We start from the raw sequence: 72089 nt of genomic DNA, 5'->3' as shown, positions 1-72089 counted from the left end.
AATTAAAAAGCACATGTTTTTAGATGTTACAAGGTGACAAAAGAGTTAACAGGCTTTCTCTGCTGTTGGAAGTAACCAACCACAAGATTCTGGGCATTGAGCCAGGCAGGAAATACATTTCCTGTGGTCTGTAACGAGGCAGTTGGAACGTCGATGATCGCAGGATCACACAAAATGAGAAATATATACATATGTATATATACAAATATATATATATGTGCATAACAGAAGTAATATGTAGGTATATTAATAATTTTTTTTCTAGGTTCTTCAAAATTGCAGGAGATACTGTACGGCGACTGTGCTAAAATGCTTTTTTTAAGCAGTACATAAGCCAGGGACTGAAATACTGATTGTGCATTGACAAAGCCAAAAGGTTAACAAAATGTTTGAGGCCTACTGAATTTTACCAATGCTTGTTTATTTTTGTATTACAAAGAATGGTACATACCACCTTATTCCAGTAGTGTGGTGGAATGATTTTGCATTCTGTTTTGTGAACATTTTATTTTTAAAGAAAAGAATTATCGGTCTTGCGTTGAAGCTTCTGCAAATATTTGCATCTAATTGGGGAATATCCTGTGAGCAATATGCATAGCATCACATTGCTAAATATTGAAAATAAGTGTACACATTTTTATACCCTAACAAGTATCAAAATTACAGTCTAGGCTTCAAAGATTTACCTAGAGCGCTCATCCTAATAATACAGCCTTTTGCATTAGTGAACAAAAAGAATACTATGTAACACAGGGATGCCAATATAATTTTTAGGCTGCTTTCTTCATTTGGAGCGCCCTTCTTACGTCAGCTGGCAAACATACAGCATGCATCAGTAATAGCACATTTATTGAAAGGTCTGTTGCTATTAAAAAGAGTTTCAATTGTAGAATGTGCTGCACACACCTCCTCCAAGGACTGTATATCACGAGGTAACTGGTTGTCTGTACACAATGGTTCAAATTGCTTCTTCTCCACATGATATCACGATATGAAGATAGAAGATAATGAGATGTACTATTTCCCTAAAGTCTTTTTCATTGTCTATGACTTATAGGATGTGATCAGATTGTTACTGTGTTTTTCTAAAATGCTGGTACTTAGGTTAAATGCACATGAAATGGACTGCTTCATCTCACCTTGGTGCCGGGACTCATCATAGCCCCCTATTTGAGACTGCAAGTACGTGGTGGTACACCGATCCAAGCACTGCAATGTATAAATTCTTGCCAAAATGCCTCCTGAAGGAGTTCATTCCACACCTTTAAGTGCCTATGCTTTTGTGTTCTGACAATTGACCACCGTTCATCTCACACGTGATTGAAGGGGTGTGCAAGGGGCGAGGAGCTACACAGACTGGATTGATGCACTTCCACTTGCTCTGTTGTCCATGAGTGGCACTACAACGACTAACATTGTTAAATTCTGAAAGGCCTTCCTGAAGAAGGGACACCAGAAGCCTGGCCAGACAAAGGGGGGCAAGCTCAACATGCACCAAGAGTGTCATCTAAGGTACGCCACAGGTACAATATGCACTCCAGCAGACCAGCAACGACAAGATGGATTAGAGGAGAGGCAGATCCCTGCTTGCTGCAGGCCAGGCCTCTTGATACTATCATCCAAGGACCCCTACGTTCTCTTCCAGTGCTAGTGACTGACTTTCTTGATCCATGGTTCTCCTACAAAGAAAGCATTGACTCCGCCCCATGAAAAGCACCAAGTGGGGATGTTATCCCAAGATCATCCTGATGGGTTGCATGTGCTACACAGCAGAGGAAGAAAGAGTGTAAGCAGACCCCAACGATACATCACCTAAAGACGTCTGGAACTTCAAATGCCCCAACCCCTCAATCTGCAAGTTGTGACGAGATATCTTTTCCGTCTTCATCACTTTGTTTTTTCATATTTGAAAGTGCCTAGGTAATAGAAGTGCTTGCAAACCTCTCAAATTACCTGAAGACAGGCACCAACGGTTAATTTTTTCTGTTTACAGAAATGATCACTGAAGATCTGTTTAATTTTTCAGCTTAGTTTTGAAAAGACTTAAAGTACAGCAGAAAATAAGACATTCTTCCAACTAATCACACCAACCACACGTACCAACGATTGGAACAATGCCTCAAGACTTTCAGAACAAAGAATAAAAATGATAATGAGTGCTACTAGCAGTATTGATACTATTTACTGCAAATATAATGACTTAAATGTATTATGATCACAGTGCCATACCGAAGATACTGCTTAAATGGTAGAGAGATATCGTACCGAATATAGTAGATAGCCATTGATAAGGATGGGACAAGGGGACAGTTGACAGGACAGTATGTTATGCTTGCACACTGGCCGACAGACACAGAAAAGCGCATGTGTCATACTTGTTTCTAAAAAGATATGGGCTGTGTCCGTAGCACTTCCTGCACCTCCTGAGAATGGCAGAATTGACACGTAGCACGTATAATTTCGTTCTTTTTGAGATGAACGAAAAGGGGGGAGATGATGCAGGGTCTAGTTTTTACCCCAGGCCAATTCTGCCCACCCTTGAAGCATGAGACCCCCACCAGCCAGCATAAAAAGGAATCTGTTAAATTGACCCATTTTGTCCCAGCTGCTCTTTTTCTATGAATAGGCCCCAAAGTGTCTCTCTCATACAAATCGTCTCAGTGAGGCCCAGTTCCCCCTGGGCCCCCACTCTCTCGATCTGCACGTCGCCTCTTACACACACGAAGATGCTGTAAGAATAGCAATACCACAAGAACAGGGATCTTCCTGAGCTAAGAGAGACATCACGCAATACCTGATGATCCACTTGCCGTCTGTCATCTATCATATTAGTGTATCTGTTGCTAGCCATAATATAACTAAGACATGCGACCAATATCTTTCTAAATGTTTCTCCTTTTTTTATAAAAATTTCCCTGAAGTGACGCAAATCCTGGTCAATCGGTGTGCAATTTCATTATGATTCACGGTCAAACTTCCTGTGACCTTTTGAGAAACATAGCGTGGGTGAAACTTCTGTGTTCTTAAAAATGTTCCAGACAAGACCAAAATGTGTCATGTCCTGTACAGACACTTGGTAATGTCGTCATCCTCATGTCAATAGTTCATCAGCGAAAGAGTATAAAAATCTGTTCCTCAGACCATCCAACAGACGACCTCGTGGCAGTGACCCGTTGGGTCACTGGCGCTTGTGTTGTTTCCTTCAGCCTATCTATGCACCTTTGGCTGAAGCTCTAATTCTTTCTGACACTTTAAAATTGTATTTTTCTCTCTCCTCTGCTCTGCCTTTATTCTAAAAAACATTATTGCAATTGCAAAGCAATAACGTTGTTCCACTCACACTTGACAGGTACATTAAGAGCTTTGCAGTCAAGAGTAGGTTTCATCCCCTAAGTAATTTAAATTGTGCCGCCGTAATAATGCTGGCCCCTCACATTAAACTATTCAATCTGCAGGAATTATTCTCTTCATGAAGGCTGGTTTCAAGTTCTCTATATGTTCATAGAATGTATTCTGTGTCCTTCTTAAATTCTAGCTCTAACTGATTTAAATGTGATTTCAATGGATCATTCCAGCTTGCCTCGCAGCACTCTAGAAGCAAGTTCTATTTAGCATATACTCCTGGCAGATTGAAGCCAGACTGTATTAAAGAATATTCACTAGAAATGCGTTTTATTGAAATACATGTGTTTTGTGCAATAAAATGTCACCCAACTGTAATCTTTGTTACTTGTTCCTTGTTCCTCAGTGAAGTGTGCGTCGGTGACCTGTGACCACGGCTTATGACCACAGCAGGGTTGTTTGTAGGTTGTGACTCGTGACCACACCCCAGAGGGCTTTCTTTCCCCCTCAACAAGCAACAGATCGGGGAGGGTGTTACAACAGGGCACTGACAGTTGATGTTCGCCATTACAAAATAGGGTTAGTGAAATGTTGGCTTGCGTTCAAGTTGAATGATGCCACTGGCCCTAGAGCAACGTAGATGTCGGAGCAGATAATAATGAAATAAAAAGAATCTCCCACAATTTCTTATGCACAGAAATAGTGAGAGAATAGGGGGATAAAATGACGGAATGGATTATCGGTGTTTACTCAGCGTGCACGACATACAGAGAACATGAGCCTGTGTTTAATGTGATGTTAAATATTCTGGTCAGCATAGCCTACAATTAAAAAGCACATGTTTTTAGATGTTACAAGGTGACAAAAGAGTTAACAGGCTTTCTCTGCCGTTGGAAGTAACCAACCACAAGATTCTGGGCATTGAGCCAGGCAGGAAATACATTTCCTGTGGTCTGTAACGAGGCAGTTGGAACGTCGATGATCGCAGGATCACACAAAATGAGAAATATATACATATGTATATATACAAATATATATATATGTGCATAACAGAAGTAATATGTAGGTATATTAATAATTTTTTTCTAGGTTCTTCAAAATTGCAGGAAATACTGTAAGGCGACTGTGCTAAAATGCTTTTTTAAGCAGTACATAAGCCAGGGACTGAAATACTGATTGTGCATTGACAAAGCCAAAAGGTTAACAAAATGTTTGAGGCCTACTGGATTTGGCAAGGCTTGTTTATTTTTATGTTGCAAAGAAATGGTACGTTCCTGATTCAGGTAGTTTAGTGAAATGTTTTAGCATTTCGGTTTATGAGCCTGGGGCAGGTTATGAACAGGTGTCACTGTGACAGAGATTTTTAAACATGTTTGACGTTGAGACAAGCTATAGCCCAACATTTTTTAAAGTTCCTTTTTTTTAGATAATGGATTTTTCTTTAAAGTATCAGATTCTTTCCTTCATTTGGAGTTCCCTCCATACCCCAGCTAGCCAACACACAACATACAGCAGTGAATAGCACTACTATTGCCAGGCCGGTTGAAGTACAGTTGCAGACTTCAGATGGTTGTACATATTTTTTACCTGCTTTAAAAGTTTAAATACGCTGGAATTATGACAGTATCATATTTAGGTGTTTAGTGTATTTTATTTTTTTTAAGTAATGAATGTTCCAAGGTTTCACAAAATTATTATTTATGCATCAACACAAGTGAAAACTCTTCTGAAATAATGAAAAATATTAAAAACAACAAAAGTTTGTATACACTAACATGCACTGCGAGGTTTCTTTCAAAGTCAGGTTTCCAGGAAGTGGGGCCACATCAGTTCTGGGCTTCGACGTATGAATAATGGAACACAGATCTTGGCCCAAAGACTTTTTGGAAATAATAGACTACTAACCAGCAGCTGTCCCCTTTGCCAAGAGGAAAGAAATAACGGTACAGACTTCAGGGTCAACTCTACAAATCAGAGAAGAATAACTTGTTTCCATTTGACTGTCCAAAAGGAAGAAGGCGGTGACAGCTTGGTCGTTTATGGATTCAGACGTAACCACAACACCTGCCGCACAGAAGTGTCTTATCTAAAGTTATGTATTTTGTATTATAATATTTTGCAATACTGACAGAAGTGGCATTAGGAAAATTGAATTGGTTTTGTCTCATTGTGTTAATAGGAAGACTTGTATTGCTCATATCTTTGAAGTTGCCAATAGCAACAAAGTCACTTCCAATATATCTGTTAGCACATGGAATAAATAGCCCTTGCAAGCATGCAGAAAGGTTCAACACCCCCTCTACCAGCACAGTTAGCACCCCAGATTAATTGTGTTTGCAACATGTGTCCTCATCGCCCTCTCTGATGGAAGTAATAATGCAATAATAAGAAATAGTGCCCAAGCAGCTAGACAGCATCCTGCTCACGATTCTCTGCAGAGTATGAGGTACAGTCAGATGACAACAATAGGTAGACAGAAGACTAAGGCACTGTTACATGACTCATACACTCCCCATGCAGGGAGAACAGATAGATTTTCTCACCTAGGAAGATACGACCACAGACTGTAGAACACCTCCTGCAGGATATACAAACTAATGTCAGATTATTGAGGCCACTGTCCCTAAAGTGTTTATACATAGAACAGGAAGGGACAACTCCTCCACCTCACTGATGCATGAGGTCATCACTGACACATGCAGAATGGAAGTGAAGACAACAAGGCTATTTCAGATGACTGTTCATGATATGGCCCATAGTGTAGTTTTTTGCAGCATCAATGGGTTTATGATAGCGGGTTCTATGTTAGACTAACATTGCTCCGTCTCCCACACCCTACATTGCCCATAACAGATTAGAACGGCGCTGTTGTTATTCGCAAAAAGTTACGCCCATGGCAAAATTCAGTGCCCGAGGTCAGTTAAGGTATAAAGAAGCGCTCTTAGGGCAACATAGGGTAGACTAGGATTATAAAATAAGATAGACAGGTTGTCCACTTAGGGTGTATAAAATAAAAATGTCCAAAAGCATGAACTGATTTCAAACTAAAAGACACCTCTTCTCTCCTTTCTAGAATGGCATGTTACCTGTGGGGCGACACTCAAATTGAAAACAGCAGTTTTTTCAGACAATAAATATGGCATCTCTGACCGAATTGACTTTTTCTGGGCCTGCAGAGAATGGCTCTATCTCCAACAGCCCTAACGAAGAAGCAGCCTGAGCTCAAGAGAACATTGCACAAAGTCTCCATGATGGTTCCACCAGCAAATATCTCCAACATCGATGCCCATCTCTGGCTCTGTTATCTGGCTCCACGGACAAGAGCAGTGTGCTCAGTTCTAAGGGTGGACAGTGTTCAAAGTCCCACCAAAGGAGGTTTGCCGGTTGAGCAGAGTCCAGTTCTTTTCCCTTTACCATCATTGTGATGCTCCAGACTAAGGCTGAAGGACTCTGGCTTCGAAATACCAAGAGGAGAGTATGCCTTTGGATAGGGAGTGAGCTGTACATTACTAACAACGAAGAACATGGCTCAACTGACCAATGCCATCAACAACTTGAACAAGATAGAAAAGAAATGGATTGCTGGAGGAGATGCCATAGCAGAGAGCCACTGATTTGTTGAACTTTGACTGGATACCTTTGTGGCAGTTCTAAAAAGTTTTTATTTTTTGCTGTTTCTTTTTGTGTTGCATCCCGCAGATGAGTGCCATTGTAGGAAAACAAAGTTAGCACCAAGATAGTGGGGACAAACTACACTAGCATAGGTATTTACAGGTAGCTGGGTATGAGGACAAAGGTCGTGTTCATTGGGATGGGACTGGAATACGAATGGAGATGAGCGAGTTAGCAGCACCTAGCACCCACTATGGCATACAAATAGCTCCTCCACTTCTCCCAGGTAGAGACTGTCTGAGTAAGAGCCCAACAGCAGCCCAATATGAACGCCTGCTTAATGAGCAAGATGCAGAGTATGCGAAAATACTCATTAGGCCAAATGAAGACAAAGCCAATGAAATAGATCAACAACAAGGTAGCTTTAAGTGTTATGTTAATGACATGCCCTGGATACCGCCACTGGCTGAAGGGCCACAGAGATACTCAGTTAAAAGAGTGTTCATAGAATGAACAAGAGCAGGGAGATGATAGAGGGGCCTTTTTATCAACCCTGGTAGCTTGAAGGCCCTAACTGGCCCTGCTAGAGTAAATCTGAAAATATGCTTGAAATCCCACAATTTTTGCTATGTATAATCAGCAAATGGGATCCCACAGATTCCCTGAATTTCAGGTTTATGGGCCCGAGCAAAAGGCCAAAGGTCACACCTTATGTTAGCAAAATCCACTGGGCCTAAATCATTTTTAAAACGTGCCTTTCTAGTGTGCAGGACACAGCGAGGTAACTTGAGCAACTTTGGAAAAGTACAGTAGCCTTTCACAAGCGCCATTTCAAGACACCCCACTCTCACACGTACACGAGACTCAGCTGGTGCAGAGGCAGATTGACACATTTCAGGGACTTTCCACTGAAACACGTAAGTTCCGCTCGCAAATATATTTTTAGAAATGTACAGGACAAGAAGTCTTTGTCTATGTTCTGGGGTCAAGCAGGGCCAACCAACCATTGGGACACCTGACCGCCCCCACTGTCCTAGGACAATGAGGTCAAAGCCACCTGCGTCAGAAAAGGCGTCAGAACAGTGTTAGTTCTGCATTTTTCAGGTATATTAGATTCAGCCCGTCAAATCTAAAGCCAGAGCTCTGCTGATGCGACCTTTGCATGCAAGCTCTCCGGCTAGCCGATTGTCTGACTTGGGACTTCAAATCCTCTCTCTCAGGTGGTAGACTTCCTAAGCCAGATAATACTTTTGTCTTTTTAAATCTCTGTCCTTGCTCTGTATTTTCCATTCACACCCAATTCCTTGCATTTTTAGGTTCCCTTAAACTACTAGGCCCTGCTGGGATAGTCTTCATAGTTAAGGTGCTTCAAGGCACTAGACTTTATAGAGTGTTCTGCTTTCCCTAACTAATTTCTATTGTGCCTTTTAAAAGATCTCAGTCCTTTTCGCACCTTGGATCTCTTTGGAATGTTAAACTTGCTTGGGTAATGTCTTCAGAAAAGCACCTTTGTAGGCGCTATGTTTTATTTGAATGTATTCTGAGCCTTTTTGAATCGCCTACTGATTTCGATTATACCGGTTTACAGGTCCTCATTCCAGCCTGTTTTCTAGGCTCTTGCACATAATGAATGTGAACTTGCGTTTTGTTTTTATCCTGACAGATTAAAAGTCAGACTTCCAAACATTTCATTGCTCAGGCTGATCAATTAATAAATGCATTTTCTGATGTACTTAAGACTTAACAAATAAAATGCCACTTTAAATGTGATCTTTGTCATCTCATATCATTGCTCCTTGTTCCTCAGTGAAGTGTGCGTCGGTGACCTGTGACCACGGCTCCTGACCACAGCAGGGTGGTTTGTGCGTTGTGACTCGTGACCACACCCCAGAGGGCTTTCCTTCCCCCTCAACAACACAGAAATCACAGAATCTACACACGGGCAGAATCTAGGAGACTGTTCGATTTGTACATTGTGGGTTGCTCCTTATATACCAAAAATTGTGCTTCAGGCAAATATTTCACATGTCAGTACATTCCCAAACCTTTGTGTCTTAAACAATAAATATTTGGCGTTACACAGGAACTGTCGATAATATCTGATGCCAAACATCACGAAGAGGGGTTCCCACTAGTCCATCACAATCCCTTGTCAATATTGCATTCAAGAGCCGGACCGCCTCATCGTAAAGTTCGTTACCTCCCCCTAATAAAGGCCCAGAAGGAAAGGAGCAGAGCCAGGTGCAGAAGATAGGAAAGCGGGATAAGAGATGTTTGTGGGTTGTAAATGGGCAAGGCTACCGGCTTCGGCCGCCTAATCATGATCAGGACAATGGACAGGAAAACCAGTTCAGGTGGGCTGGCCTCGGGCAGAGGAGGCAGCCTTTGTCGAGTCATGCAGCTTCAGCGTGATCTGGTTTAAGGTGTACGTGTCATGTGAGAGGTGAATCTCCGGCTAAGGCTACGTGTCCTTAATCAAAGTGGAGTGAATGAAGTGATCAGAGGCTATTGCATATGTGAGGGCAAGGAAACACAAAATGGCGGCCATGATCTAAGATGGATGCCATGGGTAGATCAGAAATGTGTTCATAACAAGAGTGCTCTTGCTCGTATCGTAGCGAAAACACCAGGATATGCTAAATGGATCATTTGCGGTTCGCTGATACTAATATTATGTATTTCCGACAAACTTGAAAACACGGGTTCAAATCGTCACGGAACCTCAGACCCTCCTTTTGCCCTTACATAGGCAATTACTCAGTCTATATCAGAGTCTAGTTCTATACTCATCAGGTCAGTGACATGTTGTTGTATCATCATCCTTTCTCGTGCCTTTTCTCCAAACGCAGGTGGTTTCCTGAAACAGGTTGCAGCACAAAGGCCACACAGGGCTGGACCACACTGGATAATCAGGCAGCATGAGAAGAGGAATACTAATATGACACCAATGACCATTAGAACCTTCCATCCCCACGCTGAGATCAGAGTCCAAACCCATTCCATAAAGGACCAGTTTCCCTTGTCTACATGTATAGAGTCGGAAATCTTGTGTAGCTTAGAGATCGCCTCATAGACTGTTGGAGCATTATTAGGAATAAAGACACAGCAGCTCGATTGGATCATTCTGCATACCCCACCTCGGTCTGCAAGAATAACGTCTAAAACCATACGGTTTTGCAACGTCATGAGTCTATCCGCCTGAAGCTCAGCTGTTAGATTGCTAAGGGCACCAGCAGTTTCGGTAATAGTAGATTCAACTACCCGTGTTAGCTGACGTATGTTTCTACTATTGGCCATAGGCCCCCAAAACGGAAGGAAGCCTTTGAAGAAGTCTCCAGCTTCCTGACCAGCAGTATCTTCTTTGCTGAAGACACCTCTCGCTACTCTTGTTCTGTGGTAATCAGATGAAGCAGTGTATGTTGGAGGCAACAATCGAGCAATATAGCATGAACCTGAAAAGTCAGCAGGTAACCATGTATAAGCTCGGTCTCGACAAATGAAATAGGTACCCCTAGCAGTGAGGAAGGCAGGGGAAGAGTTAGCCGGAAACACATAAGTCTCGACGCACTCACTCCTCCCTAGCTGAGCTCTCGGATTTTTCCCATTACCTTGCAAACAGACCTGACCTCGGTGAGGTACGACCCAGATTGGAGTTGAGCTTTTACGCTTGCTTTCTCCTAAACTAAGGCGATACTCTGAAGTATTCCAACTCAAATACACTCGTAGTTCGTCTCTAGGGTATGATGGAGTATTATTGACATCCTTGATCATGTCAATAATTCCCTGGACTAAAGCTTTGTTGGCAGAGTTATATTTAGTGGAACGTGGTGGACGCGGAGGATAGGTCTCAAGGGCATAAGCAAAGATGGTTTGAAGGGCCTGAAATGATCCATTGTAGCTGAAAGGCAAAACCAGATAGGGAATACCTTTATCCATAGTGTGGGGTATCAAGCCACACACCCAGCAGTCTGTAGTGTTAACTACCAGTTGGTGTTGGTGCAAGAGCTGTACAAAAGTGTTGTTAATGAACTCTGTACGTCGTGCTTGCTCATGTTCAGGAAACGAGTGAAAAGAGTGTATAGAAGGAACAGTAGAAGTAACAGGATCAAGGGGAGGTACTGTAGTAACTGGCACAAGAATCAGATTTATACTAAAGACTATTCCACCCACCAATGTTGCTAAAACAATCAAAAATGTAACGGCACATTGCATCAAAAAGCATTTGCTACGAAGAATTTTGTACAGTCTGTTTCTGCGAACATAAATCACATTTTCTCGTTGCAGCGCAGGAAGCTCCATCTTCTACAATCCGCTCGCGACCACTGATGATGTGTACGTAGATGAAAATGCCTCTGTCAGCCCTGGGAGTTCCCAAAACCAACAGAAAGATCGACCTTGTGTCAGACCCCTGCAAATTCAAACTAGGCACACAGCCACGACCCTACGGCTACCCAGACGGCAAGGCAATTTTAAAAAAACAATAAACAATAGCAAACTTCCTGGCTGAAAAGCAAAAGTTCAGTATATATATATATATCAAAATTACAATATGCAGTTGCCTGCTTTATTAGTCCTTTTTATGGCTTCTAAGGTTGTATCTCTTCTTCGCTGGTACTGTCTGATCGGAAAATAGTGTATCACTAGCAGCTGTTGCAGAGTTTAAGTTCGCAGGTAACAAAGTTTCTTCTGATGCTGAAGACAAATGTTCAATGTTTGAAAGAGTTTTCTCTGGAGGAGAGTCAGGTTTCAAAGTGTCAGTAATCAAATCGGCATCACTGAAAGGGATAAATTTCGGGGTGATTTCAGATTCGGAGGCACCAATCCCCTTCTTCACCCAGTCGTCAAAAGGCAGCGGCAATGGAACACGCTTTACGTGAGAAGCGTGGATCCAGTTCTTCCGGCCAGCAACACGTACAGCTGTCCTCGTTGCCAGCAGGACCTGGAAGGGGCCGATGTAGCGAGGCTGAAGATTCTTTGTCCTCGCGAAGTTCCGGACCACAATGAAGTCACCCGGTTTCAGTTGATGCCCTGGACTCTCCGGAGGCTTTGGTAGTGCATCAAAAACCTGTTGATGAATAAGACTCAATTTAGCAGTCAAGTCGTAAAGGTAGTCTATCAACATAGGATATTCAATGGAGCAAAATTGTTTAGGCCTTGGCACACCCCAGACATTTGCCGGGCGGCCAAACACAATCTCGTATGGAGAAAGCCCTATTCTAGAATGCACTGTTGCTCTCGTTGATAACAAGGCCAAAGGAAGTGCGTCTGGCCAAGCCAAACCTGTGGATGCTTGTATTTTGGCTATCTTCAGCTTGAGGGTGCCATTATAACCCTCCACTAGACCAGCTGACTGAGGATGGTTCGCACTATGAAATTTTTGTTTCAAACCAAGGCCTGCACATACACTCTGCATAACTTTCCCTACAAACTCACTTCCGTTATCTGACCATACAATCCGTGGCATTCCAAATCTAGGGAAATATTCTTTGAGAAGAATTTTGGCAGTTGATAAGGCGGTATTGTCCTTCAGTGGGTATGCTTCTATCCACCTGGAAAAAGCACAAACCACCACCAGGACGTATTTCAAGTTATTACAGCGTTCCATGTGAATGAAATCTAACTGAATCACTTCAAAGGGACAGGAAGGAGGAGCGAAATGACCAGCTGGAGTTGGAGTTCCCTTACCAGGGTTATGCATCAAGCACACCATACAATTTTTTACCACTCTCTCCGCACACTTACTGATCCCATCATTCTTCCAGACCGGAGCCAACATTTTACAGATACCTTTAGAACTTATATGCGCTACTCCGTGCGCCATTGTCACTACTGCAAGCACATACGCATCCGGCAACATCCAACGTTGTTGCTCTGTCAAATCAATCCAACATCCATTCGAGTCCAACTTGCCCGTACTTTCTCTCCATACACGTTTCTCTTTCTCAATCGCTTCTCTCTGAATCTCCTTCACACTTTCCATTGTGTCTTCACACATCTCAGACTCAGCGATCCATCTTGCAGACGTTGCAACATACATTCTACTCATCACATCTCTAGCTGTCTGTTTAGCAATTTCATCAGCAAAAGCATTCCCACGTCCAACATCATCCGTGATTGCTTTATGAGCACTGCACTTCACAATCGCAACTTCAGTCGGCAAGGTTAAAGATTCCAACAAGTCGTTAACTAGTTGACCATGTTGAATCTTAGTCCCATGGGACGTAATGAAACCTCTTTCTCTCCACAACCGGCCAAAACTATGGGCCACGCCAAATGCGTACTGACTATCTGTGAACACATTCACTCTCTTTCCCTCAGCTAAAACACATGCTCTCGTTAGAGCTATTAATTCTGCAGCTTGGGCAGAATTCTGACTCACTCTTGCAGTCTCCACAATCGTCTTCAAAGTTGTCACCGCATAAGCAGCAGTCACATCACCATTCTCCAATTTAAAACATGACCCGTCCACATATAGCGTACCATCCGGATCGAGTAACGGAGTATCTTTAAGGTCAATGCGTCCTTTTGTCTCTTCCTCCGTCTTAAAATAGCAGTCATGTGGCTCAGAATCACTCGACTCTTGATCAGTCGGCAACAGTGTTGCTGGATTCAATACATTACATCTTTTGATTTGAATATGACTCGCTAGTAGTGTCAGTTCGTAACCAGATAATCTCGCACTGGTAAGGTGTTGTGTCTTCGTTCGGTTCATGAGTGTATCCACTGCATGAGGAACCATGACCACTAGCATGTTGTTCATCACCAAACCAGCAGATTGCCGAATGGAAGCCGCAGCTGCCGCTGTAGCCCTCAAACAACTAGGCAACGCTCTAGCTACCGGATCTAATGTTGATGAGAAATACGCACAAGGGCGTTGTTTATCACCAAACTTCTGTGTCAGGACACTCAACGCGCAACCTTCTCTCTCGTGAACGTAGAGCGTGAATGGTTTACTGTAATCAGGTGTACCCAATACAGGAGCTGAACACAAGGCTTTTCGTAATTCGGTAAAGCTCTCTTGACATTCATCAGACCATGGCACCGGACTCGGAACATTTTTCCCAGTCAAAGCTACCAATGGTTTCGCCAAAGGAGAAAAATTTGGAATCCACTGCCTACAGTAGGAGGTAATACCTAAAAAGGCACGTACTTCTCTCTGTGTGCGTGGAACACTCATTTGCGTAATTGCTTTTATTCTTTCTGGGGTCAACTTCCTTCCCTCCTTTGACAAGAGATGACCTAGGTAGGTCACTTCTTGGCAGCAGTATTGCATCTTGGAAGGTGATACTTTGTGATTCAAATCAGACAAATGATGTAACAACGATACCGTAGCTGCTTTGCAAGTTTCCTTGTCATCGGCAGCCACTAAAAGATCATCTACATACTGTACTAGGGCAGAACCTGGAGGAAGGACAAAAGAATCTAGCTGACTTTTTAATGCTTGACTGTAAATAGATGGACTCTCACAGTAGCCTTGTGGAGCGCGTTTAAATCTGAAGCTTCGACCTCCTAGACAGAAGCCAAAAATATCCCTGCTTTCCTCGGCTATCGGAATGCTGAAAAAGGCATTCTTCAAGTCGATGACTGAGAACCAATTGGCTGTAGCAGGAATCAATGTTAACAAGGCAGTAATGTCTGGAACCACAGGAAACTGCGGAACCACAATCTTATTAACTTCTCTAAGATCTATGACAAACCTATATACTGGAGGTTTCGTAGGATCAGTTCGTTTCAGAATTGGCAATACAGGACTATTACAAACATTTCCTCGAGTTTCTTCAACCACACCTTTCTTAATCAAATCTTGCACAATCAATAAAAGTGCACGTTCTCCTTCACTTGATATTTTATATTGAGGAATTCTGGGAAATTTTACATTTGCTTTCAAAGTTACTACATACGGTGGTATTTCCAAAAGGCCTACATCATTAGGACCAGTCGCCCAAAGAGAATCAGGGAGTGAGCGCAGCTCCGGCGGGAGTGCGTCCATTGACAAGTACATCGGAGAAGTGAGTCTTTTACCCAAAGTAAGCTGTACTCCTTCCGGAGAACAGTACAATGTCGCATATAGTCGTTTTAACAAATCTAAACCAAGCAGATTTTCATTACAACCTGTCGTCAAAATCAAGGGTGCTTTCAATTGGCATGGTCCAACAGAAATAGACAAAGGATTAGATATCGGGTTGTAAACAGGGGCGCCTGAAAAACCTACGGAAACATTCGTTGAGCCAGACAAAGGTGCGCCAGGGAGTTTCGCATGAATTATAGAACTTTTTGCGGCACCAGTATCCAACAGAAACGGTTCGACTACACCTGATGTTGCTACTGCGACATAAGGCCCACTCTGATCCACTGGAACTGATACTACTCCCTCTCTCTGTCCATGGCTGTCCTAGTACCCATTTTGCTGGAATCCCTCATCAACTTCACAATAATCCTCAACAAGATATTGCTGAGATCTATTCTGTTGAGCTGACTGTACGTTTCGTTGATCAAAGTGATTAGAAGGACGATCATTCGTTTGCGGAGGCATAGCACCTCGCCCTCGACCTCTAGTATTCTGCGCATAACCACCACGACCTCTCTGAGCTGCTGCTGCATTATTCTGCGCTAAAATCGGACATTCATTCTTGTAGTGACCCTCTTTCTTACAGTACCCACACTGATTCCACTGATATTGAGGCCTGGTTGAACTATAATCTGTCCTTTGATACGAATTCTGTTGCATATTAGTCTGATTCGTGCGAGGCGGATACGCCTGCTGTAAAAGAACTTTAGTCTTTAAATCTTTCGTTTTCTTCTCTGATTTCTCCTTTTCCTCTTTATCCCTATTTTCGTAGTACTGTGCAGTCGCAAGTATTTGCGCAGTCGTGGAAACAGCCCACGCACTCTCTGAATCCTTTAATTTATTGCATAATTCAGGTAACAAATTATGCACAAATTTATCGACAAACAGTCTCTGTCCTCCTTCAGTACTCATATCCTGACCACTATGGTCTACAAAAGTCTCTTCGAACCTCGTGAAGAAGTCGGAGACACTTTCGTCTTTCTTTTGCTTGCATGCGGATAATTTATCCCAATTAACACGCAACGCAGGCATCAGAGTTTTCATTAAGTCAATTATTCTACCTGGAAGATTAGCAATTAGGGGTTCGGGTTTTGCACCACCCGTTTGCTGACCATCTGCTGCAGTGATAGCTGCCCAATCACCACCTAAGGCAGCCTGATGATCCTCTCTACGAATTTTAGCCCACACTGGTTGTGGAACTACATTGCCAAATAGCATGTCAATGTCTGCCAAATTCATTATACAAGCTTCAACTGTCTGTGTCAATTCCTTGTAATATCCGGCCGGGTTCTTACGCGGATCTGGTAAGGCCTGTTTCACTGCTAGTACTTCAGCTCGCTTCCATGGAATGTGTATCCACACTCGTTGGAACTGTGCTGGAGCAGCTGCAATACCCGCAACCGCATCAGCTTGCACGGCTTCGCGCCAAATTGGAGGAACCTCCCTCATAGGATATTGGCGACTTAGCTTCATTTTACTTTTTTCTAAATCTCTCGGTGAACGAAGAGATGGATCATTCCTAAAACTCAAAATAAGTTCCATCGCTTCCTGTATTTTATCACCCACTATCATTCCTGCAGCAAACTCTTTTTGCACCTTAATTAAATCTTCCAAGTCTGATTCGACATCATCTTCCTCTATTTCCTCACGTAGCAACGAGCACATCTCATCGAAGACGTATCGTTGCGTTGGTTCCTTCCACTGCATAAATGTATCTAATACATCTCTCGTATTATATCTTCTAACTTTCGTAATCCATCTGAGAGCCGTGGAATCTAAAACTCCCCGTTCTTCAGTACTTGGTAGCTGACTACGTCTCTGAACCGAATCAGAAGTAGGCGTCTTAATTAAGGATTTATATAAAGGAGACAGAATATTAGCAACAGAATCAGTTATTTTTCGACGTACAGAAAGTGGAGTTAACATACTCGCAGACGTAGAGAACACAGTAGAGGTAGGAACAGATTGCGAAGCAGTAGGAGTATCGATGAAAATAGTTTGTGAAGTATTAGGTGTAAGCGAGACAGATACAGGTATAGAAGTCAGCAACCCAGGAAGAGGAGGAGCCGTAGGAACATTCACATTAACCACAGGAGGTACAGGAACTAGATTCTGAGGAACAAGAACACCAGGTTGTCCAGCAACCGGTAATTGAACATTCGGTACAAGTTGGGCCGCAGCACCTTGTGCGTACGGTGGAGGTGAACGTAACAGATAAGACAACAGAGGATCGTTTTCGTGATCCTCCAGTATCTTAGCTGTTTTCGATGGCAAGGCAGGGTAGCACTTGTCAATCGCTAAATTATGCTCTCTAATTGCTACGTCTATAGCCTTTTCGCACTCATTATCTTGCAGTTGTTTAGTTGCTTGCTCTAGAGTTAACTCCTCTTGCTCTTTTTGTTCTTTCTTCAACCTTTTCATTTCTCTCTGTTTAGATTCTTTTCGCCAGTAACGGAAAGAATCAAACATTGCCGGCCGGGCTTTCTTACTAAACAGTTTCGCTTCTAAATTATCAAGGATCTCGGGCTCAAAACTACCATGTAGTGGCCAACTAAGGACACCATCTTTCTTACAATAACGGACCCACACCTCGTTATAGGATATAGGACCCACTCCAAATTTGCAATATAGGTCATAAAGGGGAGTCCCAATCGGAGGAACCAGACAGGAATCCTCCAATCGTGAGTCACTGTTGCAACTAAAACAAGACAACATTTTCCGACTTACCATTTTCAGTCTGGAACACAAAACAAACAAAACACGAAACAGATATGTGCACTTGAACCAAGAACTTAGGCCTACCAAAACCAAACTAATGTATCGATACCCAAACTGAACCAAATAGATTATCGTAACCAGAACAACTAGTGATAATCTTACGAAACCAAACCAAACCAAGAACCGATCAAGGATTTTTAACAATCCTCACAAAGTAACCAGCTAGCTATCACTAAATACTTAACTGAGGCACTGAAGACGTCACCAAGGAGAAACCCGTCACGTTTCGCTGTACTAAGGCTGCACCTCGGGTCCAAGACAGGGCGACGGTCAAGGCAACGGCCCACTGCAGCCGTCCTGAACGGGAACCCTCGTGGAAGAGAACTTCAGGGCCACTTTTGCGATATGCCGGGATCGATGAAGTGGGGCGCCTCCCTCAGGAATCTTCACACGAAGCTTCTCGAACTCTTCAGGCTTTTGGACCGGTACCGAATGACGTCGCCCTACGTTGGGCGCCAATTGGAGTTCTGGACTTTTTGGTTCCGTCCAGAGGTGTCAGGGAACAACACCCAAAGACCCCGGAGTTCCACCTGCCTTGGTGCGCAAATGAACAGAAACACGGGCTTCTCGAAGGTGGCGTCAAAGACCAAAGGTTTATTACTGCAGGGACACAGAAATCACAGAATCTACACACGGGCAGAATCTAGGAGACTGTTCGATTTGTACATTGTGGGTTGCTCCTTATATACCAAAAATTGTGCTTCAGGCAAATATTTCACATGTCAGTACATTCCCAAACCTTTGTGTCTTAAACAATAAATATTTGGCGTTACACAGGAACTGTCGATAATATCTGATGCCAAACATCACGAAGAGGGGTTCCCACTAGTCCATCACAATCCCTTGTCAATATTGCATTCAAGAGCCGGACCGCCTCATCGTAAAGTTCGTTACCTCCCCCTAATAAAGGCCCAGAAGGAAAGGAGCAGAGCCAGGTGCAGAAGATAGGAAAGCGGGATAAGAGATGTTTGTGGGTTGTAAATGGGCAAGGCTACCGGCTTCGGCCGCCTAATCATGATCAGGACAATGGACAGGAAAACCAGTTCAGGTGGGCTGGCCTCGGGCAGAGGAGGCAGCCTTTGTCGAGTCATGCAGCTTCAGCGTGATCTGGTTTAAGGTGTACGTGTCATGTGAGAGGTGAATCTCCGGCTAAGGCTACGTGTCCTTAATCAAAGTGGAGTGAATGAAGTGATCAGAGGCTATTGCATATGTGAGGGCAAGGAAACACAAAATGGCGGCCATGATCTAAGATGGATGCCATGGGTAGATCAGAAATGTGTTCATAACAAGAGTGCTCTTGCTCGTATCGTAGCGAAAACACCAGGATATGCTAAATGGATCATTTGCGGTTCGCTGATACTAATATTATGTATTTCCGACAAACTTGAAAACACGGGTTCAAATCGTCACGGAACCTCAATTCCCAAGTAAGCTTAAGTTAGCCTGGTTCAGTCTACTGACCAGCACCTGACTATTTCTGTCATCATCTGACTCACTGCTTTCCACCTCCTCCTCTTCCTCTTCCTCTTCCTCCTCATCTACCTGAGGAGCTCCAGTGGTGGAGGCTTCCTCATCTACCAGGATGATAGGGGCAGGGGTGTCTACAGTGTCATCCTCTGAAGGATGGCCTCCTTCAGCATTCCCTGTGGGGTTTGCTTTAGAGGGCTTTAGAGTCTCAGACTGGTCTAAGAGCTCTCTTAGGTGGTCTGTAGTAGGGGAAGGCCCTGTCTTCAGACCCCTTAAGACACAAAGCTGTCTTAATTCGTTAAAGGAAAAAATAGCAAATTTGGATGGTGCCTTTGGAGGGTCACTCTCAACAGGAGTAAGTCCACTGGACCCCTCTGTTCCAGACATTGCTCTAGTGTGGGGGATGTGTTGCAATCTACCTACACTGGTGTTTACCTACTAAACCTATCTAGTAGTTGTAGCTAGGGTGTGCTACTCCCTTTGTTCTACAACAACTAAGTTCAGTAGAACTTAAGTATACTAGTCTTGTTTTATATGTACCTAGCAGGTACCTGTATGATCTATCAAGTGATAATCTCAAAGATTGTAATGGTAAAACAACAGCAAGCTCAGATCCCAATCCGCTGCTCACCAATGTGAGAAGTTGGCCTGGTATATAATGCTCACTAGTTCTAGTGATCACTTTGTACCATGCCAAGCAACCCTTATGATGATGGTTGTAATTCAACCTTGTAGACCAGTTATCTTAGTGGTAACGTGGACAAAGCAGTCTTAGGCTAAACTCTGAAAGGCATGTGAAGCCAGCTGTTATACCATACACAACCCCCTTGAATACCAAATGAAAGGGACACCACACAGATATATATTGAAAATATATATTGATTTATTAACTATTAAAATCCCCTGGACTCTTTATGAGCACAGAAGCACAAGCGTTAAATCACAAGACAGTTTAAAATACACAAAAGTTGCACAATATGGATGAGCCCTAGGGGCCACCTAAACCATATACTAAGAAAGTGGTATAAGAGATACCAATAGGAAAGTGAAGAGGCCTAGGGCCTTGGGAATCGCTGGAGCTATTCGAGACTGGAAGTAACTAAGTCGGGAAAGGCCCACGGGACTCGGGTGCAGTGTTCAAAGTGCACGCACTTTTCAATACAAAGTCTATGGTGCGTATAAAGCACAAAGTTAGAAAGTTAGGAACCTTCCGAGTGACCTACGGAGCTGAAACTTAAAACACAGGCCTTTCGGATGTGTACCAGTGCAGGAGCACTGGCGGAGCTGAGTTACCTCACCCACAGGAAGCGGGTGCACAGGGTCGAAGTAGTGTCGGGTTTCGTCACGCTGGTCGATGGTGCTTGGAGCTGAAGATGCTGCAGGCGGCTCGATGAGAAGAGTTCCGGTGGATCCAAGGGTGGATCTGAAGGTGTGAAGACCTGAAAGCAGAGGGGACAATGTTCAAAGTCACTAGCCAGTGACTACTGTGGAACCAGATTGGAACCAGGCGATGTCGGGTGCAAACAGGCGTTGTCGGGTAGCTTCTTTCTGCAGCCACGTGGATACCCAGGGTCGAGGACGTCCAGGAGTCGGTCACGAGCTGTCCCACGCAGGCTTCTCGCTGTTGGCGGTGTCGGCACCTCGATAGGAGCAAACAAGCCTTGGCAAAGGCAAGCCAGGCAGAAGTTGAAAGATGCTTAACACTCGGACCAGCAAGGTCAGAGCGGGTGCTCCTTTTCACAGGAGCTTGGGTACGTCTGGAGCAACCAGACCTGCTGTGTAAATCTTCGGGTTCGTCGCCAAGATGGCCGCTGACCACGTGGCTAGTGGCCGGGATGGCACGTCGAGTGGCACAATGCAAAAGGGCCCCACGCAGATCGTGGAGATGCTGGAGGGCTGATCTTCAGTGCAAGGGCTGCTCGGTGGTGGGGGTTCTCAATCCCCAAAGCACAACGTCGAGGATGCCTCAGAAGCTGCGCAGTCAGCTTTTCGAGTGTCTTCCAAGAGGTCCGGTCCCACGTCACTCGGTGCCTCCACGGGTCCCTTCTTTGCAGGGACTGTGGATCGGGCTCTGAGACGTCTGGGAGTCTGGTTCTTGTCGGGCTCTGGGCTCGGTCTCCGGCGGGAGGCAGCGGCAAAGCAGATGTCGGGTCGCTGGTTGGTACCTGTGTTCACAGGGTGGCCACTCCTAGGCCACAAGGGAGATTCTCTTCAGTCTTCTGTGCAGCAGAATGTCGAAGTCCAGTCTTCTTCTTTGTTTAAAGTTGATTTCAGGATGATCTGCTGTGCAATGGCACTGCTCCCGCTCTTATTCCCAATCTGAGGGGTGGATCACCTACTAGGTCCCTCCTCTGGGAGGAACCAGGAAGGGGGGCGGTTACACCCCCTTTCCTTTGTCCAGCTCCTCGCCAGGACTGGGGCTGGAAGGCCCCAGAACCGGTTTGGACTGGCCTATGCACGGGGACACCTTGTGTGCCCCGGGCATGTCTGATTCTATTCAGCCCTGTCCTACCCAATACACAAAATCCTGTCTGGGGTGGTGCTCGCACCTCCCAAGGCAGGAAACCCTTTGTCCAGGCCACCATCTGCCGAGTTTCGGTCAGCAGCAGGAGGCCAGACTTGTGTCTGTGGTGGCAGCGTCCATTTTGTGATGCTGAGGCTCTGTTTAACTTTAACCGGGGTTAAGGCTACACACATGTTGTGTCCCTCTAGAAGGGTGGAATGCTATCCCCGTCGCCAGAATTGGTGAGGGGATAGTATTCCAATTCGTATGACACCTTACTCGACATGTTTTGATAAAGCCAAACCAAAGATAGCATTTAACCGCGAGGATTATAATGCACTTAAGAGTATATGGTATGGCAATATCCCGGAACAGCTTAGGGAGTGGTTCCCGACAGCTGCAGACAGGCTCAGCTCATGCCAGAGCACTATCTCACATATTTCCAAGCACTCTGCCTCCAGGATTGATGAGGCCTTCCATAGGAGTGGCTGATAGGAACATATGTGTCCAGTTTAGGGTTAGGCACAGACATACTGTACCTAAGTAAGAGGTGGTTACACCGACTTACCCCAGCTGAGTGATCAGCCAGTTGTGTCAAATATGGAGGCCAGGCCAGGGGTGGCACAATACATGCTGCAGCCCCTGGTAGGCCTTGGATGCACCTATGCCCTGGGCACCTAGGGTGCACTTATACAGGGGCTCATAAGGTGAACCAGTTCCAATTCGTAATGCACCTAGTGTGCATTGGCAGTAATTTAGAGAGAGAACAGCAGGCTGTGGGTCTGATTAGCAGGCCCACAGCCACATTAAGTCAGAAACCAGTGAAGCAAAAAGCAAAAATTTGGGGTGACCATAGGATAGCAGACCCTACTCTCCTACAGCCACCACTTGTCATCCCACAGTGCCGCCTGCTTGCCGACTACCATAATCTCAGTCTTCTTGGTGTTTAACTGGAGACGTTTGGAATTCATCCAGTTAGCCACCGCCCGTAAGCTGTCACAGAACCTGAGGGCCTCCGTGTCTGAGTCCCCACTCAGCGTGACCGCCAGCTGCGTGTCATCTGCATATGAGACCATCGTCAGGCCCCAATGCTTGACGACCGCTGCCAGCGGCCTTAAATAAAGGTTAAATAGAGTGGGACTCAGCGATGAACCCTGTGGGACCCCCAGATCTAGCGGATAGATTTTAGACTTACCGGGTGGAATCGCAACCAGGAATGACCTATCAGCAAGAAAAGATCGAAACCAGCATAGGGCGGAGCCTGTAACCCCCACCTCCTCAAGTCGCTGAAGCAATATCCTGTGCGAGACCGTGTCGAACGCGGCACTTGATCCCTGGACTGGAATCAAGCGTCCTAGGACTGGTTTCTGGCTATCAGTCGTCTCCAGCCAGGATAGCTTGACTCCAATGGTGTAGTGAGCACGGGACCCACGTCTGGGCATACCCTTCCCACATAGGGTGAACAGCAAAACAAACAAGATGATGGATTGAATGTTGCACAATGGCAAAACATTCACCCCAGTCAAAGATCTGGGTTTAATCCATCGTTATTTTGCTCACCAAGCCACCCCAGTTCAGACATGGCCATTTGCAAATCAGTCTTGACCCTGTGCCTCATGGGAACAGTCCAGACCGAACTGCCAAGCCATGTTATGTTATGTTATGTTATGTTATGTTATTTTTATTTGTACTGCGCACAGCTGCCCCAGCAAAGGGCGTCCTGGCGCTTTGACAAGGTCAACACAACACAACACCACAGAATATCAGGGGGACCATAGAACACAACATGGAGGCTAAACAAATAAAATGGTCTTGATGGCCCGTCTGAACTGAAGAAGATTATCAATAACTCGAATATGCAGAGGGAGAGAATTACACCAATTTGCCGCTAGGACTCGAAAGGAGCGGCCACCAGCTCTACTTAGTCTGAAACGCGGAACCACAGCCTGATTTTGACCCAGGGATCTGAGGGTTCGCGAAGGAACATACAGTGTCAGCAAATTCTCCAAGATTTGGGGAGACGTACCCTTGAGAATTTTAAACGCAAGGCATAGAACCTGAAATTTAATCCTCTGGGTTACGGGAAGCCAGTGAAGAGAATGCAGAGATTTAGCGAACGAGCATCGCCTTGGCAGACCTATCACTACTCCGGCTGCCGCATTTTGAACTCGCTGCAGCCGGGAGAGTTCTGATTGATTGATCCCAGCCAGAAGTGAGTTGGCATAGTCCAGCCGAGACAACACTAATGCTTGAACCACCAGCTGCCTAGTGGAAGCATCAAAGAATTTAAGGATTGGCCTGAGTCCTCTAATAATGCCACAGCAAGAAGCCGCCACCTTCTTGGTATGGCAGATGAAACCGAGGGACGGGTCGAGCCATACCCTCAGATTTTTTATCTCCGATGCTGGAGATGGAGTCACACCTAGTTCAGAAGGCCACCACTTGTCATCCCACAGTTCCGCCTGCTTGCCGACTACCATAATCTCAGTCTTCTTGGTGTTTAACTGGAGACAGTTGTAATTCATCCAGTTAGCCACCGCCCGTAAGCCGTCACAGAACCTGAGGGTCTCCGTGTCTGAGTCCCCACTCAGCGTGACCGCCAGCTGCGTGTCATCTGCATATGAGACCATCGTCAGGCCCCAATGCTTGACGACCGCAGCCAACGACCTTACATAAAGGTTAAATAGAGTGGGACTCAGCGATGAACCCTGTGGGACCCCCAGATCTAGCGGATAGATTTTAGACTTACCGGGTAGAATCGCAACCTGGAATGACCTATCAGCAAGAAAAGATCGAAACCAGCATAGAGCGGAGCCTGTAACTCCCACCTCCTCAAGTCGCTGAATTAAAATCCTGTGCGAGACCGTGTCGAACGCGGCGCTTGATCCCTGGACTGGAATCAAGCGTCCTAGGACTGGTTTCTGGCTATCAGTCGTCTTCAGCCAGGATAGCTTGACTCCAGTGGTGTAGTGAGCACAGGACCCATATATGAGCATACCCTTCCCACATAGGGTGAACAGCAAAACACACAAGATGATGGACGGAATGTTGCACATTGGCAAAACATTCTATCCGGTCATAGATCTGGGTGTAATCCATTGTTATTTTGCTCACCAAGGCACCCCAGTTCAGACATGGCCATATGCAAATCAGTCTTCACCCTGTGCTTCATGGGAACAGTCCAGACGGAACTGCCAAGCCATGTCTTTCTTGGACCGGAATCAAGCATCCTAGAACCGGTTTCTGGCTATCAGCCGTCTTCAGCCAGGATAACTTGACTCCAGTGGTGTAGTGGGCACGGGTCCCACGTCTGGGCATACCTTTCCCACATAGGTTTAATAGCAATACATAAAAGATGATGGACGGAATGTTGCACAATGGGAAAGCATTCACCTCCAGTCACAGATCTGGGTTTAATCCATCGTTATTTTGCTCACCATGCCACCCCAGTTTAGATATAGCCATATGCAAATCAGTGTTGACCTTGTGCCTCATGGGAACAGTCCAGACCGAACTGCCAAGTCATGTCTTCCCTGGACCGGAATCAAGCATCCTAGGACCGGTTTCTAGCTATCAGCCGTCTTCAGCCAGGATAGCTTGACTCCCGTGGTGTTGTGAGCACGGGACTGTGTTCTGATCGTCCTCTTCTTTCAGATTTCTGTGATGAAGTCTGAAAGGTACGAGAGGAACGTGTATCAGTTACTTGATATCTATCAGGTTTTACACCTTGGCTGCTGTGGTCATTTTTCCCCTGTACTGGAAAACTCTTGTTTCCATATATTCATGATGAGCTCAGCTCGTCATCAGCACACGACCACCGTGGCTGATGACGAGCTGAGCTCGTCATCAGCATCGAAGGGGTTAAATTATCCCTGTTCCTGAGGTTATATCTCCTTTCAGAGGGCTTCTTTTAAGGCGACCTACCTCGGGATTGAGAACGCTTCTCTTTAGAAGTTTGTTTAGTGTTCTCCCACTTCTTTTTAGGAAGAGTGAGAGTGTTTTTAATAAAGACCTTTTCAGGACTTTCCGTCAGCTGGGGTTACATTGGTTTACCATCTCTACCTAGTTCTTCATTGGATTTCTCTATTATTCTGGCTAGTTCCTGAGGTTGCTCAGTTACATCAAATTCTCTTAACTTTTGGCAGATCGCCACAGATGCTGCTTCACCTTTAATATTAGCTAATATTATTGTTGAGACCTATTTGAAATCTTTCAGTAATTTCATACCTAGATTTAAAGCAGGTTCTGCCCCATATTCATTTTGGTGTTTGGTGTAGATTGCAACAAAGACTGTCCCCCAAGTGTCACAGTCCTCCAGGTGTGGTGCGATCCCCATTGGTAAACAGATTGTTAAAATCCTGTGTTTCTCATGAGGGGTAGTATCAGGAAACACTGACTCTATTTGAGTAATTTTTTGAGCTATCCAGAACGGAATTTGTTCCCATTTTGCGGATGATTAACCAATGACTGATTGTATAATCTGTTTTATAAAAAAAGCAAAACAACAACCTAGTAGGTAACAACTACAATTCCTGAGCTGATTGGCTGTTCGTGATGAAGCGGTGGTCTAGCATTAGGCATACTCGTGAGGTTCCGTGACAATTGTAAGTGGTGTTTTCAACTCGTACGAATATGGTCGAGTCTGGTATCTATGAACCGCAAATGACGAGTTTAGTGGGTGTACGCAGTTTCGCTGTATTAACCTAAACCGTTCGTCTGTTTCGTGGGTTTTTCTATCTGTACCCACGGGTTCCATCTTAGATACGGCATCCATTTTGTTTCTTGCCCTCAAGTAGCCAGCGAACGGACGTTGTCCGCTTCGCGACCCTGGGATTCCCAAGACATTAGCGGAAGACACATTTCCTCTGAAAGTGTCTTTATGACGAGGGGGATGATACTATAAGGCAGATGGCCCCGCTCGAGGCTCATCTTGCCGTGCCGGTCTATTGTCCCAGCAGTGCATCTCATTAGGCACGTCCCTTTGATGCCTGTAGCTCGTGTTTCCCGATACCTCCTCTTTTACACCCGTTTCAATCTCCCTACTGTTTCCATCTTCCTCTGCACCTGTCCTTGTTCCTTATTCGATCTGTTTTACTGCTGATTGGAATGTACTAATGGTGGGAAGATGGGTTTTTACAGTTGGGAACCGCCAAATGTTTCCGCACTTATGTTCCGGACCTTGAATGTATCAAAGTGACCAAAGCGACCCCTCTCGGGATAATTATGGGAACCGAGTTGTAAACCTTTGTGTACCATGTAACCCTATGGGAGAAACATGTATAAAAGGAGCGACCCACTTGCAGCAATTTGAAGCAGTCTCCCCAAGTTGCACGTGTTGTACTTGCTGTGACTTCTGTGTTCCCTGCAGTAATAAACCTCGAATCTTTGACGCCGAAGGAAGTGTCCCGTGTCTCTGTCACTTGTACGCCGGAACAGGTTACCCACGAAGGTTTCAGGTGTTGTCCCCTGGCACCGCTGGGTCTTAAAAGAACCCAGTCCTTCAGTTGGCGCCCAACGTGGGGCTGCATCAGTGGTACCGGTCCAAGCCCGACGATCGTGAGGAACTTCGTGTGAAATCTCCGAGGGAAGGTGCACTCCGCTTCATCGATCCTGTTGTCGAAATAAGTGGCCCGAAGACTTTTCCCGCGAAGATTCCCGCCTCCTGACGGCTGCGACGGACTGCTGCCCTGACTGTAGACCTGTTTTGGCGCCTGGCGTAGACCTTGGTATAACGAGATGATTGACGGGCCTTCCTGGTGACGCCATCGATCTTTGAGTTAAGTATTTGTGGGTCGCTCCCAGAGTTCGTGGTTGTGGTTGCTTAGTTGTTGCATGATTCCATTGCATTTGTGGTTCTTGGTACTTTGTTGTGATATTTGACGACTGCAGCCGCCAAAAACCGAGGGTTTTTGCTCTTTGCTAGGACTTGGTAAATCCCGTAACCCTTGAAGTTTGTGTAACACGACTAGTGTGCAAGATGCCTGGTCGCTGTACTTTGTTTAATTGTTTCAGACGTTGTGGTACGGATTCCCGACTGGAGGACTCGTGTCCGATACCTCCGGTTGGAACTCCCACTTACTTTACAGTAAGCACGGACTAGGTCCTATTACTTTTAATGAATAGTGGATTCGTTACACCAAAAAAGATGGTGTCCTTAGTTGGCCACCTCATGGTAGTTTCGAGACCCCGATTTTAGATAACCTCGAGGCAAAATTGTTTAAGAAAAAGTCAAGGCCGGCCATGTTTGATGCTTTTCGGTTGTGGCGTAAAGAAGCCCGACAGAAAGAGATTAGACAGACTAAACGTAATCAGAGAGATGGTGTGGCTACCATTGTAAAGAAAGCAGAGCAGTTTCAGCGTGATAAGGAGGATAAGGAAAAGGAAGTATTCGATAGGCTACAGTGTATGTCGATAGATAAATGCTATCCTGTTTTGCCTACGGAGTCGGATAAAAAGGAAGAATTAGTTGAGGATCCTTTACTGTCCTATCTTATGAAGTCGCCACCTCCGTATGTACAGGGTACCACGGCTCCTGTGGTCCCCCTTCAACCTGCTCCTCAACCTGTTCCTCAACCTGCACCTGTTCTTCCGACTATTCCTGCTCCTTTGTCTACTGCTGTTCCTACTGCTCCTCCGCTTGTACTTCCACATACTCCTGCTCCCGCTACTGCTCCTGCTCTACTTACTCCTGTTGCTTCCTCTGTTTCTACTCCTTCTCTTGTTAACCCCTTATGTTATACTTCTCCATCTACTCGAAGTCGTACCTCTCCTGTTGCGGCTAGCTTCTTCAGTTCTCTTGGACCTGTTCTTGGGTCCGCTGGTTCGGACTGTCCTCAAAGGCGTAGCCAGCTTCCCGGTAATAGGGAGCGTGCCGCGCTGTATAACATGGCGATGGGTTGGATGACATATCCTCTTAGAAATCCTCCACGTGCTGTACTTGATACGTTCTGTCAATTTAATATTCCGACACAGAGATACGTTTTCGAAGAAATGTGCAAGGTTTTGCGCGATCAGATATCGGCCGATGCACCTGACGATGTGTTGACCGCTTTGTCTGATCTACAGCTTCAGTTCTCGAACGGACTGATAGTGGATACCAACGTTCGACGCGCTGTTGAGCGGTTGTTATCTTTCCGTCCCACTCCGATACCTCAAGCCTTGTTCGTTGAGGACGTTGAAAGACAGTTTGATGCGTCAGGTCAGTTTCCCATGCGGGAAGTTCCACCAGTGTGGATGCCAGGCGATGCTGCTGCTGTTCCTATTATTCCGCCACATTTCCTTTTTTTTTTAAATTCTTTTTATTAAAGGATTTTTACATATTTACCACCCTCTGGGACACAGAGGGGGTGTGGAACAAGTAAACAATACAACATATCCATGGAATATACATACCATACATCTTCATATAACATCAACATAGAGTAAATTAAATCTTACTTTTCAAAACAAAATATATCATCACTCATATTGAAAATTAGCTCACTATCCTAGAGCTTATATACTAATTTTTACATCCTTTATATGCATTAGGTCTACACCAAATATTATCAGTTATATACAGTTTATATACAATCTATATACAAATACAGTTTTATATACAATTTCTATATACATCATCCTTCTTCCTTCCATTTCGTTATAGCCTCCCAAATTTTCAACCCTAGTTTCCTCGAATTTTTCCCCCTTCTTGAGTAGATTGCTCTTTCTAAATTGTGTATACTCAACAACCTGGCTAACCATTGCTGAAATGATGGTACCGTTTGATCTAACCATGCAGATGCTATACATAATCTATACACTGCCATAGCAATAAAGATACAATATTTCCCTGCTTCATCTTCAATACTACCATCTGTCCCTAGTAATATAGTCACGGGTGTTAAATTAGCAGCTATTTTTAATGCCCTCTGTAGAAACAATTCTATTTCTTTAAGTAGTATTGCTAAATTTGGACATATCGCAAACATATGGATAGCATCCGCATTTGCACTCATACACCTGGGGCAGTGTATACCATTTGTCGCTCCCCATTGCGCTAGTTTAGCTGGGGTATAGTAAAGCCAATACAAGGTCTTGTATTGTTGTGCCTGTAGTGATGCAGAGCACAAAATATTTATCCCTAAGTCTAATGACTCTTTAAAGCAATCTTGTTCTATACCCAACTTCACTGACCAACTTTCCCCCCATTTAACCATATCGTCTGTTCTGTGCTCGTTTAACTCTGCGTAAAACCTTTTAATAGTGCAATCTACTCCGCTCTCTATTATTTCTAATATATTATTTTTTTCAAATCCTCTCGTCCCCCCTCTTTTATTTTGTAGGAAACTTCTTACTTGTAAGTATTTAAAAAAATGGCTTCTTGGCAAATTAATTTTTTTCTGTATTATTCCAAATTCTTTCATCCCTTGTGTCCCCATAATATCCCCCAATTTTATTACTCCATTTCGAAACCACTCTCTATATGTTAAATCGGAAAAAATATCTTACGGAAAAACCCTATTATCGTATATCCTTGTATACCTATTGAATTTACCCAAACCAAATTTTTTCATAAACGCCTTCCATAGCTTGTGAGCTCCCACCATCGTCTTAAAGCGTGTTCTTTTAAAGTATAACGTGTCAAAATTTTTCAAAAAAATATTCTTAGTTTCTTCACCCATCAGAATCCCGTATATTGCTAAAGACCCCAGATGATCCTCTCCTTCTGCTTCGGCTCCACCTATTAATCCTATCATATACTGTAGAGCAGCGGCCCAATAATAAAGCTTGATGTCTGGTAGTGCCCAACCTCCTCTTTCGCGTGGAAGTGCCAGAAATCTCGCCGCCCTCCTAGTCTTACCTTTGGACCATATGAACTTGTTAATCATGTTCTCAATCTTTTTAAACCAGACATTGTCAAACCATAGGGGAATTGTTCGAAAAAGGTATAAGAATTTTGGCATAATTAACATTTTTATAATATTTACTCTTCCAACCAATGTAAGATGGAGATTGTTCAATCTATCCAGCTCACCACCTACTTTCTGTATGATAGGGTTAATATTTAATTCTACTATTTTTTCTAATGCTGAGGCTATAATTATTCCTAAATATGTTCCTGTCAATACCACCCTAGAGTCCTGGCATGATGCCTTGCTGTTTTTTATAATTTGTGTTTTTCCAGTGTTCAAGGAATACCCAGACACTTTCCCAAATTCTTTTGCCTCTTCTTCCACATATCTTATAGCCTCTGTGGGTGATGATGTTATAACCGCCACGTCATCAGCGTATGCCAAAATCTTACACTCCCCCCTGAGTGTGACAATTGGGGGAATATGTCTATTTAACTCCAGTTTTCTAATTAACGGGTCTAAATATATAGCAAACAGCAAAGGAGAGCATGGACACCCCTGCCTTGTGACCCTCTCAATTTTTACTTTGTCCGTTAACCCCGCGTTAATTCTAATTGCAGCGCTCGGGTCTCTGTATAGTGTCTTTATCGCTGTCAAGAAGCCGGTGCCAAATCCCACTTTTTCCAACACACTCCATAGGTATACCCATGACACACGGTCGAAAGCTTTTTCAGCATCCAATAATAATGCCGCAAATGGATCCCCATTAGCCTCCGTCATGTCCATAAGGGTAATTAATTTCCTTACATGATGTGTGGTCCCCCGTCCTGGAATAAAGCCGTGCTGATTAGTAGTAACTAACGGTGTTATTACACTGGCAAATCTAATTGCCAATACCTTAGAATAAATCTTCGTATCTGTATTCATAAGGGTAATTGGTCTGTATGACCCTGGATCAGTCGGTATCTTACCTTTTTTGAGGATAACCACTATTTCAGCCTCAGACCAAGTGTTCGGTATTGAGCATCCCTTCTGTGCTTGTTTAAAAATATACAGCATATCTCCTGCCAACTCCTCCCAAAAAACTTTGTAAAATTCTAACGGAATTTTATCTGGGCCAGCAGCCTTCCCTGCTGGTAAACTCTTCATAGCTGCTTCTACTTCCTCTAATTCCAAAACAGTATCTATCCTCTGTTTCTCTGTTTCATCCAGCTGTCCCCCCTCATATTCATTCAAATACTCCATTATGTCTTCATGGTCTTTTATTTGACTCTCAGAGTAGAGCTTCATATAGAAGCTTCTGAAGACTTCCCTTATTTTCTTGTACATTGGTTACCATCATCCCTGAGATATCCTTTATTGCTTTTATCTCACCGAGAGATGCCTTCTGTCTAGTTCTGGCTGCTAACATTTTACCAACCCTTTCATTCAACTCATAACAATTCTCTCTATTCGCTGTATATTGTTTCGCAGCCCTTTCTGCTATGTACTCTTCCGCTGCCGTTCTTAATTTTACAAGTTTCATATATGGGGGGTCTAATGGGTCTCGATTATGAGTTAGCTCTGTCCTATTAGTTAATTCCTCCTCTGCCGACAACAGCTCCCTCTTTATCTGCTCAGATCTTTCCTTTTCCTCTTTCCTTTTTCTAGCGCCAAAACTAATAGTCTCACCCCGTACTCCGGCCTTAAAACAATCCCAGACTATCCCAACCGATGCTGTTTGTCTATTTATATTCAAGAACTCAACTATCCATCTCTTCATATGCCGGATATATGCATCCTCCACGAGCAATGCCCTTTCGAATGTCCACTCGGTAACCTTCCTTATCGTTTTCATACCTTTCAAGGTGACAATGAGAGGGTTGTGATCTGAAAAAAGCCTTGGTATTCTTTCAATCTCTGCCCCATCCATGCGTTGAGTACTAATTAAGAAATAATCCAATCTAACGCTTATCCTATGAGGTGATGAATAATATGTGTACCCATTTTGTCCCGGGTTCAGAGTATCCCATACATCTAATAATCCGTTATTCCTAGCTAGATTACAGACTGCTTTAAAAACTCTTCTCTTCCTCCCTTTGTATTTAACTGGGGGTCCTAGCCCCAACCCCAAACCTCCTGCTCCATTGATGTTGAAATCTCCCCCTATCAATATGAAGGGTGCCCAAGTTGCCAGCTCAATGTCAATTTCCTCAAAAATCTCCGGGTCATCTCCTGTAGACCCATAAATAGACCCAAGGGTAACCCATATTTCTCCGACCATACACTCTACTAAAGCCCATCTACCCCATACATCCTCCCATTTTTTTCTAGTACATATATTTCTTTGCTTTGCCATCACAGCAACCCCTCTGTTCCTAGTGCCCTGCCTAGAGTGTGCTATAAAACGGCAGAAAACGCTAAAAAAAAACGCTTAAGAAAAATAAAGACATCGGACTGTACCTATCTTCTGTGCCGGCGCCAGCTGCAGTGGATTTTCGGCGGATTTGGCAAAAAGGAAAAAAGTAAAAGTAAAAGTACAGATACGAGGAGAGGAGAGACGAGGAGAAAGCCAGCCGATGGGGTTTTTGGCACAGGCACTGACGGAGGCACTAACCTTCCCGGCGGCGGATGCAGTGCTGACCCGTGTATTGGACAATGCGTGTCAGCTGATGGTGAAGGCGGATTCTTGGAGGGAGAACTATCGGCAGTCACGGAGGCAGCGGCGTTTTCGGCAGCAGAGTTTGGTAGCAGCAGCGCTATCAGGTGCGTGGCGTGTAATGGCGCCAAAAATCTCGAAGGCTTTGCGAGAGGAGAAGGCAGCGTGGAGCGAGTCTGATGCACCAGCGGCGAACCTTCGTGCTAAAAAACTGACACGCACCCAGGAAGAAGTCGGCACTGCTGAGCAAGGAAGGACTGCTGTAAGAAGTAAGGAGGCTGGCAGCTTTGTGGGGGAGAAACAAAAGAAGAAGGAAAAAAATAAAGGGGCTGTGATTAAAGCATTAAAAGGAAAATTAACAGAACAAGGGAACCTGAGGCAGCCGTTAGTCTCAGAGGTTTTTTTTCCTGCTACTGTTACTGTTGCTAGTTCCCAAGCGCTGGGTGCTAATGTGGCCATAACTCAAATAGAAAGGACACAAGCTGGGAGACTAGAAGATGAAGGTGAAGGTGAAGGTGAACCGGATTTTGTGCCCGAACGTGATTTTGACCCTAAGCACAGCGCCCCTGCGAAAGTGACAGATAATACTCTCCCGGTATCATGTGCTTTGATAAGTATAGAAAACGTGACTATTTTGAATGAAAAAGTGCATAAAAACACTGAATTGCCTCAAGGAAGCTTACCTCAGGAGAGGGAAGAGAACTTTTTGGAGAAGGACATAAGAGGGTGTGATAAAGAGGGCAGCGTGGTTACTGTCACTGTTACTAATGAGGCCTTTGGCAATGCGAGGGATAATAGACCCATATACAGTGCTGAGGAGAATGTTGGAGAGGGTGCTTTACCTCCTAGAGCGGATGCAGTCAACATACTGACTTTAACAGAGGCACTAACTGAGGCGATAAGAGAGGGGGAAAGCAGCCTTAACACTCATAAGCTGTCTGCTATTAACTTACCTGTAATAGGGAAAATCGGCCAAGAGGGTAGTAGAAGCATGCATTCAGATGGAGGGGGGGTTGGAAAAGGAAGTGGTAACGGAAATGACGACGGTAATGGTAATGGCAATGATAATGGTGATATTGGTGTCAATAACATGAAGGATATAATTGTCAATGACCCTAAGGCAGCAAAAACCATAACTGGTTCTCCTAGCGATGAATGTTTTTTTTCTGTCAATGAGGGTGAAGAGGAAGGAGAAGGGGAAGAGGGGGCGGTTGGGGGAGAGGAGTCGGATCCCTTTATTGCAGAGTCGGGAAGCGATTTGACATTGTCTGGGTTGGAAACGGGGACCACTACTACATCAGGTTCTGTACAAGATATAGCTCTAAAACGTAAACCAAAAGTCCTGACCAAAAAAAGGAGAAGAGCGAAAGGGTCTATAAGCCCAGCTGCTAATAGCGTTGCAAAAAGGCTAGATTGGGATTACGCAGCCACCTCTCAGATGTATAAAGAGGGCACTGGTGGCATAGATGAAACTATAGACCTTTCACGGAGGACTGAGGAGGGGGTTAGGCAAGGGCAATTTGACACCCAGACCCAGATCCATACCCAGGCTCATAATCAATCACATTCCCAAGGCCAAGATTCATCTAAGGGGCTTGAAACGATTTTTTCAATGCTCAAACAAATTCAGACCGAGGCGAGGGTAGAGAGTCAGAGAGCCAGGCAGGAAAGTAAAAAAATACAAAGCTCCCTTCGGGAAGTAAGTAAGGCATGTACAGAATTGGCAGGGAGACTTACGGAAGTTGAGGAAAGAACAGGGAATTTGGAAGATGAAATGAAAGGCTGGAAAGAATTTAGAAAAGATCAAGAAAGTACTAATAGCGATGTATTATGGAAGCTTGAAGAGTTTGAGAACAGGCAGAGGAGAAATAACGTAAGACTCTTAGGTATTCCGGAAGGAAGAGAAGGAAAAGACATTAGAACCTACACAATAGAGCTTCTTAAGGGGGCACTGCCAGATATAAAAGGCTGGGACTGGTAGTCAGAAATCCAACGTGTTCATAGATTCCCATTTTTACAGAGGAAGGGGGCTGGCTCAAATAAACCCAGAGCAATTCTAATATATGTGGGCAATTATCTGCTGAGGGAAGAGATAATGGGGAAAGCAAGGCCACAGACAAAATGTAGATACCAAGAGGTAGAATTTTTTGCCAGACCAGACTTTTGTCACACGACGGTAGAGCGTAGGTGGAGATTGCGAGAATTAATAACTCCGTTCCAGAGAATTGGCTGTGAGGCATATCTACTGTACCCTAGTAGATTGAAGGTGGTAAGAGATGGCCAATTTAAAATTTTCCATTCAGAAATTAGGGCAGCTGAATTTTTGGAGTGGTTGAAAGAAAAGAACTCGCACACTCATTCACAATCCCAATCACATGCTGATAGTGAACTGGTGGTAGACCTTTTGGCAAAAAGACAGTAGGATCTAGGGTATAGTTCTGAGAAGTAGAAACAGTGACAGAATAGTTTTAGTACTTTGATGTATATAGTATGTAGAAAGATAGTAAAAAAAAACTACACATTTGGTTTTTTTCTTTTTCTGCCAATGGACAGTAGATAATGAGGGCGGGGGGGGCAGGGGGGCGCGGGATCCAAGCAGACACAGCTGTCACACATAGGTCCTTTGGACCTATTTGCCCGTAGGGGGGGTGGGACAGTCAGGGTGGGGGCTAGGGGTGGGGGGCACAGGGGGGGCAAGGAACACAAAGGAAGTTGGGAATATAGTACACAAGAGACACTATGGAATAAAAAGATTAATAAAATGGAAGAAAAATTTGTGAGTTATAAAGTGGTGGCAACAAACTGCGTTAACTTTTTTTTTTGCTTAAAATGATTAAATCTATGGCTATATTTGTTAAAAACCCAGGATGAGTACTCGTATTATGACATGGAATGTATGTGGTCTCAATGACAGGGTAAAACGGCAGAAGGTAGCAGCCCTGATTAAACAATTAAGATTGGATTTCTTAATATTACAGGAAACACATATACAGGTATCTGAAATTAGGCTTTTAGATCAGTTAGGGCTAACGGTTATATTCCGCCACATTTCCAGAGAGTATGGATACATCTCCCATGGAAACGATCGGAAGTTTTGCAGGTGAAGCAATCTTTGCTTGATCCTCGCAAAAATCCTGCAGGATATTATAAAGAATTATCGCAGCTCGTAGACGCTACGATAATGAATCTTGCCGATATCGATATGCTGTTTGGCAATGTCGTACCGCAACCGGTATGGGCTAAGATTCGTCAGGAAGATCATGCAAACGAATTGGGTGGTGATTGGGCTGCCCTTACGGCGGCAGATACACGACAAATTGGTGGGGCTAAGCCCGAACAGCTCATTACGGCTCTCCCACAGAGAATAATTACGCTAATGAAAACACTTATGCCAGCCATGAGGGTGAACTGGGACAAATTGTCAGCTTGTAAGCAGAAAAAGGACGAGAGTGTCTCTGATTTCTTTACGAGATTTGAGGAGGCATTCATCGATCATAGTGGTCAGGATATGGGCACTGAGGGTGGTCAGCGGTTGTTTGTGGATAAATTTGTCTCTAACTTATTGCCCGATTTGAGCAATAAATTAAAGAATTCTGAGAGTGCGTGGGCTGTTTCTACCTCTGCTCAAATACTGGCTACGGCACAGTATTTTGAGAACAGAGAGAAAGAGGAGAACGATCGTGCTGATAAAAAGACGAAAGAACTTAAAACCAAAGTGTTGTTGCAGCAGGCCTATCCTCCGCGTTCGAATCAGAATGCTTCACAGCAAAATCGATCGCAGCCGCTATCGAATAGGTTGCAATCTCGAAATGACTCCTCTTCCCAAAGATCTTCGTTAGGGTACAATCAGTGTGCCTATTGTAGACAGGAGGGTCACTTAAAATTCAACTGTCCTGTTCTAAATGATCGTAATAGTGGTAACTCCTCTAGAGGAGGTCGTGGTGGTTCTCAGCAGACATCACGTGGTAGAGGTCGTGGTGCTCAGAATGATCGATCAGATAATTCATCAAATTACAATAATTGTTTTGATCAACGTGGATCCTCGCAAGGACGATCTGCACAGTACAATGTAGATGATTATTATGTCGATCAGGGAACTGACGACAGTAATTACTAGGACAGCCATGGACAAGGAGAGGGAGTGGTATCAGTTCCGGTTGATCAGAGAGGGCCTTACATCGCAGTTGCTACATCGGGCGTCGTTGAGCCTTTTCTGTTGGACACTGGTGCAGCGAAAAGTTCTATAATGCATTCGAAACTCCCTGGCGCACCTTTTTCTGGCTTAAAAAATGTTTCCGTTGGATTCTCTGGCGCCCCTGTTAGCAATCCAGTTTCGCGCCCTTTGCCCCTTGCAATTGGGCCACGTGAGCTCGAAGCTCCGTTGATTTTGCCTACTGGTTGTGGTGAAAATCTTTTGGGCCTGGCTTTGCTAAAACTTTTGTATGCGACTTTGTATTGTTCTCCTGCGGGAGTAAAGCTTACGTTAGGCGAGAGGGTTGTCTCTCCTATGTACTTGTCTCTCGATAAACTTCCACCGGAATTGAGTTCTCTTCCCGCATCTTTGTGGGCAACAGGTCCCAATGATGTGGGCCTGCTCGATATCTCCCCTTATGTTGTTCAGTTGAAATCTAATGTGCGATTGCCACGTATTCCCCAGTATCGAATATCTCTTGATGGTGAACGGGCACTGTTAGCGATCATCTATGATCTGATCGAGAAAGATGTTATTGAAGAAACTCGGGGAAACGTGTGCAATAGCCCTGTACTGCCTATTTTAAAACGTACCGATCCATCGAAACCGCCTGTTTATCGTTTTGTTATTGATTTACGGGAGGTAAATAAAATTGTGATTCCTTAGTTCCCTGTTGTGCCTGACATCACGGCGCTACTGACTCTGATTCCAGCTTCTGCATCTTGGTTTTCGGTGATCGATCTGAAGAATGCGTTCTTTAGCATTCCGATTGCCGAAGAAAGCAGAGACCTTTTCGGTTTCTCTCTTGGTGGTCGTAGCTTCCGGTTTAAACGTGCTCCTCAGGGCTACTGTGAGAGTCCATCGATTTACAGTCAATCCTTGAAGGGTCAACTGGATGCGTTTACGTTGCCGGCTGGTGCGGCCTTAATCCAATATTTCGATGACTTATTGGTGGCTGCAGATACTCAGGACATTTTCAAAATTGCTACGGTGTCGTTGCTGCAACATCTCTGCGATTTACATCACAAGGTGTCACCTTCTAAACTCCAATATTGTTGTCAAGAAGTAACCTATCTAGGTCACTTATTGTCAAAGGAGGGAAGGCGGTTGACCCCAGAGAGAATTGCAGCAATCGCACGAATGACTGTGCCCACAACCCAAAGAGATGTGCGTGCCTTTCTGGGCATCACGTCATACTGCAGGCAGTGGATCCCGAATTTTTCATTATTAGCGAAACCATTGGTGGCTCTTACGTGCAAGGATGTTTCAACTCCTTTACCATGGACGGAAGAATGTCAGAAGAGTTTTTCTGAATTACGTGACTCATTGTGTTCGACTCCTGTGTTAGGTACCCCTGACTACAGCAAGCCGTTTACATTATATGTTCACGAGAGGGAAGGTTGTGCTTTGAGTGTCTGAACGCAACCTTTTGGTGGAAAGCAACGTCCATGTGCATATTTTTCCTCGACCTTGGACCCGGTAGCTAGAGCATTGCCAAGTTGCCTGAGAGCAACAGCGGCAGCGGCGGTGTCCATCCGACAATCAGCGGGATTGGTCATGGATAATATGCTTACGGTTATGGTTCCGCATGCAGTTGACACTCTTTTGAATCGTACGAAAACCCAGCACTTGACGAGTGCAAGGTTGTCTGGGTATGAGCTGACACTGTTGGCAGGTCATATTCAGATAAAACGTTGCAATGTTCTGAACCCGGCAACTTTGTTACCAATTAGCACGGAGTCAGATGAAATAGCCGAACATGACTGTTATTTGAGGACTGAAGAGGAAACAAAAGGTCGCGTGGACCTTAAAAACACTCCTTTGGAAAATTCAGATGGAACTTTGTATGTGGATGGTTCATGTTTCAAATTGCCGAATGGTGATGTGACTACCGCGTATGCTGTTGTAACTTTGAATACTGTTGTGGAAGCTGCGAGATTGAATAAGAACTCTGCCCAGGCTGCAGAACTGATTGCTCTCACTAGAGCGTGTGTGTTAGCGAAAGGGAAACGTGTGAATGTGTTTACCGACAGCCAATATGCCTTTGGCGTCGTTCATAGCTTTGGACGATTGTGGAGAGAGAGAGGTTTTATGACGTCGCATGGTACTAAGATTCAGCATGGACAGCTTGTGAATGATCTTTTGGATGCACTCACGTTGCCTAAGCAGGTAGCGATTGTTAAATGTAGTGCACATCGTAAGGTGACGGATGATATTGGTCGTGGTAATGCATTTGCGGATGAGACTGCTAAGGAGACTGCCCGGAACCTTAGCACTCGGATGTATGTGGTGAGTTCGGTTAGGTGGCCTATAGAGGCGAGCATGTGTGAGGATACTATCGAGAGTGTGAAGGTGATACAGAATGAGGCCACTGAGACTGAAAAGACGAAGTGGAAAGAAAGTACGGGAAAGTTGGATGCGAATGGTTGTTGGGTTGATTTGTCGGAACACAAGAGATGGATGTTGCCAGATGCGTATGTGCTCGCTGTTGTGACGATGGCACATGGGTTAGCACATATTAGTGTGAAAGGTATTTGTAAGTTATTGTCTCCTGTGTGGAAGAATGATGGTATCACGAAATGTGCTGAACGGTTGGTTAAGAATTGTATGGTGTGTATGTTGTACAATCCTGGTAAGGCAACACCAACACCTCCTGGCCATTTTTCTCCCCCATCATGTCCTTTTGAGGTGATTCAGTTGGACTTCATCCATATGGAGCGATGCAATAACTTGAAATACGTTCTAGTTGTGGTTTGCGTGTTCTCCCGATGGATTGAAGCCTACCCTCTCAAAGACAACACTGCCCTGTCGACTGCGAAAATCCTACTGAAGGAATACTTTCCTCGGTATGGAATGCCTCGGATTGTATGGTCTGATAACGGAAGTGAGTTTGTGGGGAGTGTGATGAAGAGTGTGTGTAAGGGCCTTGGAATTAATCAAAAATTCCATAGCGCCAATCATCCTCAGTCAGCTGGATTGGTTGAAGGGTATAATGGCACCCTTAAGCTAAAACTAGCGAAGATTCAGGCTACGACTGGTCTTTCGTGGCCTGACGCTTTACCCTTAGCTTTATTGTCAACAAGGGCGACAGTACACTCCCGAGTAGGGCTCAGTCCCTACGAGATAGTGTTCGGTCGTCCTGCAAATGTTTGGGGGGTCCCTAGACCTAAATTGTTTTCTCATCTTGAGTACCCCATGTTGATTGATTATCTTCATGATCTGACTGCTAAACTGAGGTTAATTCATCAACAGGTCTTTGAAGCACTGCCGACGCAGACGGAGGGTCCAGGTCACCAGCTGCAACCTGGTGACTGGGTGGTGACGCGCAACTTTAGCCGGAAACACAGTTTGGAACCCCGCTTCACTGGACCCCATCAAGTCTTGCTGGCCACGAGGACTGCTGTTCGATTGGAGGGACGTAAACATTGGGTGCACGCCACCCATACCAAAAAGGTCCCTATACCTTTACCAGCAGACTCGTGGGTGAAGAAAGGCATTGCTTCATCTGAGACCGAAACAACATCGAAGTTTGTCCCTTTCAGTGACGCGCAGCTTGTTGAAGATACCTCAGTGCAGCAGGAAGATACTGTTGAACGTTTGTCACCAAACTCAAGATCTGAACATTCAACTGATTCACAGAACTCTGTTTCGCCACCGGACCAGTTGTTTGAAGAACAGACACGTCCTGGGGGACATCGTTATTTTCTCCGTTCTAACGCTAAAGACTAATAAATTCATACTTTTTGATTCTCCCCCTGACATACTACGTTACCCCCAACGTTGCTACTGTTCAGTCTAAATACCCGTATTATTGTGATTGTTTTTGTATGTATTGAGTTTCGTTCTACTCGTATTTTTGCTTCCACAGCTGAGAGACATTTTGCATATACATTGTGAATAAAGGCCGTAGGGCCGCGCGTGTACTTCCTTCTGGTTAGTAGGTCTTGACGCTAGGTTAAAGACCGTCGGTTCCTGGGAACTCCTAGGGATTGACTATTACTACACAGAACGAAGTGCGTCAAGAAACGTTGCGGACGGTCATAGGGGATGGCGTTTTCAAAGCTGATGGACTTGGAAGAAGCTCAGGGGCAAAGATTCAAACTGCAACAACTTATTCGTACCAAATGTTTTATGTTTCAAATGTTCGTATTGCTTTTGATTGTTTATGCACTATTGGCGGGTGGGGTGTATTATATGATGTCATACTTCTTACCTTCTGCCATACCTACTCCTACTTCTGACCCTAAACTTACCTCCACTGCATCCCCTCATTCCTTCCATATCTTACCCGAACACGAGCAGGCTAGACGTGCAGAATTCCGAAATAATTCCTTTATTCAGCTCCTTCATCAGCACCAGTTAGTGGTTAACACTACTAATTGTTGGGTGTGTGGGCTAATGCCACATACCACGGATAAGGGAATTCCATATCTGGTCTTACCGTATAGTTCCCAGGGTTCAGCTCGAGCATTTCAAACAATGTTTCGAAGTGCACTAGATTCTTACCCCAGTCGAGAGCCACGTTCTCCCTACTTTGGCCCTGGCTCGTATCATAAGCCTTTGTCTATAGCGATAGAAGATTTAGATAGAGATATCTAAGAGCCGTCGCTCATCCCAGAGGAAGAGGTACAAGCCTATAGGGTCCTGAGTAAGGTCGAGTATAGTGCGCTCACGAGTAAGCTCGCCTCCGATATGGGTCGTACCCCACATTGGTAATTTTTGTCTAATGGGTCGTGGCCGAAGATCGAAAGCTCGACTTGGAGAGAGTGCTTGCACCGAGAATTACATTCTGCCGATGGTCTCGTCCCCTGTGTTTCTGGCTGCCAAGGGTACATACTTTATCTGCCATGATCGTGCGTATGCATGGTTGCCCTCCGACTTTGTGGGCTCATGTTTTATCGCAAATCTGTTGCCTCCGACGTTCACTGTAGATGCAGATTATCACAAGACTAGAGTTGTGAGAGGCGTAATTAGCGAAGAGGACACTGCCGGTCAAGAGGCAGGAGACTTTTTCAAGGGTTTCCTCCCGTTTTGGGGGCCTATGGCTAATAGTAGGAACCTGAGACAATTGACTCGAGTGGTGGAATCGACAGCTAATATTACTGCCAGTGCCCTTGGTAATATCACCACAGAACTTCAGGCGGATAGGCTTATGACGTTACAAAACCGTATGGTTTTAGACGTGATCCTAGCAGATCGAGGTAAGTTATGTAAGGTGATCCATTCGAGCTGCTGTATTTTCATTCCAGATAACGCTCCGACCGTCTATCAAGCCATCTCAAAGCTGCATGAGATCTCTGAGTCCATACACGTGGACGTAGGGGATTGGACGCTGCTTGGGTGGTTTTGGGGCCTGATGTCGACTTGGGGTTGGAAGATTCTGATGATTATCGGAGTTGTTGTGGCATTCCTGTTCACGTGTTGCCTTTGTGTACAGTGTGGTCCTGCCTTATGTGGCCTCTGTGCTACGACGTGTATAAGACAACCACCTGTTACCGGAGGTGCTCGGTTGGATAGAGTGATGCTACAGCAACATCTAGATGGTCTGATGAATATCGAATGTGATTCCGACTAGTGCTTGCCTACATGAGGGCAAAAGGAGCGTCTGAGGTTCCGTGACAATTGTAAGTGGTGTTTTCAACTCGTACGAATATGGTCGAGTCTGGTATCTATGAACCGCAAATGACGAGTTTAGTGGGTGTACGCAGTTTCGCTGTATTAACCTAAACCGTTCGTCTATTTCGTGGGTTTTTCTATCTGTACCCACGGGTTCCATCTTAGATACGGCATCCATTTTGTTTCTTGCCCTCAAGTAGCCAGCGAACGGACGTTGTCCGCTTCGCGACCCTGGGACTCCCAAGACATTAGCGGAAGACACATTTCCTCTGAAAGTGTCTTTATGACGAGGGGGATGATACTATAAGGCAGATGGCCCCGCTCGAGGCTCATCTTGCCGTGCCGGTCTATTGTCCCAGCAGTGCATCTCATTAGGCACGTCCCTTTGATGCCTGTAGCTCGTGTTTCCCGATACCTCCTCTTTTACACCCTTTTCAATCTCCCTACTGTTTCCATCTTCCTCTGCACCTGTCCTTGTTCCTTATTCGATCTGTTTTACTGCTGATTGGAATGTACTAATGGTGGGAAGATGGGTTTTTACAGTTGGGAACCGCCAAATGTTTCCGCACTTATGTTCCGGACCTTGAATGTATCAAAGTGACCAAAGCGACCCCTCTCGGGGATAATTATGGGACCCGAGTTGTAAACCTTTGTGTACCATGTAACCCTATGGGAGAAACATGTATAAAAGGAGCGACCCACTTGCAGCAATTTGAAGCAGTCTTCCCAAGTTGCACGTGTTGTACTTGCTGTGACTTCTGTGTTCCCTGCAGTAATAAACCTCGAATCTTTGACGCCGAAGGAAGTGTCCCGTGTCTCTGTCACTTGTACGCCGGAACAGGTTACCCACGAAGGTTTCAGGTGTTGTCCCCTGGCACCGCTGGGTCTTAAAAGAACCCAGTCCTTCACTCGTCACCTGATTCTAGTGCCTATCAAATAGACCTAATATAGCACTCACATGCAAATACACCTGTTTCTTTCTACAGTTTTGAATTCTCAAATTGCACGCTATCTGAAAAAGAAACCTCTATATTTTTAAAACCCGGGTGGATGAAAAACTCATCTTGACTTCCGATTGTTGCCCCTCTGTTTTTCTTTTGAATGAACCTCTGCTTACATTCTAATCTATATATGCCTCCTCTCTCTGAGCACAGCCTACTCTACGTCTTGTGCATGTTAGCCTATTGTTGTATTTCTGCAAGTTGCCTACGCTTAATTTCAAAGATCAACTCACAGAATGCCTTGAGAACAGCAATCACATGGACGCATCCCAATCCGTATTCTGCCCGAGCCACAGAGCCAAAGGCAACCTGATCGCAGCCACTGATGACTTCAGAACCCTCCTTGACCAACGAGAGGTGGCTGCCTTAATCCTTTTTGGCCTCTCAACTGCCTTCAACACTATGTCTTACCACACACTGATCAAGAGGCTTCATCAGATTGGAATCCAAAAGGATGCCATCAAATGGATTGCATTCTTCCTCAACTGAACAACACAGAGAATCCACCTTCCACCGATCACCTCTGAGCCCAAGAAAATAATCTGCAGCATCCCTCAAAGGACATCCCTCAGGCTTACTCTGTTTAATTTGCAAATGACCACCCTGGCCAACATTTTCAGAAACAGTTGACTGATCATCATCATCCCTGAGCGTAGTTAGCAGAGTTTTGCTTTACGGAACTCTGCGAAGTTACAATGAACTCTGCAAAGTTCTGCGAATGGCGGAGTGCAGTGCGTACTGCTGTTTGTGCTGGTATTCCTGCCTCTCGGGTAGAAATTCTACCCGAGCGGCAGCTCACGTTCGTGAATTTACCATTTGCACTCGTGAACTGACAGTTTGCGATCGCGAGCGGGGAAAAAACTCTGCAAACGGAGCTAAGTTCACCACCCAAGCCTAAACAGCATCTCCTATACAGACGACATCCAGCTCATCTTCTCACTATCGAAAGCCCCATCCACTACAAGGGCCAACTTTCACAGGCATCGCCTCAAGCTCAACATAGACAAGACAGAAGTACTGATCTTTGGAACAACACATCCCTGTGGAACAACCCGTGGTCATCATCTGAACTGGGACTTTCTCATGCCCCCAAGGTGAATGCCTAAAACCTCAGCATCCTCCTGGACAGCAAACTCACCATGAAGAACCCAGATCAAAACAGTCTCCTCCACCTGCTTCCTCACCCTGCACATTCTCTGAAAGATCTTCAAATGGCTCCCAAACTCCACCAGACGCACCGTCACTCAAGCTTTTGTCACCACCCACTTGGACAACGTCAATGCACTCTATGCTGGAATCGCAACACAGTTCTTGAAAAGACTGTAGACCATTCAGAACTCAGGGGCCAGACTCAACCTCGACCTCCCCAAACTAACCTACATCACCAGTCAACTAAAAAAACTCCACCAGATCCCCTTCCACAAGAGATGCTAATTCAAGATTCTGACGCACTCCTACAAAGCCTTGATCATCCAAGGACCAGCATATAACAACCACCGGCCCTCCAGACTCCTGTGCTCCGCATCCTTCTCCCTTGCTCCCACCCCCCATATAAATTAAAGCAACTCTGGAGGATGCTACTTCTCCTACCTCGTCGTGAAGTAGTGCAACAAACTCCCTTCCTATCCATCTCCAAACTTTACCCTCCTTCCAGGAAGTCAGAAGGGGACTCAAGAACTGGCTATTCAACTGATGCCACCCAAGGTGCTCGGCTCTCAGCGCCTGGATACCCTAGCGGTTGATTAGGCGTGGATTATAAATCTGGTTTGATTGATTGACACTCCTTCTTTTTGAAAAGTTATTATTCTAAAATAACATTGGACTAACCACTAACCTTGTGTTCTGAACCAACATATTGGACGACATACAGCGATTCCATGCCTCAACAGGAGTAGAAAGTGCTATATAAATGCATTTACAGCACAATAGAATTCAAAATGTTTAATGATGACAAACCCCCTCCATACAAGCCCCTGCTGTGCATTCTCAAGGCTAAGAAGGTAATTGCCGGTGTTAGAAACACCCTTGGGGTCACTAGGGACCATTGCACACACTTGCAAATAACCCCGTTTTGGCTGATTACAAGCAAGATTGTGCCAGGAGTCTCTTATTCACAGTCAAATGAAGTCACATTTATCACATTTTTGTCCACCCTGAATGAGGCTTTGAGTATAACACAGTCCACCCCAGTACCTGTACATTAATAAAGGACTGCAGTATTAATTATTCTACCCTCTGTCCTGTAGCACAGGGCCCCTGCACAGGCTAACACCTATAAAAAGATGACTCAATACATGTCATTTGGTATATTATCAAGACATTGAGGGCGAAAATAGTGATACTCGTTGTTGGTCCTGTGCGTTTTTTCAAGGGTCATCCCAGAACTTTTTGCCTTCCTCCTGTATTTTTTCTGATCTGTTGTTGGTGATTTTATGACTATGGGCACTTTACCACTACTGCTAAGTGCTAAAGTGCATGTCCTCTCTCTTGTGAACTTGGTAAGATTGGTCTACACCTGTTTGGCATATTTAATTTACCTGTTAGTCCCTTGGACAGTTGTATCCCACATACCCAGGGCCTGTAAATGAAATGTTACTTGTGTGCTTCCAGCGCTGCTAGGGCCACCCACTGAAGTATCCTATCAAACCTGTCTCAGGCCTCTGCCGCCGCAGGGCCTGTGCGTGCAGTTTACGGTCACAGTGCTGTGGCATGTAAAGTAGTTGCCACATCTGAAACTCCCATTTTACTACACATAAGTCACCCCTAAGTTAAGTCCTAGCTTGCCCTATGGGCAGGGTGCGGTGTAGGTAAAATGCAGGACATGTGCCTTAACTGTGTGACATATCCTGGTACTGAAAAACAGCCTATTTGGTTTCTCACTGCTTTGACGCTCCCCTCTCATCGGTTTGCATTAATCCTCTGATATGTGCTTCAGTGGTAATTCCTGACATGAGAGGGGTAGCGTGACCATGTTTCGTATGTTTTGAACAGTAGTGATAAATCCTGCTTATTGGTGAAAGCAGCTTTATTATTACTATATTTGAAATGCCACTTTTAGAAGTGGCCATTTCTGTGTGCTTACGTGTTTTTGTGCCCTGCCTGAATGTGTATTGACCGTCTGGTTTTGACTGTCAGGAGAGATGGGGATGAGCATTCACTTTAGACAGTCACAAGGGGGTTGAGGTGTGTCCTGCCTTTCCTGGGTGGCTCTGCGCTAGGCTGAATAGACCTTGGCTGAATTTAGAGTAGCAGGGGGAGTTTCCCTTGCACCTTAATAGGGCTCGTCTGCATGTGAAGTGGTGGGAGGAGTTCCACCTGAATAGGGCTGTGCTTGCCTTCTACAATGCTGTATCCACCCCACTGTGGTATGTCTGGGGTCAGGGCTTACAAGGTGAATGGGGGGTGTTGTGCCCTTTTACAATGTGTCTGAAGCGCCCACAGAACAATGACTTTGGCACTATTAGTACAGGGGTTGTGACCCCATGAAAATGAGTTGAGACTGAGTGGACTTGTGACCAGACGCTGCTGGTCCTGTTTGCTGCCCCAGGAGATTACTGTGCTGCCAGTGATCCTCCATCTAGACTTTGCCTGTGTGCTGACCTGAGCCTGCTCCTGCTCAAGTCCCCCAGTGAACTTCCAGGGCTTCTATGGCCTACTCTGTGGTGCTTGAAAACAGCTCAGGGTGGAGCGCTGCGTCCTCCCCTGGTTTACATCGCAGTATGTGGAGGGCTGCTATGTCTTGGACCCTGCAACACAAGCGGGTGAGGTGAACGTTTTCTGTGGCTGCAGGGAGCGTGTGGGAAGTGCAGGGCGTGCGCTGTGATTTCCCCTTCACTGTGAGGAAAGAGTGGAGGACAGTTCTTAAATGACCTGGCAGCGCGTACAGCACTGCCTTACACCAAGGGTCCTGACGGAACGTGAGGTGGAGAGCTCTCCCTGCCCGTAATAGCTGTGAGGCAAGCAGGGCGTTGCCCGGAAACTGACAGAAGTGGAGTACGTCCCCGCCCAGGTTCCCAAAGCAGGAACCTCACCGCTGCTCAGCCACAAAAGGACCACTGGACTACGTGCCTCGCTTCTGCATCAGTGCCAGGACGGGTCCTGGGATCAGTGGGGATGGAGAAGCTGTGTACATCGGCAGCTGAACCGCAGCCGTGCTGACCACATTGAGGGAGAGCCCGAATGTGGCCTCCTGCTGGATTCTCCGTTCATTGGCCACACTCTCCGTGGGCAGGCGGCCCAATAACTGGTACTGCCTGGTTGCAGTAGATGCACCATACATTTGTGGGCAGCTGCCGTTCTATGGGTGTTAGGCATGGGACTCTGTGAGGGTTCCCCACCCAAATTCAGCAACAAGGGTGGCCTCCCCTTCATGTTTGCACCTACTTATGTGGTCCTGTGTTGGGCTCGGGGACGAGATGAGACCACGACGGTGACCCCCGATCCCTTGATACAGTGGAGGATCCAGATATTCCCGCATTCCCTGTTGTAGGAAGGCAGATGACCCAGAAACCTACCAGAAGGGAGTAGTTATTGTATGCTCTATAATAGAAGTGCAGGTCCTGCCTTTGTATTGTGGTAACCCATGGTAATGGGTATGCTGGTGATCCTCACATTTCATGGCCTGCTTATGATTCATGTGTCATACCTTGCAGTTGATGCCCTGATGTGAATATATATGTGGTGTTACATTGTCAGTAAGGATATTTCTATGATGTGTGCACTCTACAAGTGGTTATTATAGGGCACTGCTGATGATGTTATGACAACTTCCCGATTGGCAACGTGATTTGTGTAATCTTTGTGATGTCATGGCAAGTGCCTAGTGGCATAGTGATACATGTGATTGTGATCTAATGTGTTTTTATGAATAATACAAAGGATATTTTTATATAACCTTTTTGTGGTGTGCCTAGTGTGTCACTGGTGTGCGTGTGTTGTGCACATGCTTTACACATTGCCTCTGCGATAAGCCTGACAGCTTTGCCAAGCTACCAGGGGGGTGAGCAGGGGTTATCTTCAGTGTATAACTCCCTTACCTTGACTAGAGTGGTGGGTTCTGCCTGGCTTATGTGCATACCCTGGCCAACCAGATACCCCATTTCTAACACTTGTCGATGACAATGAAACAAAACTACATGATATGCAATTAAAGGTAACACTAAAAGAAGTTATGTTTATTCCAATTCTATTTTCCAGTTCTATATTTATATATTTGTCCAAAGTTTGTGATGAGAAAACAAGAACACAAGAACCATGCTAAAGAGAAAGCGAGAAAGAAACAAACAGGTGAATATTGAGAGCTGAAACCTAATAAAGCTGCGGTGAGTAGGCGGCTGCCTGACCTCACCAAGCATTCATTGGGGGTAAAACGCTTGTTGTGCTATTTGGAAAAGGAAGCTCAGTAGCGATTTTTAAAAACTTGAAAACTGTTCGCTATTGCCTATTTTGCACATTTGTTTTAAACACAATAGTACTCGCTCATCTATACATCATCTGGCTCCCGCCTCAGTCCCTGCAGCTGATTGCTGTTTGTGTGGAGGTGGTGGAGACTGGGCACTAGAACGCGCAGGGCGTTTCCAGCAGCAGAGGGGGCGGAGCTGTCTCTGAACCTCACATGCTATAAAGCCGAGTTGTCAGCGTAAGCTCAGAGGTTTGCAGTGAGTAGGCGGCTGCCTGACCTCACCAAACATTCACTGGGGGTAAAACTCTTGTTGTGCTATTTGGAAAAGGAAGCTCAGTAGCGATTTTTAAAACTTGAAATCTGTTCACTATTGCCTATTTTGCACATTTGTTTTAAACACAATTGTACTCGCTCACATACATCATTTGCCTCCCGCCTCGGTCCCCGCAGCTGATTGCTGTTTGTGTGGAGGTGGTGGAGACTGGGCACTAGAACGCGCAGGGCATTTCCAGCAGCAGAGGGGGCGGAGCTGTCTCTGAACCTCACATGCTATAAAGCCGAGTTGTCAGCGTAATCTCAGAGAATTGCGGTGAGTAGGCGGCTTCCTGACCTCACCAAACATTCACTGGGGGTAAAACGCTTGTTGTGCTATTTGGAAAAGGAAGCTCAGTAGTGATTTTTTAAAACTTGAAAACTGTTCACTATTGCCTATTTTGCACATTTGTTTTAAACACAATTGTACTCGCTCACCTATACATCATTTGGCTCCGCCTCGGTCCCCGCAGCTGATTGCTGTTTGTGTGGAGGGCGTGGAGACTGGGCACTAGAAAGTGCAGGGCATTTCCGGCAGCGGAGGGGGCGGAGCTGTCTCTGAACCTCACACGCCAATAAAGTCAATGTGTCAATGTGAAGGCACGCCAAAGGCAAGCCCGTCTGCGCCCCGTCCGCACCAGACCGAGACCAAGTGCCAGGACCCCTGCTCCCATGAGGAACTGGCATCAAGGTACAACGATATAGTTCCTATGTGTTAGAATTAGCATGATGTATCTAAACCTATTAGTATATGCACATACACATTAGCATAATTCCATCTGTCACGTTCTAGAACCTTAGCCTGCACTGGCCTTTGCATTTTACGTTTTGTTGTCCCGACCAACGCCGTTTTGTGGCCTCGCTCGGAGTCCTGCATTAACAGCCCACATTCACTTCCCTATATTCAGAAAGCATTCTCCTGAGAAATACGCCAACTGTTGCAGAATTGCTGTTTCAGCTCGTTAGGCCCGTCAAGGTTGTAGGTAGCAGAGGAGGGCCTGATAAGCACATTCTGGGAGGGGTGCGGGGCAGGCTGTTCAGAAGCTGGCAGAAGGGAGTCACCCGGCCGACCTTGCTAATCTAGGATGAGCTAAACCAAGAGTGCTTTGTCTGCCATATATGGTCTTTCCTTGCAGTGTAGTTCCTAGTTTCCCACTAGGCCCTGCGCATTGGAATAACATAAACAGTAGTATCGACGTGGAACTGCGGATATTCCAGGCCTCCACTGACTATGCTAAACTTAATTGGGTTGTGTTACCAACTAGCTCAGAGGTCACTGGAAACTTTCTTCTCTGCATAGGAAGTGATCAGCTTCCTTGGCACAGACAAGAAGGGATTCAGCTTTCCAACAACCGTGCAACATGACAACTTTGCTCCTCAGATCAAGAGTCAATCTCTAGGGTCGTGTGAAACAATAGACATGTATTTCACTCAGTCAGTCTAGTGCAGTTTACTTTCACGAGATGTAGAGAACAGAGAGACGGGCGTTTGTCAATAAAGGGTTAACATTTATTGCATAGTCTTTCTTCTCGTACAAGAGAAATGTATTGCCACAATTGCAATAATTGTTATTATAAAAAGTACGTACAGTAAGATAAGTATTGCGAAATAGAACTGTAAAAGCATTGATATGGTTTCTTAGCCATACAATGGTTTAAAGTAATAAAACATATATACAGTCATATATACATTAGGCTAACATACTCAACTGGTGCTTCTAACTAAGCCTACCCCAGTGTGCCTGACCTAAGCCTAACACGTGAAAAGGGGAGTAAGTAAGTAGCTTAAGTTAAGTTGGTTTTGCCAAGGTTTGTTTCAAGAATTCTCGTCTAAGGGTGTAGTCAACACCATACCTCTGAATAGAATGATGGAGGATTGGTATCTCCTTCAGGGGTCTCTCTGGATATCCCAGTCACCCGCGAGGGTAAACCGGAAGCGCCGGGACTGGATTTCTCTGCACGAGAAAGGCAGCGGCTTCTCTTCAGCGCGTCGAGGAAGGAGGGGGGACAGCGTCCGCGGGCAGCTGGAATCGGCTAGATGTCTTCGCAGAGGGACGGCTGTTCAGCTCCTTAAGCAAACTGCACCATAGTTCGCGCTGTAGCGGCGATAATGGTATCAGCAGCTTCACCACCACAGGATAGCAGGCTGCAGCGACAGAGTGCTAGATTTACCAACACAGGGTCATGCAGGCAGCCAGCATCAGCAACAGTAGCTTGCAGCTCTCATTGCTTAAGGCAACGTTGGTAATATTTATACCTGACAGGTGCCGGGTTTGACGCAAGTTTGCTGGACATAAGACGTCAATTAAAGATGTCACTAGGAAGTGATAGTTATCAGTTGCTCATTAGAGTTCCATTACTAATCAAAACATAGCAAGCGGGGATTTCCAGGTTTGCTAAGTTTTTATCTTGTTGAAGAACTCGGAGTGTTATCTAGGAATATCAGATAGTGACTACTGCTCTGTCATTGCACTAATTGGTCGCAAAGGAAGTGGCAGAGAGAACTATGCTGGAATGTGGCTCTGTTTGTGTGAGGCCAGAGATGACTTTTCAGAAAATCGCACTTGAACGGTTATGCCAATATAGGGAATAAATGGATTTATAGCCGAATAGGGGCATAAGGTCACAGTATCTATCAGGAACCTAGATAAACACGCAACACCCACTCCACGGGTTAATGTCCATCAAAATTACTAAAACTAAAGCAATTAGATGCATGTGTAACATTGCCCACCCCAAAATACATAAATGCATTCGAAATAGGCGTACTTGTAATACATGAAATTTAGGTACTGTACGTTTTTTTAAAAGCATAGAAATCATTCAAAAAATTATTGCATATGAAATCATTGAACGATTATGCATAAAGAATTACACATGAAGTATCTCTGACAGAAGAAATGCGAGATAAATCATCACATAAAAATGCGTTGTAATAACATGTGTGCTAGAGGCTGGTGTAGTATTGTTATGTCTCTAGATGTATTTAGAAATAGAAGTGTGAAGCTTCTGTTCTCTAAGAATAGTTTTTACGTTAAGCAAAGAATTGTTCGTGCCAAAAAGGGTCAATATTAAAAATGTCCAATTCAAAGAAAAAATTTTAGTGCTTGAACAGGGAAACATAGAGTTCCAAAGCTTATTGCAGTCTTTGTTGATCAAAACTGAAGGCCGAATTCAGAGTTCATGGGAACACTGTGTGTCGGAAAGCTTCTTAAAAGTAATTGTTTCTGTACGGTTGAGAACATCGTATCAGACAGGCTTTCAAAGAATTGGTCTACAAATTCAGGTGATAGTTCAACCAAATTAGATAGCGCTGTAACTTGGCAAGTGTGAGAATGATTGCTGTCATCGAAGGCAGGACCAGCAATGCTCACAGAACGTTGTACCTGGGTGATGTTGCTTTTGTCACTCGCTCCACTGTTACCACTTGGCTGTAGTACAGGAGTCTCCACGAATGCCGTCATCAGGATTGGTAGCCGCTGGGGACAACACAATGCGTGAGCCGTTATTGGACTGAGCAAAGTATCGACGTCCATTGGTACTGCTGATGGAAGTGAAAGACAGATGTCCAACACGCATTCATCGCTGCAAAGCATACACCGTAGCACAGGTAAAATGCAATTTTGCCATATCGGTCTGAATGAAAGGAACCAGGTCATGTTTAGATCTCTCAGCCTGGCCAATCCAAGGACGTTAGTTAACCTGTACCAGCTTGTATTTTTCCATCTTGGGCAATGATTCTGCAAATGCAACTGTATATACATGATGTTCTGATAATGTGCCAGCAGTCTTCTTGGCGGACCTCGTGGGGTTAGGTCGCAAGGAGCTCCTCTGGCAGAGTTTGTCTTTGTCTAATAAATGCTTGGACCTTCTACACTGCCAACCGACTGATTATTGGTAAAGCAAATGGGATTGGTTGTGATGATAACTGTAATTGGGAGGTGGTGAATAATTTTCAGTACTTCAGTTGGCGACTCCGCCGGGACTCCGCGTTGGGGTCGTCTCTCTGTATCTCAGAGAGGGACATTAAAAAGGGGTACTCTCAATCAGGGGGGAATTGCAGAATAAACCAACGAGAAATTGGGTTTTGCTTTGCCCCTCCGGTGGAGAGGATCTCAGCTGCTAGTGACCTCACACCGGAGTCCTTCGGGTGTGACCCGAGAACCAGCCACGTTGGCCTTATTGAGAGTTGGCAGTGGAGAACGTGCATTCAAACCTGCGTGCACCAGGTGAGTGTTTTTGTCCTGTCTTGTGTTGGATTCTGGACTTGGTACTTGGCATTTTGGTGACTTGTAGTCACGGAGATACTCTGAAAAAGGGGTCTGACGGGGCAATATTGAGATTGCACGTGTAGATGCCCCTGGTTTGGCTGTTGCGAAAAACTGGAGATAGCGATTACACGCCTTTCTTGTGGGAGACTGCGGTTCGCACTTGGGCCGGATTGTCCTCGGGAATGCCGGCAGTTGAGATTGGGTAGCGCTCGGACAAATCTGGAGCAGCGCTTGCAAAAGCAGGCTTAGCCAGCAGAGTCCGGGAGGTGAACCATGAATACTGCCGGATGGCCTGTAGGTTGGTCTGTGGTTTAGAAACCTGTGTAAACTATCTCCAGGCAGTCTAAGGACAAGACTGTTATTGAACATTAATTTTGCGGCTTTTGAATATTGCATCAAAGAGTTCTCCACGGGCAGGAGTCGACGGGCTCCGCCCTTTCTGGTTGCAGGATATTGGTATACCATTTGTCTCTCGTTTGTATACAGCACGTTTTGTTTTATGTATGTTGGGAAAATGTACGTTGAATGAATGAAAACATGGCCATGTGTTTGATGAAATTGTGTTGAAAACAATTTGGTTCAATTTTCTTGAATAATAACAGTTGATTCCTTTCCAGCTGACTTAGTATAGAAAAGGACAATGCCGTGTCTCAGCAAACTGTGCTTTGGCTGTTTCCGCCCAGAGAGCATGAGGTTGGATGAAAGCCAACCTTTTCCTCCGGAAGGGACACCCAGCCACAATATGTATTGCAAGCACGGTATTGGTCCCCTTCTCTTTAATTCCTTGTGGCATAAGTACACCAAGGATAACATAGAATTACAGTGGCCAAAGACAGGATCTTTTGATGAGAAAAAGATTCAGTATTTACAAGAACGTCTTTTCGTCAAGCGCAGCCGACAGGCTATGTTTGATACTCTGAATAAGTGGCAGAAAGAAGCAAAAAGGAGACGTATTAGATCAGAAAAATTACTTAAGGTTCAGCAAGGGCAAACTATTACGCAAAAAGCTATTGCACATGACAAGAGTAAAATAGAAAAGAACATAGAGATAGAAGATCGACGATTTAGGTTGCAAGTCGACAAAAGCTATGTAACAAGAAATGAAGCTGAGGATGAGATTGAGGATCTACTAGATCAAAGACCTCCCCCGCCATATGCCCCGCAACGCATATACCCGGCGGTCCCCGTCCAGGCAGCCGCTGTACCACCGGCATCGGCACCCGTGGATCAGAGTTCCACCACCCCTAACCGTGCCACGAACATCCCGTTTCCCGCACCTGGAGGGATTACCATTCTTATCCCTGATTCTAAATCGACCTATCCATTCCCCCGAGTACAACTGAGCGTACCAAGTCCCATAGGGGTCTCTCAATCAGCCAGCACCACGCCCGGTGTGGCAGATCAGACTCCTAAAGGGGCATTAGGGGGGTTGGAAGGTAAACGGTTATTTACCAGGTCATCCGTGGCCTATGGAGAGAAGGAAGCGTTAGCTGATCAAGCTGTCCAATGGATCAGGAATAACGCATATACAGTAGAAGACATATGGAGCACTGTGAAAGATTTGGAGCCCGTAATGCAACAACACGTGGTGTTTCAAATGTCAAATTCCCTCATTTGGGCTTGGGAGGTCAGCTTTAGCAATGGGAGCGCTCCTCAAATATTGTATGAGATTCGTGATTGGACTATAGGTTTAATTTGAGCCCGCAGGAAGTGTATAAAAACGTAGTCACTATGGTCCAGTATAGGGGAAGATTATTTTTGAAATGCCCCCAATGGACTTCGGAACACCCCTTGACTCAGAGGACCTCGCAGCACCCCATGTGAGAGGTCCATCCCATTTATCATCCCGAGGTTCCTGAACTGCGCGATGATAATCAGGTCATTACTCGGCAATGAGTAGACGCCAGGTTTCAGGAGCAATGGGTGTACACTCCATGGAAAAGGAGTGAGGTCCTTTCATTGAAATCCCAACTGCCCGACCCTCGCAAGAACCCCACAGCCTATTATAAAGAACTGACCGAGGCTGCTGCCTTGGCTGTTATAACATTAGCAGATGTAGAGCTGTTCTTTGGTTTACTTGTGCCTGTGGATATATGGCGACAGGCGCACAACTCTGATCACGCCAAATTAGGGGGTACGTGGGATGAGCTACGAGCATGGGACAGGGACCGCAAACCAGGAGACAAACCTAGGGTTGAAATAACATCCTTACCGGCGAGAATTATCGCCTTTATGCATACTCTGATACCTCCAAGAAAAGTCGATTGGGACAAATTGACTGCTTGCAAGCAGAAGAAGGACGAAAGTGTGTCCGATCTTTTTACAAGGTTTGAAGGAGTTTTTATCGATTTTAGTGGACAAGATCTAGCGACAGAGGGTGGAATTAGGCTGTTTGTGAATAGATTTGTTACGAACTTGGCCCCGGAAGTTTCCGCACGTCTACAAGCAGCGGAAAGTACCTGGACTACCTCTACCCCTTCTGTAATTTTAAGCATGGCCCAGTACTACGAACATAGAGAGAATGAATGTAAAGAGAAAGTGGAGAAAAAGGCCAAGGATTTGAAGACACAAGTGCTACTGCAGCAGGTCGTGCGGGGACAAGGAGGGGGGAGAGGAACTCGGGGACCCGTGTCCCGAGGGACGGGTGTGGGCCGAGGCACGGGCGGGGCTCCGACTGTGGGTTTGAACCAGTGTTCCTATTGTAAAGAGGAGGGGCATTGGAAAGCACCGTGTCCACTGTTACTTGCTCAGAACGGAGCAGTCCGAGGGCGAGGACGTGGTCGGGGAGGCCCTGACCGGAACGATATGCGCAGAGAAGAGGGTTCAGGCAAGTCTGAGCGTAATCACTTTGATAAAGGTCAAGACCGGCAGTACTATCATAACGATTATGAATATGAGGATCAGGATTCGTATGCACAAGCATAGGACAGCCAGGGACAGAGTAGGGGCCAAGTGTCGATCCCGGGTCAATCAAAAGAGACCCTATGTAAAAGGGGAGGTGTTGGGGACTTCTGAAAATTTCCTAATTGACACAGGGGCAATGAATAGTTCCGTTGCTCGATCGTTGGTTCCAGGGGCGACTCTCTCTGGGCAAAATAACATTTCAGTGGGATTCTCGGGAGTCCCAGTGGTCAGTCCCATTTCCAAACCTCTTCCCTTCTCGATTGGCCCTGCCACCGTCGACACTCCACTTTTGCTTACCTCACATTGTGGAGATAATTTGTTGGGTTTGGATATGTTGAAAAAGCTAAACGCGACCATACATTGTTCTGCTGATGAGGTATATTTGACGATCAGACGTGGTACTGAATACCTGAAACAATGCTTTGCTAAAAATGAGCCCCTGCCCTCGGAGTTCGATGGCATCCCAGCCACACTTTGGGCAACAGGGGATGCTGATGTTGGTAAGTTAGAAATTCCCCCGGTTCACATCAGGCTGAAACAAGGGGAAAAACTGCCACGCATTCCGCAGTACAAGATTGCACCGGCAGGTGAGCGGGCGTTGCTATCTATAATTCAGGATTTGATCGACAAAGAAGTGGTGGAAGAAACAGCCGCAAATGTGTGCAATAGCCCCATTCTTCCGATTTTGGAAAGGAATTCTGATTCTAGCATTCCAGGACAAGATGCTGCTTACCGTTTTGTGATTGACCTTAGAGCTGTCAATAAGATTGTGGTGCTGCAGTATCCTGTGGTGACTGACATTACCACGGTCCTTACGATGATTCCACCAACTGCGCAATATTTTTCGGTCATTGATCTGAAGAATGCCTTCTTCAGTATTCCCATTCATCCCGATAGCAGGCAGATTTTCGGATTCTCGTTATCTGGCCGCAGCTTCCGCTTCTGCCGCGCACCACAAGGCTATACTGAGAGCCCGAGTATATACAGCTAAGCCCTCAAAGCTTTGCTGGATGACTTGGACTTGCCACAGGGTAACGTCTTACTGCAATACGTGGACGATCTCCTGATCGCTTCGGATACGGAAGAGGGTTGCAAGGATGCGGCCGTTAAGTTGTTACATCATTTGGCTTCAAAGGGAAATAAGGTCTCCCTGTCAAAATTCCAATACTGTCGACAGGAGGTGACCTACCTCGGTCATCTACTATCGAAGGAGGGTAGACGACTAACACCTGAACGTATTACTACCATTGCTACAATGTCTGTCCCTTGCACGCAACGCGAAGTTCGCGCTTTTCTTGGCATAACCTCTTACTGTCGCCAATGGATACCTAATTTTTCCCTTCTTGCTAAACCTCTGTTGCATCTGACTACTAAGGACGTGCATGAACCCCTTCCCTGGACGGATGAATGTCAGCACTCTTTTGAATCTTTAAAAACTGCTCTTTGTTCCGCCCCTGTCTTGGGCACTCCTGACTACCGTAAACCTTTTGTACTATACGTGCATGAGGTCGACGGTTGTTCACTGTCAGTGTTAACGCAGGACTTTGGTGGTAAGCAAAGACCTTGCGCCTATTTGTCAGCTACATTGGATAACGTCGCAAGAGCACTTCCAAGCTGTCTGAGGGCCACAGCGGCTGTTGCGGTGGCCATCCGGCAGTCAGAAGGACTCGTTTTAAATTCCAACCTAACAGTGATGGTACCGCACGCTGTGGATACGTTGCTAAACAAAACAAAAACACAACATCTCACAAGCGCACGCCTCACTGGATACGAGTTAACACTATTCGCACCACACATCACGATCACCCGATGTGCAACATTGAATCCGCCCACCTTGTTACCACTCCCTACGGGTGAACATAATGATGACATACATGATTGTATTTTTCGCACCGAAGAAGGAACTAAAGGCAGGATTGATTTAACAGACACCCCCCTGGCTGAACCCCAAGGGGAATTGTATGTAGATGGGTCCTGTTTCAAATTGGCAGATGGAACAACAACAGCTGCATATGCAATTACGACTCTAAAGACAGTAGTCGAAACATTCCGAGTTCCGCATCGGTCAGCCCAAGCAGCTGAACTCTTGGCCCTCCTGCGAGCTTGCGAATTGAGCGAGGGACTTGAGGTCAACATTTACACTGACAGCCAATACGCCTTTGGCGTGGCCCATAGCTTTGGGCGGCTGTGGAGGGAGCGGGGTTTTCTTACTTCCCATGGCCAAAAGATACAGAATGGTCCCTTGGTGCTACGATTGTTAGATGCCCTCACCTTGCCTAAGAAAGTAGCCATCATCAAATGCAGTGCGCACAAAGCAATAGTAGATGAGGTGGGGGAAGGGAATGCCTTTGCGGATCAGGTGGCCAAGCAGACAGCACAGTCCCTAATGTCGAAAATGTTTGTGAATACTTCTGCGAGGTGGGTGGAGGACTCTGAGTTGTTCGATAACACCATGGAAAGTGTGAGGGTGTTACAGCAGGAAGCTACACCCGCTGAATTGGAGAAATGGGAAAAGGAGGTAGGAAGATTGGATGAGAATAATTGCTGGGTCGATCTGACAGAGAAACAAAGATGGTTATTGCCCAACGCACTAGTGCAGGCCATTGTAACTATGGCGCATGGTCCTGCACACATAGGAGCGAAAGGTATGTGTGGGCTTTTGGACCCATTTTGGAACACCCCTAACATTCAAAGGACGGCTGTCCGGTTGGTCCAATACTGTATGGTGTGTCTGCGACACAATCCGGGAAAGGGAGAAAATGTCTTGAGCGGGAATTTTGCACCCCCGACACTGCCTTTCGAGGTACTCCAGATGGATTATATTCATATGGAGCGCGTTAACAACTTGAAGTGCGTTTTAGTGGTTGTCTGTGCCTTTAGAAAATGGGTTGAGGCCTACCCCACCAAAGAAAACACGGCAATGGGCACAGCTAAAGCCCTCCTCAAAGAATTCTTGCCCCGCTTTGGTTTGCCCCGCTTGATCTGGTCAGATAACGGGGGACACTTCCATGGGGCCCTGGTTAAGCACATCTGTGAAGGCCTACAGATTAAACAGAAATTCCACGCTGCCCGGCACCCCCAATCAGCTGGACTTGTAGAAAAATACAATGGCACGCTCAAACTGAAAATGGCCAAAATACAGGAAAGTACAGGATTGAAATGGCCTGACACCTTGCCTTTAGCACTCATGTCCTTGCGGGTTACCCCTCATTCTCGATCTGGTCTATCACCTTACGAAATTGTTTTTGGGAGGCCGGCAAATGTGTGGGGGGTGCCCAGGCCACGGTCTTTTTCTGATATTGAATATCCTATGGGGGTTAGGTCGCAAGGAGCACCTCTGGCAGAGTTTGTCTTTGTCTAATAAATGCTTGGACCTTCTACACTGCCAACCGACTGATTATTGGTAAAGCAAATGGGATTGGTTGTGATGATAACTGTAATTGGGAGGTGGTGAATAATTTTCAGTACTTCACCCAGCAGAACGAACCTCAGGAATATTTTATCCTACCCCAGAGAGACCCTTACCGACCTAAACACTCATACCCAACACAGCCATGTGGACTGTATCAGGGCCTCTCCCGAATTCACAGAAGGACCATTTACCTGTCTGAAATGCAAATGGAGCAGCCTAACGACCCTAGACCTCACACAACATAGGGAAAAGCAACTCAAGAATTAAATGCCTATACTTTAATGCCAGATCAGTACCAAAACACTCTTTGGAGATTTGGGACATTAGCAGCTAAACGAATCCCGACTTAGTTTTCATAACCGAAACTTGGCTGAGTGAGAACAACTGCCCTGACATAGCCAATGCCATCCCCCCAAGATACAAAACTATACATCAGGACAGACAAAGGAAAAGAGGAGGGGGACTCGCCATACTATTCAAGGACAACCTCAACTGTCTCCCCATTAAAACTGCTCTGTACGATGAACACGAATTACTAGCATTTCAAGTATCTAAAGATAATCACACCCTTCTAGGGGGAGCTGTGATCTATAACCCCCCCCCCCCCGGCCACCATACAGACTTCAGCGCGAGGCTACTCACACACATTTTCCCCGCCTGCCTCAAATATAAAAACTTCATGGTAATTGGAGATTTCAATATTCACTTCGAAAATTCAGACTATCCAGCGGCCACACATCTAAACAATGACATGCAAATCATCCACCTCAAACAATGGGTCCAAGGCCCCACACCCAATGCAGGCCACACACTGGATTTACTGTTCTCCAACATGGATACCACCACGATTGAGGAGACTCAACCAGTAACATGGACGGATCACTCCCTAATCTCCTTCTCATTTGCCCAACCCACACTACCCACCAGACCATCTCTTCCACTGCCTGAATTCTACAGACCCTGGAAACTTGTCACCCCAGAAATATTTGAAACCCACTGGCCTGCAAATATCGTTCTAGACCTCCTCGGCACCCCTTGCACAAACAAAAGCGCCTTAAATCTGCACCCCCAAAATCAAATCTAAATCCACAAAAAGAACCATCTCTCAAAAATGGTGCACCCCAGAAATCAAAGTTCTAAAATAAACTGCAAAACAAGGGAGCACACCTGGAGAATGTCCCGCTCAGACTCTGACAAACTAACCCATAAAGCTGGGCTCAGAGCGCACTACCTAGCCATCAAAAATGCAAAAAAACACACTATGCAAGAATAAACGAAAACAGCAACTCAGCCAAAGAATTATACAAAATCATAAATGAACTGTGCAAACCCAACTGCCTGTCCCAAACTCTGCACCCCTCAATCGGAAACAGCGAAATGATCAGCAACTATTCCACAGATAAAATAGAGGAAATATACACCACATTTAACTCAAACACCAGTAGGAAAGAATCTGCCTCCTCTCCTAAAAACCTTATCAACTTAAACAACTTCACCCCAATATCAGAAGCAGAATTGCCAGTACCATGATGGAAATTAAATCTGGCTCACCTCTTGATCCTTGCCCACACTTTATTTTTAGACAGCTCATACCTACCCTAACCCCAGCCATGATGCACCTTTTCAAAAAATCCTTAGAAACAGCTGTCTTCCCGGAAAAATGGAAACAAGCCATCGTCACCCCATTACTTAAAAAAAAGGCACAAATATAACAAACCCAGTCAACTACAGACCCATTTCCCAACTTCCTTATCTCTCTAAAGTGCTGGAGAAACTGATTAACAGACAACTGTCGAAATATTTAGAGGACAGCAATCTATTGGACCCAACCAGACAGGGTTCAGGGCCAACAACAGCACAGAGGCTACACTGCTGGCTGTCATGGACAATATCGAAAATTCCCTGGACCAGGGCAAAGCAGTGGCCCTGATCCTATAGGACCTGTTGGCAGCGTTCGAAACAGTCTCCCACCACCTCCTACTAGAAAAACTACAAGAAAAAGGGAAAACCGGGAAACCCCTTGAATAGCTCAGCTCTTTTTTACACAACAGATTACAAACAGTACAACTAGGAGCCTTCTCATCCAAGCCTAAACAACTGAAATGCGGTGTCCCGCAGGGAGCATCCCTCAGCCCCACGCTGTTCAATGCTTACATATCACCTTTGGCACAAATTGGAACAAAATGGGGTTTTGGTGTATGCTCCTATGCGGATGACACGCTACTCACAATCACACTAGGGAAGGGGCATGAAGACAGCAAAATGAGACTTAACAACTGCCTCACCGAAATGGCCAAATGGATGGCAGATCACTGGCTCAAACTAAAAGCAGACAAAACCGAGACCCTGCTCTTCGGTGAAGCCAAACACATATGGGACAATTCCTGGTGGCCCTCTACTCTGGGAGATGCCCCTGTACCCAAGCACTCGGCCAAAAACCTAGGCATTACAATTGAAGACACACTATCCATGCAGGCCCACATTCGAACCCTATGTGGGAAAAGCTTTGCCACTCTAAAACTACTGAGAAGGCTCTTTCCATGGATCCCCTTGGAAAGCAGGAAGTCAGTCACACAGGCCCTGCTGGTCAATAGGCTGGACTACGGCAATGCCCTTTTTGTGGGCATGCCAGACTACCTATTCAAACGACTGCAGGTAGTGCAGAATGCCGCAGCTAAGCTAGTATGTAATAAAGGCAAATACAGCTCTGCCAAAGAGTGCCTAAAACAACTTCACTGGCTGCCTATGTGCCAAAGAGCCTACTGTAAGCTTATCGGGCATGCCCATAGGACACTCAAGGATACGGGACCCACGACTCTTCAGAATAGAATACATTTCTATTCTCCTGCCAGACCGCTAAGATCGCAACACCTCGCTCTTGCTAAAACAAAGAAAATAAACAAATCCAAAACAGGACATACTTTCTCCTATCTGGCTGCACGACACTGGAACGAACTCCCAGCGGAACTCAGGCTAACCAAAAATTACAACATTTGTAGGAAAAAACTCAAAACACAGCTCTTCCGCAAAGAATGATTTTTGACACCTGATCAACCCCACAGACCCCACCAATTACCGTAGTCCCTAGCACCGTGACATTCACCGGGATAAATGCTGCACTCTACAAATAAACAAATGAATAAACAAACCAGACTCATTAATTCTAGTGTCGCTTTATTCACTTTAGTTATCCTTGACATTTTCCTGTGGCCACCCCCTTTGTAAAATTACAGTGTTGTGGAACACAATTATGACGGCAATCAAGAATGGCGGACAGGTTGACAGGTATGGAACAGGGGCCTCTGGAGGGAGCAGACGGGCAGAGAGCTGCTCCTGTTGACAGATGGCACAGCGATAATGACGCGAAGTAGAATAGGCTGATGGATGAGCGCTATATCTCCCGCCAAACACGAAGCGAGCAAGGTACATAACAAATCATTGCGCTGTCCGCGTGGTAGATAATTGCACAAGTGCATTAAAGTCCCCACGGCAGACTCCGAATATTTATACAATAACATGCATGCATTTTTGTGACTCAAAGGTCAAAAGTGATATATCACTCATGGAGGAATATTGCTTATTTCTGCACAGGTTACTAATCATTTTATTAGTAGGGAACTTGGCCATTAGGTGCAGGTTTACTGCTTGGGTCAGATGTCTTCATATTTGGAGCATATCAAATGTGGAGGTACTTGGAGCATTGCAGCAATGTTTAATTTGTCCAGGAGATTGCAGTTGGTGGCCACGGGCACTCAGATTTTGACATTATTATCAGACCTTGGCCAACTGCAAGAGAGAGAGACAAAATAGAGAAAGAAGTAAGAATAGATCATGGAAAAACTGATAAAGGCAGAAGGCAACATTAAAAAGAAACTGCAATAGTGAGGTAAACAGACAAAAAGTGCTGAATGGAGGAAGAAAGAGGCATGAATTGGAATTAGAACTAGACATTCCTGGCATGTGGCAACCTCGGAAATCGGCAGCTCTGGCAGTGGCCTCCCAAAAACTCTGGGCCATTTTTTTATACAAACTAACCAGCATTACAGAGTTGCACTCACACATTTCTGCCGGAGAAAATCAAGGAGGCATGTCCTGAAATATTGCGGATCACAATACAGTCCTCTGCCAACATGCTACTAAAGTGTATATTTAGTCTTGAGCAGACTTCAATCCCGTCAGAAATATTTCCAAGTTTTAGCAAACCAGAGGCTTTAGAATAAGTGGTTAGGAAATACGATTTATTGACTGTGGCTCTACAGAAATGCATACAACATCTTCACCAAAAGTGTGATAAATTTTTGTAAATACAAAGAGTGTGCAGTGTGGCATCACAATTTCAAGCTGCCCACACACAGGACCACGGTTTGAAACATTGATCCATTGATCCTTCCCATGGCCTTAAGATTTACACTCAAAGAATCCTCCCCATTCCATTGATTCCCGCATGCATTTGCCCATTAGTAATAGAGAAGGGGGGTCATGTGATCTTGGTAGTCCTCCCATACTTGGGTTGCTCCTGAGCTGAATCTACACAGTGATCCTTATCTGTAGGCGGAGTGGTCTCTCATTTTGGAGGTTGGGTTGGGAAGTTGACTACCGAGAAGCCGCGTTCTCTGGTCGCCATCATACAGATTCAGCATTAGCATCGAAATATTATTTTGCAAACATAACTGAAGCATTAGGAATCTTCTCAGGTCTGGTGTTCTTGCGAGCTGTGTACTCCTTCGGAATGAGGCCCTAACCGGGTACTTTCCTTCCTAAATGGGGGGTTCCTTCGTTGTCTTTAAACCACGGTGTGAAAATAGAAGAAGGACACCTTTGAGAGAGCGCAAAACTGAGAAAACGTGTAAGTACACCATATTTACAACTTTGATGTACGAACTTAGTTAAAGTATTCAAAAGTATTGAAATCATATAATCACACATGTATCTGAATGTTGTTTAGTTAATATAGAAAACCATATAGAGTGTGAGATTAACGTAGAAACGTGTGTAATTTCTAAATCGTTTAGAAGTGTTAATCAGAATCCATGTTATGTAGCTGCTATTGAAGTAAATGTAAGACTGCAACTGTAGAAATGTGCAGGCCTCATGGTAATGTATGAAGATCGACAACGTGTACTTACATCTTGACATGACGTGGATTTACCATCATTCAGTAATTGATGCTCATATGTTAAGAATCATGTTTTGTAGAAGTGTTTTATATATTCGTGTTTTATAGAAGTGTTTTATATAATCAGAATGTATTAACCAGAATCGTTTTAGTGTTAGAAATAAGGGTTCATGAAGTACAGGCCGCTTGCTAGATAATTTAGTAGGCCTGGAAAGATAAAGTGGCTTCTTTGATCTGCACGTGTGAGTTAGAATCGAGTCTCGTTAGAGCATAAATTGTCATTCCATTGTAAAGTTTATGGCCGGAGATAGATAACCAGAGAGTGGAATTTGGGGCCCTATTCATGGGTGTCTGTTTGCAGGTGCGAGGGGGTCCCAATCAAGAGGGTGATGAATGGAGCTCTGTCCGGGGAGCCAGGCACAGGCCTGGAGGAGTGTACTGGAATGTTCTGGGGGGTACCGGCGAGCTGGAGAAAGAGCCTGGGAAGCAAGGTCAACGCTAACGAGAGGCCCAGAGGAGAGCCATCATGGAAGAAACCAGAACTGAAACCACGTGAGGGGCGTCTCAGAGGGGCGTTCCAAATTTCGATTGTGATTTTGTATTAGGGACAGTACCCCTGGGTGGAGGAGAGCAGATGGCCTGAGGACCCTAAGAGAGCGGATGGGTAGGCAGAGAGGGCATGACGGCTATGCATAGTTTTTCCATCTAAGACTAAGAGAAATGCGTGAACTTCTTTGGAAGTCACCACGGCTGACACCTTTTTAGGCTAAGATTCTGCTAAGTAGGGATGTCACTTAGTTTAGTGTAGGGACAGTCTAACCTGATATTTTCTTCATTCTGTAAATGTCTCGCAAGCTTCAGCTTGTATCTATATTGACAAACCTCTTAATCCTTGAATTGGCCCTGGTGGTATTTTTCTGCCGCTTAAGAGCATTTAGAGAATTTATGTTTCTGTTGATGCCCGTGTATCTTTTGAATCTGATATTGAGATGTTTATACCTTCAGTTAACTCTTGCTTTACAATAAAACTTTAAAACTGATCCGTGGTAAGTGGTTCTTCAGAGTCGTGCGAATTATTGGTTTGATTAACTTAGTAGTGGATTACCTGCTTTACTCAATGACAGGCAACAAAGATTCAGTCGACCTGAGCAGGGATTTATATCAAGAGTGACCAGATAAGAGATCAAAAATCCCACCCCCCCAGTTGGTAGCAGAGGATGGTTGCCTTCTTGAGGAAGGTGATCTAGACTAGGTTAAGATTACCCCGAGGCCCCTAGAGATCGAGAGATGACCAGCAGAAGAATCACCTGCCGAAGAAGGTGCTGACGGTGTGAGAGAGAAAAGCAGCAGAGACGGTCGAGAGTGAGTATAAAGGGTCATGCGTTGTCAGATTGCGGTGTTTTGTGTTGTACTTGTGTTGTAATGTCAAGCAGAGTTGAATGCCTGTAGTGTGATTGTGAGACGTTGTGAGCGCGCGCAACCTGGTGAAAATCTTAAGTTCAGAGAAGAGCTTAAGTGGTTCGGGTGTATCGGACATCCAGAGAAATTGTCAACCATTGTGAAGGGGGTCATGAGGTACCATTGATCGCCCGCAGGACTGTGATAGGGGGAACGTAAGAGTGAGTGTATGAGTAACGGACGCTGGACGGACGTTTACTGTGTGTAAGTAACCTATCAGTTAAGGCGATCGTCTGAACGTTTTACGGAAGACGTTTCGTCAGTTGAGGTGACAATTACAGTTAGACTGTGGGCGTACAGTCAAGGAAAGTGATCGCTTGGTCGGAAGTAATCATTTTTCGGAGTATGAATGGGACGCATGCATGACCGGGATACGAGCTGAGAAAGGAGGGGAACTGCTGCGAAAGGTAGACAAGTGACGTCAGAGAGAGCCGCGCTGTGATAGGCCGGTTGGGGTAAGACCGCGCTGTGATAGGCCGATTGTCAAGAACCACGCTGTGATAGGTCAGCTAGTAAGAACCGCGCTAGGATTGGTGGATTGTCATCAGGAAGTAAACAAACGATACAAAGTAGTAAAATTGTGAAGTGATCATGAAGTGCTTTAGGCGCTTGAGAGTGGCCTTTAAGAGAGATGATAGAGAATCAGTGGACGGGGAAGAGGCCCCGCCGGAGGGTACACCAGCTCATTACATGGCTATGAATGTTGGGTTGCATACTATATTGTGGATCTCTGAGTGGAGTAAGATGACAGAGGGGAACGAGGAATTGGCGTTCCCGAAATACGGAACGTTTAAATTAGAAGCATTGAACCAGTTGAAAGCACTTATGCTCGCGACGAGACCTCTACCCAGACCAACACAGTTTGAAGCCCTCAATGCATGGTTTAGGGCGGCGTACGACCGGAGCTTGAACAGGTGCCAGGAAAGAGTAAAACGATCGGTAAGAGCAGTGCAGGATGCTAAATGGTATGAAGAAGCAAAAAGGTGGAGAATACAGAGAATCGAAGTAGGTAAACTATACCCAGTAATAGAAGTCACAGGAGAAAAGAAACCACTAGTGGAGGACGAGGAGAGTGACACAGAGGACAGCCTGATAAATTGGTTATTACTGGATAGACCACCCCCGTACAATAGAGAGATGGAAGGTGCCGAGCTCCAAAAGGGGGATGGGACTGGCAAAGGGGAATATAGACCACTCCCTATAACAGATTGGGAACCCAACAAAGGCGAGGACATACCTCAACCTAGTCCAGTACAGACAGTGGTCGGAAGGTTTGTGGTACAAAAGGTGCCGGAAACAGAGCGTGCTAAGTCCTATCAACTGCCGGACGCTCTCCAAGTACCTGTTACTATAGGTCCTGTAGTGTCGATCTACAACCCAGAGAGAGCACGAGAGGAGGAACAGGTGCGGGTAGATAGGGAGAGAGCAGAAATGGAGAATAGGAACAAAACAATTAATTCCCAAAGGCAGTTGTCAGGTCCAAGAGACTGGAGCACTCCGTTAAACCAAGCAGGGAGTCCCATAATAGACCAAGAGGGTCAGAGAGGGCTGACGGATCTAAGGGGACCACGACCGAAATCCTTTAAAGAGTTAAGGGAGTACTTGAAGGAATGGGATGCTGCTGTAGAGATTCAGAATAACAAGATGGGAGTGGAAGTTGAATGGGGAAGCCAAGACAGCAGAACCTTGTCTCACTGTGGGGCTGGCGAAAGCGGTCCTGAGTGGGACGGGAAGAGTCAGGAAGGTAAAGGAGATACCCGCCATACCAGTGATGGAAGCAGACGAGTGCAGGAAGATAGGAATACAGGATGTGGAGGGGTGCCTCGCCCCATTCACAGCGAGGGAGATCGAAGAACGCAGGAGTACAGGGATAGCTTTAAGTGTACTCACCATGCACCTGGCGACAATAGGCCACACTGGAGTCGCGGGAGCATGGAGAGCCGCGAGGTGTCTCACCATGTGTCCAGCAGTCACGGACAGGAACGGGATTGCGGGAACATGGGGAGTCGTGAAGGATCTTATCATGTGCTGAGCGACACCAGACAGCAAGGGAACCGTGAAATCCTGGGAAATGGTGAAGGACCCTGCCATGTGTCTAGAGAAATCAAACAGAATAGACAGTATGAGACAGTGAGAAATAGAGCTTTGTTTCACCACACTCCAAGAGAAGATGGGAAGGCATGGGACCTAGAAAGATGGGAACACGGGAAGACTCCCCATAACTCACCTAAGCCTAGGCGTAGGACTCGGAGCTGGGACGGGAGAGAGGTCAATGGACCCTGTAGGAACGATGTATTGAGAGCTGACATAAAAGCTAGGAGACTTGATGTGACCAGTCTAAAATCAGATTTAGATGAAATAATAGATGGTACGTTGCCATTGGAGAGGATTGACATGTACGAGCAGGATGAGGTACTGTTTATAGCAAAGGACATTACACGAAAGGCGAGAGCAGTTAATGAGAAGTTATCTGAATTAGCAGACAAGTACATGGTAGACTTGTCGAGAACAAAGGCATTACAGGGGAACCATAGGTTGCATTATTCAGATCAGGACCTTGAAGAGAGGAGAACAATAGGATTAAAAACACACATCAGAGAACTGATAACAGGGATAAGGACATGGAGAGATCTGGATAAGTGGGAAGAAAGATGGTCCAAGAAAGGGACCGTCAGGCGGAGCACCATTGGGATGTCCCCTGAAGGAGGGCTACAGAGGATGGAAGCATACCCTCTGCGAGAAATCGCGAATGGGAGCTATGTGCACGTGCCCTGGAGTAGGGGAGACTTAGCAGCATTTACCAATTCTTTTCCTAAACTGAGGGAGAATCCAGTAGAGTGGTATAAGAAGGTAGAAAGGTTCGTAAAGATCTCTAAGGTGCTGTGGGTCGACCTGAACACCCTGTTTGACATCGTAGTACCAGGGGACTTGTGGACGGCATGTAAGGTTAGTGTCGAATGGCCCACATCTGAACCGGAGAGGGATACTCATACGAACGGACCATCTCCAAAAGTTATGGAAAAGTACGAAAGGGTAATGACATGGCTGAAAGAGAAAGTGCCATTGCAGGATATAGATTGGGTCAAAATAGATTGGACCAGGCAGGAACCTAAAGAGACAGTTCATGAATATTATGAGAGATTGCTGAAAGCTTTCAAACAGTACAGCGGATTAGATGTAATGGATCCAAAAGACATAGGACAGTTCGTATCGAAATTTGTCTTGGGATTGAGACCTGATATTTGCTTGATGATTAAGCAACATTTGATTTGTTGGCAAAACAAACCATTAGATGAAATTTTGAGATATGCAAGGTATTGCAGTGACAAGATAGATTCTAAAGCAAAGAAGCTTAAGGAGAAGCTAATGTTGGTACAGATGCAGACAGCCGGAAAGGGTGGACAGCAGCAACAGGGAACAGGGACCATGGGTCGGAGACAAAATAACCAGAATAAAAGCAATGAGGAAAATTCTAATTCGAGACCTAGGTTAGACATTGCGACATTGAAAAATACGACTAGGTGTCACCAGTGTAACGAGGTGGGACATTGGAAACGCGAGTGTCCCTATAATATTGAAATTGGAGAACTAGGACCGGAGGAAGAGGATCAGAGCAGTCTGGTAAAGGGAACAGCGATGCAAACTGGAAAGGTGGTCAAAGGGGGGACCCAGGCTCTTCGAGCCCAGTTCCCTCAACCACCCAGAATAGCGACAGGAGGAAAAACCTATAGACAAATGCCACTATTCGTAGGAGGAGAGGAATGCTATTACGTTGATCCATTGACTGGACGGCGTATGAGTAACATGGAGGACTGTACCCGTGGGGCAGTTCTGGAGGTGGACCAAAGAGGACCGTATGTAGAGGCTGAAGTAGCAGGATGTCCTACAACCTTCCTGGTAGACACAGGAGCCACCCGATCCACTATAAGATAAGCAGTAGTCCCGGGTTTGCCCATCTCAGGGGAAACCATTCAAGTGGTAGGAGTCGCGAACAGAAGAATAACCAGTTCTTTGACAGAGCCAGTATCAGTGAAAATAGGGAAATACAGAGATGAGCATCAGTTCGTAGTCTGTGACTCCAGCCCTGTGTGTCTGTTAGGAAGAGACTTGTTATGCAAACTAAATTGTACTATATATTGCACACCTCAAGGAGTGGAAGTGCAGACTAACGATGATGATGCCGATTTTAAGGTTGCAAACTCACAAGTATGCGTGGAGCTGTATCCTACCTTGACGGTGGAGGAGCTTCCATGGGACTTGAGAGGTGCGGTGTCATCTGAAGTGTGGGATTTCACTGGGGAAGAGATAGGACTGATCAAAGGAGTAGAACCAGTGAAAATCATGGTAAAACCAAATGTTGAATATCCAAGAACGCCACAATACAAATTGACCCCGGAGACGATTGCAGGAATAAAACCCGTGATCGAATCCATGATTAAGCAGGGAATACTGAAAGAAATCGTGGGTAGTCCATGTAACTCCCCGATTATGGGTTTGCAGAAACCTAGTGGGAAATTCAGAATAGTGCAGGACCTTCGAAAGATTAATAACATAGTTGTTTCATGTTGTCCAGTGGTACCGAATCCATCAGTGATATTGTTTCAGATACCATTCCAAGCCGAGTGGTTCACAGTGATAGACCTTTGCCAGGCCTTCTTTTTGATCCCATTGGATGAGGAGAGCCAATTTCTTTTCGCTTTTAAGCTGGAAAATCGCGTAATAACATGGTGTCGTATCCCACAGGGGTATACAGAAAGCCCATCGATTTTTAACCAGCTGCTGAAGAAAAATCTCGAAAGTCTAGTACTGCCACGGAACTCGGTTCTAGTCCAGTACATAGACGACCTACTTGTTGCGTCAGAAACTGAGGAAGATTGCAAAATAGACACCATCACCTTACTGAATCACCTAGCTGAGAACGGGCACAAGGTGTCCCCGAGCAAGTTACAGTACTGTCTGACAGAAGTGCAGTACTTGGGACACCGAATTGAAAAAGGGAAGCGAAAGGTGTCACCAGACAGAATAGAGGCGATCATGAAAAAGAATCCGCCCACGACACAGAGAGAAGTCAGGATGTTTTTAGGAATGGTTGGTTATTGCCGACAGTGGATAGCTAACTTTTCACTGAAAGCAAAACCGTTACAAAAACTGACGCACAAGGAGGTGAG

Source organism: Lissotriton vulgaris, chromosome 2_2 (assembly GCF_964263255.1).
Source record: "Lissotriton vulgaris chromosome 2_2, aLisVul1.2, whole genome shotgun sequence".
NCBI classification, from domain to species: Eukaryota; Metazoa; Chordata; class Amphibia; order Caudata; family Salamandridae; genus Lissotriton; species Lissotriton vulgaris.
Note: the sequence above shows the minus strand (reverse complement) of the source record.